A 60,948-nucleotide genomic window follows, 5' to 3' on the forward strand; every position below is an offset into this window, starting at 1 on the left:
TTTATCTCTATAAAGGTCTTGTGTTTGTCTTTTTTGTTGTCTTGTGGTGGCATTCAAGACTTTTTCTTTTGCTCTTCTCCGTTCTTCAACCTTAACCCATGTATTATCTGACATCCAGTTTTTGCGTTTATACTGCATGTATCCTAATGTTTCCTCGCATGTTTCTAGTATTACATTTTTTGTTTGTTCCCATGTGTTGTTAATATCATTCTCCTCTATATCCAGGTCACTAATAGCTGAGAATCTATTTTGAAGAGATATTTGAAATTCTTCCCTTATGTTTGGTAGTTTCAGCTTCCCAACGTTGAACTTTCTTCTTTTGACAACTGATTTTTTTTGGGCTAAAAGTTTCATCTTTATTGACCCTATAACTAGGTGATGGTCTGATGCTGCATCTGTTCCTCTTTTTACTCTTACATCTTGCAGTGAAGACCTCCATCTTTGAGAAATAGATATGTGGTCTATTTGGTTTTCTGCATTTCCTGCTGGTGACACCCAGGTTACCTTATGGCAATTCTTGTGTTTGAAGAGTGTTCCTCCTAAGACAAGGTTGTTGGTGGCACAGAAGTCTGCAAACAGTTCGCCATTTTCATTCATATTTCCTATCCCATGAGGACCAATTTCTCTCTCCCTTCCCTTTCTTTCTGATCCTACCTTAGCATTTAGGTCACCCATGAGTACCAATAGGTCTCTTTTTGGCACTTTTTCTATAGTTGTTTGTAATGAGTGGTAGAAGTCTTCCTTTTCACAGTCATCTGCGCCATTGGTTGGGGCGTATACTTGTATCAGGGTGGTTTTTTGAAAACGTGAGTTAAAGCGTGCTGTGATAATTCTTGGTGAGATGGGATTCCATTCCAGCAAAGCTGATTTAGATCTTTTTGATATTAGAAATCCAACTCCCTTTTCATGTGGGTCATTTTGATTGATGTTTCCGGAATATATGATTGTGTGACCTGTATTTAAATTTGTCATACCTGATGTGTTCCATCTAACTTCGCTTAGTCCTAGAATTTCGATCTTGTATCTATCCATCTCTTTTGCTACTTGTGCACATTTACCACTTTGGTACAGTGTTCTTACGTTCCATGTGCCTATTATGGTGGTGAGTTTGTTTGAAAACAGCTCCATCGGCCTTCGCGTCATCTGCTGTTTTCGGTTAAAAACATGTTCTTCCTCCAGTCTGTGACGAGAAAGAGTAGTGGTTATTGTAGTCGTTTCTGTAATCAATATTTTTTTCCAAGGCAGGGTGATTAAACCCTACGCCTAACCCCCTGTGCCCGGAGGGCCAGCAGCTTTTCTGTAGGGGTTTCCATCCCTTAGACGATTGCCATTGCTAACGAGTTCCATCTACCCGGATTTTCTGTGTGGATTTACTTCCATAGCCTTTGATTCAAAAATCCAATCACAAGGCAGTGATACTATTTGACCCATAGCTGGGGCAAGGCTGATGAGTGCTAGGGCGTATCCACACGCCGGTGGGCCTACACACTGCATCTCTGGGGCCCTTGCTGCTCCGAGATCCTCTACAGATGACGCCTAAGATAATGAATCCTAGTTACCGTGTGCTGTCGCGGGGAGGCACTGTAGAAGTCTTGGATAGTGTAGAGGCTTTGTACTGGCAGGAAAGATTTACACACTCGACTTTCTTTTCACCCACAAGTGAGTTAGCCAGCGGCAGTGATTTAGTATTAACTCAACCACTGCACTAGACGCATACACAATCCCTGTGGTAAAACCACCAGCACACAGTAACTCTATAGGAAGTTATAATCTGTTTAGAAATCAGCCATCATACTGTTAGAACACACACGGAGCTATATGATATTATGGAAGTAAAGTCTTTAAGGTTATAATACTTTTTAGATGACGCAGAAACATATATAATACAAGTGATTATGCGATGAAAATGCTTGAAATTCTAAATACACCCTTTTCGACTTTGAATTCTACCTGTAAATGTTTTCAGTATTGTGATGCAGATCAAGTAAATTCTAATTGAATAAATAATTTCTCAACATTCTGAAATATCTCAACATTCTGAAATATCTCAACTTTCTGAAATATCTTAACATATAATATCTCAACATTCTGAAATACCGACCCAACTACGAATATATAACGTCTTCGGGTTTAAAGATTTCCAATAATTCGTTTTGTTAAAATAGTTTGCACAAATTAGATTTTCAACGTCAGTGGGTACCAGTTTGCAGAACACTATATATAGTTATAGACTTCCGGTAACTTTCATTTTACAGACGAATGAAGTGACATGCAGACGTAAACACAGGAATCAAAAAGGTTAAGTATGATTTTGATCAACACAATACAATTTTCCTTAATATCAGCTGATATAGATTGTAGAAGTGTACATTTTATTGCTACACCTTGTAAAATTACTGCAATATAAATGAAACATGTAATTTTTGTATAATAAATAGAAATATAATAAACATATTTATTTTATTGGTATTACATTAGCTATTACAAACGTGTTACACGGAATACATTTCATAATATAACAAGAGAAAAATTCAATTCAATTTGAATTTTAATTGTCACTATAATGAAGAATTTGTATAGTTATACAACTCTTTGCTATAATTGTATTCATTTATTTATAACATGTGACAACAAAATAAAAACAAACAATATAATATCCTGTTACTGAAAATTTTGAAATATTGTACATGTTGGAAACTGAAATTCAGAAATTATTGCGATTTTTTTAATATGAGGCAGGCATTAACTGTAAATGGGGACGAAGTCTGTATGAATTATTTTTATATTTGTATATAAAAAAAAGAAATAAAAATACTGTAACGTTTCCAATTTTGGTTCTGTTGATAGGGATTTTAGTTGTGATGTTATTTTAGTTATGACGTCATATACAATGTAAACAAAGAAACGCTTTCATCAGGTAACGTTTTTTCATATCAAGGAATTATTATTAAAAAATGAAATTGGTATTGCGTTCCTTCCTATTTTATACCAAGGATTTGTATAGTTAGAAGGATTGGAATCTCGTGAGCTATTGCGTAGACTGTAGTATAACATCTTATGCGACGCAAGATTTTGTGAGATTACCCGTGATGCATCTGGAAAATGCTAAACTAGCTCTGATTAATGGCTGACATTTGCATCACCTAAACAAACTGACACCCGATATGTAAGTATTACAATCCATATTTATCAAATTTTATGCTTAAAATAAGAAGTTCAAAATGGTTCTGGTGAAATAAATAACTTTTACGATCGCAGTAAGAGTACACGGCTCCATAGAATGAATTTGCATAATGATCGAAGTGACCTCATCCTATCCCGCCTATTGGGCGGTCCTAACATCATTTTCTATTTTTATACTTCTTCCTCAAAATACGGAGTTGAGTGACAAAATTTACATTTTCTGAAAGGTATATGATTTGTTCGTGTATTGAGTAAATTTCGTAGTGATTGATGCATTAGTTTTCCTAATTTTCCCGTTTCTTTGAGCTGATTACAACAAAAATGGCGTTCTGGAGCGAAAATGGGGGTGGCTTAGGAAAAATGAATAAAGTTCTTCAATTGGCCTAGATTGATGTTCAAACTAGTTTATAAACGTAAAACATTAGTGTTAAAGTGTATAGAGGAAAGCTCAAATCGCTAAATAAGGTAATTGTGATACTTTTCTGTCTTGAAAAATCAATGTGGTTCTCAGATGCATCGCAATTTACCAGGCCTAAATTGGGAGGGGATCCAGTTGTCATAATCAGCTGATACTTCCTTCCTGCTTCAACTGAAATGAAACCGTTAAACCATGTGTTTTGAAGTAGTTGAGCGTCAATTTTAACAAGCCATGTTCCATGGAAAATACCATAGTTGCATGGATGGTAAGCTTTTCAAATGTTCATCCCAATGCCGGCAACTGACCTCCCTAGTAAATCAAGTTGACGTTGTGTACAAATGAATGACAGAATGTACTTTTTTACTGATTAAATTAATACACCACCAGAGCTCATCTGCTTAAATAATGCATAGGAAGTGCTGTTTTTGTCTTCATTATAAATCATTACCACCCAGCTTTATTATATGCATGCTATTGTTATGGACTCCCTTCATCTATCTGTATATACCACATACATGTACATATCACATGCATTAATATTACAAGTTAAACATTTTGTACAAGACTACATTATTTTCTTCTTAAACAGCGTCAAATTATACATTAAAAAGGCCTTGCAAGATGTTTTCCTGCAACAATGTCAAATAAAAAATAGCCTTGCAAGGTGTCTTCCTGCATAGCCGTCAAGCAAAAAAATGTACCCTTTTAGACTGGTTATTTATTATATTTTGTAGTGTACTGTATCTTAATTTTATGATCCATTGCCCCGTAAGATAAATCGTTGGCTATTATTCAGTTATTTTATATAGCTATATTTAGAAAGACCCAAATAGTTCCAGTTTTTTTCCTAAATCATTCTATATTAAATTTTCCCATATTTTTTTATTGTTTAATTTCAATATTGTGAAGATATTGAAATATCAATTTGTCGTTTGAACACCAACATGAATGTTAAGACAATGTGCTACATAATTAATGATTCATTTAGGTCCTGCATTACCTATTATGATATGTAAATGTGTATATACATATGTTTGTAGTTAAGCAAGCACCATTAATTTAAAGTATGATTTTTTTTGGTAGCGACATCAAATGACCCTACAATTTTTTTTAGAAACATTGCTACATGTAGATAATTCCTGAATTTGCACAAGCTGGCATATATGTAGGATAAACCCATAGATTACAAAACTAACATAAATCTTGCAAATATAATTGTTCGAGCAGAGATATTGAGGTAATATTACTATTGTTAAGACAGATTTGATATTGGAATAATTTAAGCCATATGCTATTGTATTGTTAGTGCCACATGTAACTATATTTCATAATTTTTTTTCAGTATTTTCCAAAATGCCCAAACTGGTGAATGTCAAGATGAAAAGGCCAGGCACAAGAAAAGTCCCCAAAAAAGTCTTAAGCAGTTGACCATTCATGCACTAATCATGTTGACTGACATATGGCATGCCTTCAAATAGAAATACTTGAGTATTGGTACAACTTAATGTGACTATTGACTAGAAAGTTCCTCCAAATATCACCTATGGAAAGATATACGAACAGTATTTCATTGGATCATTAACATTCAATCTCTTTTAGCAAACATGGAGAGCTACACTCTGTGTGTAGGGGAATTGATAGTGACTTAATAGATAATTACGTGCACATGATACCAGCTGAACTAGATTATATCTATATTTTACATAAAAATAAATCATAGAATATTTTGAATTCCTTTACATGCCAGAATCATTTAATATTTGCCTAATCTGCTTGGTGTTGAGGGTATATTGACTATTCTCTTTCTTGTCACAGACTTTATTTATCAAGTTTTTCATAAAAATCTGTGTGATTAATGTCTATAAGGATGTGTAGTAAGATAAGCAAGGACACAAAGGATATGATTGAAATGAGACAACTATCCATCTAATATCAAATAAAGATTTTAAAAAACTATTTGTCTGTACATGTATAATAGATGAATGAAACCAACAGTCCATACATAAAACATGTAAAAAAAAAAGTTTGTATACCAAATTTAAAATTAAGACATAAAAGTTAAGAGGTGTGGTATGATTGTCAATCGAATGAGACAGCTCAGTTCACCAAAGTTCAAATGATGTTGATGTCCCGGTAAGCAAATTATTCAATTGATCCTTATTTCTTATCTTGATAGACAGAAGTTATTGTTTTACATGTATATTTGTAATTGTGTGCTATGAAGTCAATACAAGCCAAAATTGTACAAAAAGTATCTACCGTTAGACATTAAACATTTTTTTCATATTTAAAAAGACATTTATAAATAAATATCTAGTCGCCACAGTTAAGACCTAGCAAGCATTAAAGTTACTAACAGAAAAGTAAGACTTTTATTTTAATTCTTGATGTAATCTGCTGTTACTGACCTCCTATGTACAGTCAGAAAAAGATGAAAGAAGTCTTTTTTGATATATGACAAGTCGCCCTTTTCAAGTGAACTTCTGTATTTTACTACATGATAAAGGCATAACCAGGAATGATTTCATGATGGACTACTTGAGTGGCTGTTATGACAGAGAGCTGACACTATAAGGTTGTCCTATTTAATTCATGCACTAATGAGTTAAGTACTCTGACAAGAAAGAAAAGTTCATTTAGAGATGTAATGTTATTTATTTAATAGTAGAATTAAAAACATTGCTTGCAGTACACACTGGCTAACATGTCTGAATGTCTTTATCATTGTTATGATGATTGAAACCGGCTAGCTACATAAAGAGTACCATGCAGATCGAGGCAGTTTGATATGGTTTAGCACTGGGCCCCCTTTTTAACAGTACTTGTCCCAACCTTATGAAAATGATCAGCCACTGACATGTATATAAAACGCAAATTGAAATTATGCAGTGAATCGTTCTGAAATGTGTGGTCAATTCTTTTTTGCCACAAATATGGTTTTGCACCTGTTTCCCACAGATTGATAGTTTCCCAAGTTGAAAATAGCTACAATGACATCATTTACAAGAATGAGATTTAATTTTGTTGTCATTTCTTTGGCAGTTGACTGAAAATAAAAATTTACAGAAGTTACATACAAACACATTGTCAATTGTCGTAATACACATTGAGTTACAATGTCCATCAAATAAAACACTTAAATTACGCTATTTTGTCAATTGAAAATTAAGTTGTTATCAATAATAACTACATTTAAGAATGAATAAAGTCCGTTACCAAAATGATATAGTCTATACGTGACAAAAATAAGAAAACAACTCGATACATGTGTACAAAAATTACGTTCCGATATCGTAAGTGACGAGTACATAATGTTAGGTAGTGGCGAGTAGTGCGAAGTCTCGCCGCGGAAGAGATTACGATAAACTGCGAGATTCCAATCCTTCTAACTATACAAATCCTTGTTTATACTGACTGATAAAAATATATTTTCCTCAAAGTTTCATACAAACGAGACCGGAAAAAGGAAGTACATTGTAGATTTCTGCGCAGGTCCGGGATTTCAAAACTTGACATAAAAAAAATTGAACGATTTTGAGTTCATTGGTACAAAGAAAAATTTGGGAAATTTTCCTGATTTTTTTTTTTATTGAATTTTCTACTGTTTTTGGGGACTACGTATTATAATTGTGAAAATTGCAACAGGGTTATAATTTCAATTATATTTGAACTCGCATTTAACAATAAAATGAAATAAACAGGATTTTTCGTGATATAGTTAAAAATTAAAAACATATTTTATACATTAGTCCAAAATGACAAAATCACAATAATAAATGCATGCAATAATTTCTGAATTTACAGTATAAATGAATAATGTTATTATTTGTTTGTATCTTTTTCTATTTGTATAAATGCATAGATTTTGACATCTTCGCAAGCCAAGGGTTACGACTCACTCCCATTCTCTCCACCCTTGGCAGATTGAGCTAACATTTGTGATATAAATGTTGGGCCATTTATTGGAAGATTTAAGTCACGCCCATTCCGAATACATTATTCTTGACCAATGGTAGCACATAAACTCATCAATTTGGAGGAAAAAACATGGTAGCGTCTAGATTCTACACACTTGGTAAAGCCGGAAACTAAAATATACATCAACACACACAGGAACTTTTGTTAGTCATCAATAGTGGATGAAAAACATTCAAGTTGTCACTCAATATAGTTGTATGTTTAGTGATGTAAAGACTTCCATTTTTGTATTGCACAATAAACATGTGGCAATTGTTAACACACACTTCCTACATCTACTCATGATCATGTTATAGACGCTTTTTGATTGGATGCAGCAAGTTTCTACTGCAACTAATAAAAATCCTTACCTTGTGTCTCCGAAATTTTATCTCAATTTGCCAAGGATGAAGAGAACAGGAGTGGATTGTAACCCATGGCTAACGAAGATGAGATTTTGAAATCCATTGTAGATTAACATGTTATTTTTAAATGAGTTACCTTTCTTTCTTAGACTTCATTAAATAAAAGTTCTATTATGATGTTCCCATGCTTTGTAAACAACACTGCCATAAAAGTCTTGAAATATCTATACTTCGGGCTAACTTAAAGATATTCATAATAATCATGATAATGCTTGGAATTCAATCCAATTGTACAAATGTATTATAACATATTTGCAAATGCTATGCCCATTTCGCTGTGTCAAAAATTGCAATTGAAAGTAAGCTACATAATCTTTATTCTTAATCTGATAATAAGAATTAATGCATTAGAAATCAGAAAAATGTAAAAAAATCAACAATTAAATTAGCTAAATTCCATTTATGCTTTTGGCGCATTAACATCATTTATAAATTAATTAAAATATCTGTCACACAATAGCCAATAGGAATCTGTGACATACCAATCAATATACAGAAGTGTGAAATACAGATACAGAAAGATATGATCTGAAGATTCCAATATGAATCAATGGACATTAATCATGTTAATTGATCATATTGGTCTGTAATACTCATATGAAATTATTCTTCATTTACATTGACTGTTTCTTTTTCAGAATTAATTATGCCTGTTTCCACCAAAAATCGGTTTCTGCTATTGTATGGTTCCCAGACAGGACAGGCTAAAGCTATATCGGAGGAGATTGTCGAAAAGGCAGAGAAATTTAATCTTACAGCTGATCTACATTGCCTTAGTCAGACAGAAAAGAAAGTGAGTTATCTAAATTTTTTACTTTTAGGAGTTGAACTTTCAAAAATAATTGTTAAATTCTAGCTAGGACACGAACTTATCAGTTAAGTATCATGAAAATGTGAAAGAGGGGGCTGTGCTCTGTCCTCTGGACACATATTCTTGGTCTTTTTTGTATTTTTTTGTTAAAATTAATATTTATTTATACATATCAGCTAACCACATGTAACATAAATGTACATGTACCATGAATACCCAACATTTTTTCCTTAATCTGTGAATATATTTGAATGAGGCTGCAAAAGAAGTATATATATAGAAGTATTAATTGTCTAAAAATTTGCAGGTCTTCATATTGCATTGGCAAAAGACAACTTTCTAGTTCGATGCAATTCCTTCAAAAACTCTGGTTTACCTGAACGTCATATGTGCATTAGGGGCTTCGTTACTTCCATTCCAATGTTGGGCGAGTGGATGGAAAACTTTAAATCTATATTGTACGAATTATTTGGCAAATTGAATTCTCAAAATTGACAATCAGCATTGCTGTCATTAGGGAATTGTCATTTAGTACCTACAGAACAACCATTATTTCTAGTTCATCCTACACAATGACGATCACTAAGACGCTTAATGAACGTAAATAGTGCAGGGATACAGGCGACCCCCGGGGCCCTCTACCTGGTAAATGACGTCATAAAGGCGCGTATGTTTGACGAGTAGTCTTTGAACCTGAAAATGGTCTATTATACCACATCTCCTTATTTTTAAATTCACCATATGAATAAAATTGAGTTGTGATCAACCACATCTTATTTCATGTATACATGTATATGCACTAACCCTTATTTAATCAGTGACTTGATTTCAATGAAATGGTCACATAATTTTATTTAAGGTGGTACCCAACACCTTCACTAATATTAATTTGGCTCGTTTAATTTTCATAAAATTTTGATTAAGTATTAGTATTTACTTCGACCCTTTGACAAAAATATGAAAACTTCAAAAAATTTGTACCAACCAATTTATCAGAAAAATTACACTGGTTATATAGCAGTTTGACAAACACTAATTGTGTTTATTGAGAAGCTTAATATTCCCTTGACAACACAACGTAATTGAAACGTTCAGCTGATTTCACTGAGTTATCTCCCTGTAGTCTTAGGTAAATGAACCACCTTAATGCCATGCACCTACAGCCCTTATTTTAAATTTTTGGTTGTGAATGATTTTTTGAATTAAAATATGTTCCTATAAATGATATGTAAATACTCTTTTTCAGATGTTTCTTACATCGTCTATTTATTTTGCAGTTTAATATTGAACGAGAACATTGTGTTGTCATAGTTACATCTACAACAGGGGATGGAGAGCCCCCAGACACAGCACAAAAATTTGTTAGACGTCTCAAGAAGAAGACACTCCCCTCAAATCATTTAGAGAATCTCAACTATGCACTTTTAGGTCAGTATCTAGAGGACACGAGCATTATTGGTTTCAATAGCATGATCAGCCCTTACTATATATATAAATAGAAAATTAAATGAAAGATCATTTGAATGACAAGTTGTCCTTGTATATGTTTCAGAAATTATGTAAATATTTACTTTTGGTTCTCATTTTTAAAAGATTAATCTACACAATGAAGGCAATTTTACAGCATATAACATGCATTATAGGTTTTGGTACAATGCATTTAATAGTATTATGTCACACAGTTTGAATTGAATACTTGGGACCAGTTAATTCATACATGAATGCATAAATAAAATCAATACAACAAAATTCTATTAAAATCTATATTTTTAAAGAATAATGTAGAAATTAATAAAGAACTTTAAAAATATTTACATGTCATTATTTTTTATGTGATACATAATGATAAATAAATTTCCTGCACGTAATGCTATATATATACAATGAGATATTTGAACAAAATAACATATTAATCTGATTTCATATAAAAAAGAGATTAATGCAATACCGGTATCCTTCTTTGTAAAGTACAAGAAATAGATTATGTATAAGTTATAATCATATTAACATAATTTTGTCAAATGATTTATCATTGTAAACTATTTCCAAGGAGGTAATAAAACCTCCTCTCTATTTCTAAATAAAGATGATGTCAATGTTTTTACTTACTGAGGATTTATTATTATTTTAAAACAACTAGATAATTACAATTTGTCAAAATATATTTTCCAGTAGAAAAAGCTTTTTGTGAAATGGCTGTGTTCTATTATTATTTCTTTGTATAAGTATGTGCATCAAACAGTCAAGATTAAATGTTGTTTTGCTATTTCACAGTAAATATGATCACTTGATGACAGAATAAACTATTTATACGAAATACCTTAAACTTAAAGAAGCAATGTTATATTAAAGTACTATTGAGTTAGATTTAACATTTAATTAATTATGTAAATGGAAATGACTTTAAAAATAAAATGCTTTAGATTTTAAGGCTTTTTTGCCATTAATTATCCTGATGTTCTCAATGAAATAGATTATCAACAAACAAAAGTATTACACGTAAAAGAAGAAAAAAACAAAAACTTATTTTTTATTCTTTGCAGCATAAAATGCCAGAAATTGTTGACTTGCCTTGATAAATGATAAAATGTTTGAGGAAAGTTAATACAGACATAAATTGCAATGCTCTATTATCATGATTATGGTATGCACACAGAAGCTATATAATCTGGTTGTAATAACATGTTGAATCTGGAATACATTTATTTGAAGGTCTTGGTGATTCAAACTACACTAACTTCTGTAATAATGGTAAAACAATAGATAGAAGATTGGAACAACTTGGTGCTAAAAGATTTTATGAATCTGGTTGGGCAGATGATGCTGTAGGGTAAGCTTAAAATTGTTTTAGATATAAACATGATAAAGGAGAATCTGTAAGGCTCAGAGGCGGATTTAGAGGGGCAGGCCCCCTCTCCTGCCCCTCTTTAATTGAGGGAAAAATTTTGTTGATAATATCTTAGCTGTATTTTGAATCTTGCAGTCAATACCGTAAATACTACTGTCATAAAGGCATTAATATCTTCAATATAAGCAATCTGTATGTTGTATTTTGTGAAGAAACTAAATGTATTTGCTGAGAAAAATGGTTGACTATAAAAAAGACAATTACAGGCATCATATCTATGATGATAAATATATCGATGACAGATAGCAAATTATGTTCTGATTACATACAGTTGATCAACTGCTGAATATCTGTTGACTTTAAAAAAAAAAAGGGAAGTAACTCAAAAGTTTGTGCTGCATTGTCATAATTGGCATGTTAAGGATAATGATAATCATTCTTACTCTCAGTCGACTAGTATTCAGTCTAACTCCTAAATTCTGTTTGCTTGGAAGAGAAGCATCAAATACCCGGTAATCAAACCTACAACCGTCTGCATTTAATGAAAACACATTACCACAAGACCACATGCTTTATTGCAAATCAAATGAAAGTTTTCCACAGATACACTTGATAGTTACCTGTCAATTTAATTTTTTGTAAGTTCTTTTGTCCCTTGAATAAATATAATAGCTACTGTTCTCTGTCATGTCTATGGAGTTTTATTCATTGGGATATAATTTTCTTCTTAGAGAAATCTATCACTCTTTAATTAATTTACCTAAGTAAAAATAAAATCTGCTGAATAAAAAAAAAAAATACTTGATACACATTAAAAAACTGCAAATGATTTTGTATTTATTCAATATCAATAAAAAAAAATCAATCTTTAATTTGTTCAAAACGAACACTGATTTAATAATAAAAATTAATTTTTGACAACATTTAAGCATTGTTCCTGTTGAATTTTGCCTTTCTTTTTGGGGAGGGGGGGTAGTTATAGAATACTTTTAAGAAAGCTGTAATATAAAAATCATCTTTTTTAGAGTTTTTATTTGTCAAACACACAAACGAAAATTTAAAAAGGAACAATGTTGAAATTTTTGTCAGAAATCAACTTTTATTAATGTTTGCATTCAACAGATGGAAAATATATAATTGATATTGAATAAATACAAAATCACATGCAATTTCTTAATGAACCATATATTTCTATCTTTTAGAGGAGGTAAATTAACCAATGAGTGATAGATTTTTTTAAAGATCCAGTTGAATTTTAAAACTCCCCAAGCAATAATAGCTTTTCTATTTATTCAAGGGACAAAAGAACTTACAAAAGTTTAAATCAACAAGTAACTATCAAGTGAATCAAGGCTCCGTGTTGAAGGCCGTACTTTAACCTATAATGGTTTAATTTTTAAATTGTTATTTGGATGGAGAGTTGTCTCATTGGCACTCACACCACATCTTCCTATATCTATTGTGAAAAAGTTTCATTTGGTTCTCAATAGCAAGATAATGTCTGATGAAGATTATCATTGAAGAAAAGAGAAATCAAACATGACCAATATTCACCAATGAAAAAGTTGATCTATTTGATATAAAATTAAAAAAAACCCAGTTATTTTGAATCTTGATGGTGAATTTATAGCCAATACTGCTTTAAAGATAAAAGGCTAAAATTCTTGCTCATACAATTCTTGTAGATATAATACATAAGTAAATATATTACATCAAGTGTATGAATAAGTATTGAATACATTTTTTTCCTTTGTAGACTTGAAATAGCTGCAGAACCCTGGATGGAGAGTTTATTTCCAGCTATTCAGAAATTTCTGTCTGTTAATATTCATACAGATTGTTGTGACACAAATGAAAAGGATAATGGACATTATACAGAAGAAGATAGTCAGGAAAATAGACTTAAATCCAAAACAAAACCGGCTTTACACTCAGAAGAAAGCAGTCCAGCTTTAACAAGTTCTAATGAAATAACAAAACCAGTCTCTCCTTCAGACAGTTGTTGTGATAAAACAATAGAAGTGACTTTATCGAAACTTAATTCTCTCACAAATGTTAATAATTTATCATCTAGTCTTTTAGGTAAAAGTGACAGTAACACTGATACAGATAATATTGACAGTGACACACATATCAATAGAACTGAAAATAGCACACATATAACGAAATCCATACTAAATTTAAATCAACAAAATGAATTACAAACATTGGATAAAGGAGGATGTCAGCCATCGTTAACAACTTCTCTACCTCCTTTATCGGAGAGTTCAGTGTCAGTACCAGTATTGTCAGCTGCATATCTTAAACTCGAATACTTGAATGATGAAACTGTAGTAAGTATAGTGAATTAAATAATCATAAGGGAAAAAAGAGAAAGAAGTAATGTTGTTTGAATATCTGTTTTTTTACTGACCCCGAAAATTTTATCTTATCAGAAAAATGAATTTGAAACTGATTCACCCCAAAAAGAAATATTAACTTTCAAACTAAAATGATGAAAAATAATTAATTTTATAAATTGAGTGCGACTCTTTTAAGGAAATAAATGAAAATATCTAGTTATGTTTAGTATGCCTCATAGTGTATATCACTTTTATCTTCTTAACCCCAACCAAAGATGTTGACTTCAATATTTCTTGCGCCATCTTATTGACCATCTGTCTGTCTGCCCTCTTTTACATAAATATTCTTCACACTTTCATTTTAAATTCAAAAGTAGGTTTGAATATGATTTTTGAGGATCTTGTGACAGTAGGACTGGACAGATTGAAGTTAAATGTATTAATTAATTTTATCATTCCATATATTAGGTTAAACTTGTTGCCCAGTCCATTTGTGAGAGTGTTTTAAGTCAGATGTGGTTTAGTTTAATCATGTTAATATTAGTATTTTACTCTTTCACTTCAGAATTTGACAGAAATTCCACTTCAAAATGGCTGTCCTATGCCATCTGCATCTAGTGAAATAACCATGGCAAGAGTTATATCATCATCAGTATTAACAAAGGAAGAGGCAGTTAAGAAAACATTATGTTTAAAACTAAACACACAGGTAAATAAACTCATTTGTGGTATTAGACAGTAAAAAAAAACCTAGCTATTCAGAGAGATATACTCAAATAATGACTATGTTTACCCAGCACATGTCAAAAAAGCATATGCTAACGGGAAAAAACTTTTCAGTCATTGTATATCTTATGTTTTAGTGCTTTGTTCATGAAATATTGGTATAGATGGCAGATCTTCTTTAATCTATGTTGAATTCATCTCACAAACATTCTATTCACTGTAGAGATTAAAATGTTTGGTGTTTTCATGAAGTACAATTTAGAGATGAATTTGGTGTCTTCTTCAAGTACAATTAAGTGATTTTTTTGGGGTATTTTCTTCATGATTTTCATGAAGCACAACTAAGAGATTAACTTGGTTTCTTCTTCATGAAGCACAATTAAGATATCAATATGGTGTCCCCGACAAGCACAATGAAGAGATCAATTTGATTTCTTCTTCATCATGTTCATGAAGCACAACTAACAGATATATGTATTTTCTTCTTCATGGAGCACAATTAATAGGTCAATTTGGTGTCTTCATGTAGTAAATTTTAGAGATCAATTTGGTGACTGTGTAATGAAGAATTTTAGATATCTTTAAAGTTTTTATAAAGTGTTCCTCACATTTGCTTGTAAACGAATAAATACAACAATAAAACTAAAATATTATTTCCACTTGTTTAATTGTGATATTGATGTAATTTATCTAATTACCCAAGTATTAAGAACTACATGCTTGTATCTAAGAGATTATATTTTTACAGCAAGACTAATTGCTATTCAAATTTATGTATTACAGCAAGAGTTTAAATTAGTGTCAAATAGTTTATCTGGTTAAGTTTTTTGTTATATTATTGTAGAAAAAACTGATGGAGTATTTACCAGGTGATAGCATATCAGTTGTAGTGGAAAATGATAAGAATGAGGTTGAAGCCTTGTTAAAAAGGTTTGTATTAGTTTCACTTTGACATAATTATCCATATTTTGTTGACAACTAACTTGTCTTTATTTTTTCTAACCATCTGCAGTCTTTCTTTTTTTTTCTAGACAAATAAGATTTACATAAAAATTACTTTTACACTATGTAGTATTTGTAATGTTTGACATGCTTCTTTTTTCGTTGTTGATTATATGTCAGGAGGAAAAAAATTATAAAAAAAATTGAGTAGCAATAGTGGAGGTGATGGTATCACTATCAGACTAGAACAATTTAACCTTAAACGTTATGTAAATAAATCATAAAATTAAATCACAAACAAGACCATCTCATCTCCCTTATCATGTTTTCAACATTTTTGGGAAAAGTTTCCCTCATTTTACCCAAAAAAAATCAGCTTTTTAAATAGAACCAAAAATAAAATTGTGAATGAAAATGAGGAATGTGTTAAAGCGACATCAACCTGACCAAAGAGCACAAAACAACCAAAGGCCACCAATGGGTTATCAACAAAGTGAGAAATTCCTACATCAGGAGGAGGGCTTCCAATATACTACATCTAATGACGAGTTGTGAGCAGGTTGTCATATTACCTAACCACTCAAATTTATACCAATATGTGCCAATAGTGAGATGTGAGATAACTATCGGCCAAAATATAAATGACTTGGGTGTTAGCAACTATAGGTCACGATAGGTTTGTCATGATCTTGTGTTTATACTTCTACAACATTTATGATTTCAGGCTTAGTGTTTTAAAGTGTGCTGATACAACATGCTCTTTAACTGTGATAGAAGGAACAAAGAAAAAGAATGCTTCTGTGCCCTCACACATACCACCAGTCTGTACACTAAGGCATATATTTACTACATGTATAGACATAAGAGAACCGCCCAAAAAGGTGTGTTGTTGTTTTAAAAAGATTTTCAATATATCAAATGTTTGGTAAGCCAAAATATGAAGAAAAACAAAATATGAATGAAGGGTACACTCATATAATGTTCCAATGAAGTATTGCTAAGATTCACCTTTTAAAAATGAGAACCAAAAGTAAGTCTTAACATAATGTCTGAAACAGATATGAAAGGAATTCAAGATTAATTGTGTGTCATGACACCTAGTTTGAAAACTATCATCAAGTAAGGGCAGTCTTTAACAAAATCTGTTCTAAGCACTTGTGTGAAGACCTATATTCTAACAAAGTTCAATCTGTTTTCACAAAGTTTTTAAATAAATGGCAGTCCTAATGAAATTTTAGTAGTCTAGCCATCAGACAAGTGGCTAACAATGCAAGCTGTAAGGAAGTTCATATGAATTAGGGATATATGCACTTATTGCTTAGGAGCAACTTATTTGTCCATCTACTCAATTATCTGTATTCAATCAGTCATGAGCTCTATAAAAAAAATGTTGGAAAAGCACTGTTGAATTCATGACATTGCCTATTAGACTAGAAAATACACAAATTTGGCAGTATGTACTTTTTCATAGGAGTATTATGCTCCATCTGTCAATCTATCAATCAGTTATTAGTGTCTTTATTTTGTAGGCATTATTTAGAGCATTAGTTGAATACACATCAGATCAAGGTCAGAAGAGAAGGATACAAGAATTATGTAGCAAACAAGGAGCTGCTGACTACACCCAGTTTGTAAGGCAGCCATCTTTGTCTTTGATGGACATCTTAAATGCCTTCCCATCATGCATTCCTCCTGTGGAAAGACTTCTAGGTAATGGAAATATTTACATTTTGTGACTTCGTTAAGTAATTGAAGAAAAACCGTATGCATTGAAAGCATTTATATTTGACCTCTAATTGTGATTCCTTTAAAATACTAATACAAAGGACATGTCTGAGAGTTAATTCAGAAAAGTTAATTTTTGAAATTTTCAGTAGATTGGATTGATTGGATAATTTTTTAGTGATTTGTATAACATACACATATTTCATTTTACAGGAAATAAAAACAACACCATTAAAGAATAGTTATATTTCTATTTTAGAACATCTGCCAAGATTACAGCCAAGACCTTATTCTGTGTGCAGGTTTGTCTTACAACCATAATATTGCAAATATTATTCCTGAACTGAAATGTCAATATTTATTTTAAGGATTGAATCCCTAAAAAAAGCTATTATTTATACCTTGTATCCTAATAATGAGTTTATTTATAATACATTGAAGTAAAACTTTGCTGGTTTGATATTTGGACAATGGCAATGTACTATATTAAATATCCACCGAATAAGCATCTATTGGTATAAGAAGTCATGAGGTCATGGAGCAGATATCTAAAGGTTGTGAATTATGTGCTTGGACTGTAGTAACAATATGTATATCCTTAAACAACAGAAATATCAGATTAGGAAAAATTAGTACAATGAATTGACAGGCCTAAGCATAACATATATTGTTTAGTGATCATGATTTTACAGTCCTTTTTACTACAATCAAGCAAAAGTTATGGCTAATTAAAACACATTTATCACACTATTTTGAACTGCACTTATATACATTGACATTTGATTATTTATCTTTTTAGTTCTCCTTTGTTAAACCCAGGAGTTATTGAGATTGTATTCAATGTTATAAATATACCAGTTGGAGAAGGCCGGACTTACCAGAGGAATGGTATATGTACTGGTATGTTAGATAGGATAACACAGAATGTACAAACAAAGGAGGTGTTACAGGAGGATAGTACTGAGGATCTGTCAAATACTCTGGAAAATCTTAACATCAATGACAAAATACAGGTGAGTAATGCTCCTGTCACACACATTCACATTGAGTAATGCTCCTGTCACATGACAAAATACAGGTCAGTAATGCTCCTGTCACACACATTCACATTGAGTAATGCTCCTGTCACACACATTCACATATCATTATGCCTGCTGTAAATTCATCAATTATTGCAATGTTTTAATTATTGCGAAAAATGTGACAGGGTTATAATTGCAATAGTTTAAAGTCGCATTTTATAATTTTTATATATGAATAAACATGATTTTCTTCAATTTCAAAAATAAAAACCACATTAGAGTCTTAAATGACAAAATCACAATTATAAAAGCAAGCAATTATTTCTGAAGTTACAGTATTTTTTAATCAAATTATTAGGATGATTATCTGCATAGATTCAGTCTTTAGTCAAACAAAATTTGAACCGATTTATGTTTTTTTTAGACATATAAATTTATGAATTGATTTATGTTAATGTTTAACTGAACAAGCAATATGAAGAGAAGAAAAGGCTTGTTAAACAGAAGACAGAATTTTTCTTTTTTAAAGTATAATTTATTGAACAGAATGTAATAATTTTAATTAGAATAAATTAGAATCTGATAATAGCAGAAGATTACTAGGAGAACATAATTTTCATTTGTCTTTCCTTTATAAAATTGACAGGTTATGAGAACCTAATATGTAATCTCCGTTAGTCCTTCAATGTTTTTTCAACTTTTGTCATTGAAATTTACCTTTTATATTTTGTATATTTACTATTTGAAATTCTCTAAAGACAAACTGTTCAGGTTGAGATGTTATTTAGTCAAAGACATTGATACAGAAATCTAATTATGTTCTTGTCATCCTACTTTGAAGCTTACTTTTATGTTATAGGTAAATATGTACAATACATGAATACCTTTATTTCAAAATGAAAGATGCACAGATACATATAGTATTAATTATGTCTGTCATTTTCATTTATGCTGTTTCACCTTTTTAATATTTTTCTTATTGTCTAGGTTCCAATATTTACCAGAACAAACCAGCATTTCCACATGTCAGATGATCTCAGCATACCTATTATTATGGTAGGGCCAGGAACGGGTGTGGCTCCATTTGTAGGCTTCCTACGTCATAGACAGGCTCTTAAGACAGATATGTCTGATCCAGAGCTGTATGGGAACACATGGTTATTTTATGGATGTAGGCATGAGAAAAGTGACTATATTTATAGGTGTGTTCATATGTAGTTTTACAGGATATGTTGTTTGAAGCTTGCAAATCAATTAATGATGTTAGTTATTTATTTGCTGAAAAATTATTGCTTGCATACATTTGATATATAAAAATAAGAACTATAATTTATCATAGCACAGGGGGTCACATTATGTTTTTCTTTTGTTTATATGTACTCTGTACTTTAGGAAATAAAATTTAACCTGTCTATTTGAAAGTTTGAAAATAGTTTTGTGTTGAGTAGATATGATGTGCATTTGCAATTTCAAAATTGAATAAATGAGATTTTTTTTACTTTTGTTTTAATGGAAATTATCTTTGCTCTTTTAAGTAATTCAACACTGAACCCATGGATCTTGTATGTGTTACATAATGAAAATATTACTATGTCTAAAAGAAAGGTGAAAAGTACCAAAGTGTTATTCAAACTCATAAGTTGAAAACAAACTGAAAGTATTGACATGCCAATGTATGTTAACATAGGAGAGCCTTAAGTATTCTATGATTTGCCTTAATTTTGTACCCTTCAAACTATATGCACATTCTTGCAATTCTTTTCACAAATTTGATCCTGATATCTTGTTCTGGTATAAATAAAGTAGTTTTTGTCTGATTTTTTTCTGTACATTATGCAAACAACAATCAACATTTTTCTGATTATGCACAGAACAGTTATAGTTACTGCTGAACATAAGCCAATGAACTATTAATAAAGCAATCATGGTAAATTAAAAAAATAATTTCAAACTTGACAAATTTTAATATTTCAGGAAAGAACTTGAAGATTTTCAGTCCACTGGTATATTATCTCGACTTTGTGTATGTTTCTCTCGTGACAATCAACAGAAATCACCACAATATGTACAGGATAACATAAGGAATAATTCTACAGAGTTATCTATCTTGATAATGGAGAAAAATGCCACAGTGTTTGTCTGTGGGGATGCCAAAAACATGGCCAAAGATGTGAATGAAGCATTTGTCTCAGTTATACAGTCATATAAAGGTTGGTATTTAATAGTCATTTATTGACATATTCAATCAGTTTATGGAACAAGTATTAAAACTATGCCTAAAGAAGCAACCTATTGACAATTATTTTTGTTAAAACTTAAATTTGGCAAGAAATTTTCAATTTTGAAGCCCCTTTATTTTTTCTAGATGAAATTAATGTGTGTCTCAACCCAAGAGCTATTTATCAACTGGTTTTTGTTTTGATTTTTGTCTTAATGGAGATTAATGTGAGACAGTAGGGGCGGTAATCAGGGGGTCAGCATAAACAATTTGTTAAAAATGTTTTTTTATATTAGAAAGGTTGCTCCATATCTTATTTATAGATGCCTAATTGGCAAGGTTTTCTTCTGTCATAAGGTCATTGTCCTTGACCTCCATTTCATTGTTCAGCAACTGCTTAAAAGAAAAGTATATTTTTTTTCATGTTTTGTCTTGCTTATTATGAATAATAAGATAATAGTATTTGGTAAATCAGATCATTGCTAAGTATGCATAACAAAAGATCAGTCAGACAGAGTTCACCTTACTTTTCATGGTAACATGACCATAGTTAAAGTAACAAGATTAAGTTCGTTTTCCACATACTATAATATACTATAAGGTTAACTATATTTGGCATATGAAATGATTGCTAATTGTAGTGTACATATAAAAAAAGAAGATCTGGTATGGTTGCAAATGAGACAACTCTCCATAAGAGACCTAAATGACACAGAAATTAACAACTATTGGTCACCGTACAGCCTGCAACAATGAGCAAAGTCCATACCACATTGTAAGCTTTTAAAGGCCCCAAAATTACAATGTCAAACAATTCAAACGAGAAAACAAATGGCTTAATTTATGTACAAAAAATGAAAAAAAAACAAGCGTCTGTCTTGCACAGTTCGTCTGATCTGACCTTGACTTAATTTTAATGTTTCAATATAAAATCTATCAAGATCAGTAATACTGGTGAGACATTACATTGTGTGCACTCTTGTTTTATTTTATGTTGCTGAATTACACGAGAAAGTTGCTAGTAACTTTCAAGAACATATTTGGTTAGCAGGGATATATAATAGCTTAGCAGGTACCTTATTGTAGGCACTTTTGTTTATCGATCAATGCTGTATTCCGACACATAACTACATAAAAAATCAATTCTCATGTTTTTAATCTAGTCATCTCATCGGCAAGCTTTTTATTTTTTTTTTACCTGAAGCACATACTTTATTAGTGGTATTCTTTTACAGGATGTACAGCAGAACAAGCAAAGATAGAACTTATGAAAATGAGGCTACACAAGAGATATTTAGAAGACATCTGGACCTAAATTAGGTAGAATTGGCTGTGTTTAAATTAAACACTCATAGATCTGGAACTTTATAGCCAACAAACCAATGTTATTTATACTGCATTCTGTTTTTTTTTATATTGATATAAACTTTTATTGTATATTTGATGAACATGATGAAGTGTTTTTAGATGAAACTCTTAAAATGGTAAAATTATTGCCCTTCATCAAAAACTTGTTATATTTAATGTAGTTGAGATTAAAGAATTGTAGAATTGGCTGTGTTTATATTAAACATGTAGATCTTGAGCTTAAGGTCTAACAAAATGATGTTATAGATACTGTAAAGTCGGTTATTTTAAATTGATATAAACCTTAATTGAAAATTTTGAATGGGACAAATTTATGTATATTTGATGAAGAGTTTTTAGCTACAACTCTTAAATGGTATTGCCCGTTCCTTAATAACTCGTTTTATTGTAGTTGGGATTAAAGAATTGTAGAATTGGCTGTGTTTATATTAAACACTTAGATCTTTAACGTTTAAAGGTCTAACAAAATAATGTTATTGATACTGCATTGTGGGCTATTTTATATTGATATAAAAGTTTATTGAATATTTTGAATGGGATGAATTTAAGTATATTTTAAGTCTTTTAAGTATTTTAAGCTGAAACTTTTTAAATGGTAATATTATTGCCTGTTTATAAAAAAAACCTTTCCTCCATTTTGACGCCTTTTGACGCCACCCCTCTACTCCATAATGACGCCTTTTGACGCCTGTGTAATACCTCAGTTTTAATACTTTGACTGAAAAGTGTCCACAGTATACTTAATAAAATTTGTATCCAATATGAAAAGGAATATCATAGGAATATCCGACTTAAATTTATTTGATGATATACTTGTTTTTCACAATGCATTAATACTTTAAAGCATATTTTCAGCATTTTTGTTTTAAAATCCTATGCGAATAAAGTGTCAAGAAAAAAAATATCAATGGAGGAAAGGGTTAAGGATGTTTGCTTGTCATGTTTTGGAATTTTTGTCAGATATTCAAAATCCTCCATTTGAATGCCTTAAATATTTTCTTTTTATAAATCTTTTTCATGTATAATTATAAGCCATTTGTAAAGTTTTATAACATTTTATTTATTTTTTTAATAGTTTTTGAGAACTTTAACTGGTCAATGATAAAGCTATAAAAAATCAAGAGAGAACATTTTCCCGCTAAAATTTCAATGGCTTATATCTCGAAAACAAGCACATTGACCCCTATATTTTTTGGGCTTTTTGATTCCTCTATTAATCCCCTATCAATATATACTAGTCTTATAGAAAGTTATTTATTTTCAAACTGTGCAGTGAATTTCCTTAATTGAATTTGGGATTAGTGCGGTGATTTTTTCAATATACCAAATGTAAACCTGAATTTTCTCCACATTATTATCACTTTATTAAATTTTGATTAAAAAATCATGCCAAGAAATCGGTTCAGTCATGTATCATGATTGCATATCATTTAATAAAGTTATTGAACAATTATTGTTTATCTTTCTCTAAAATATGTCTGTAAATTTCAATGATTGTACTTTTGACATTTTTACCTAATATGTTTGTTTGTTTTGTTCATGCATCAATTTAATGGAATTTGATTCGACTCTCATACAAGTGAGAGGTTGAGCTAGCTATAAAACCTGGTTAATTCCACCATTGTCTACATAAGAAAATGCCTTACCAAGCCAGGAATATGACAGTTGTTATCCATTCATTTGATGTGTTTGAGCTTTTGATTTTGTCATTTGATTGAATTTTCCTTGGAGTTCAGTAGTTTTGTGATATTACTTTTTTTTAGACAGAAAAGCACACCTAATGATCATTGTACATATTTAGATAGTAGTTTTGGGACCAAAACATGAATTGTAATGTGCATTAAGAACCATGAAAGGAGGCAAAGTTAATTAGACAAGCATCTTGATCTTGCAATAATTCTATACACAATTTACCTATTACTAAAACGATTTTGGAAACAATGCTGTCATATAAGACAAATAAAAAAATTGATCACCAAAACCTCATTAAAGAACTAAAACTGAAATGACATCAGACGATTTCCACTTCATTGTATTCATTGAAGATCTTGTTTTCTGATAATTGTTTTTGTGTATTCAAATTTCTGTCTATTTATTACATTGTTAAAACTGTAAGTCCATAAAAAGCTGTGACAAGAGAGATAAGCGAAAGCAAATTTTCAGATCTAACATTGTTGGGTTGATGTTTAGACGAGTCGTATATATATATATATATATAAAACACATGATTTCATTTTCAAGCTTTTCCCATTGACTGCAAAACCATATGAACTGTACATCGATTACTGCAATAGTTATGCACCTTTTGTAATATTTAGATAAGAATATAAATCAATTTTCTCACACTCTCTACATATAGATTTATCACTGAACTAGTATATATTTTTTTAGGGGCCAGCAAAAGGACGCCTCCGGGTGGGGGAATTTTTCGTTACATTTAAGATCTGTTGGTTACCTTCTGCTGTTGTTTTTTCCATGGTCGAGTTGTGGTCTCTTTTATACATTCCCCATTTCCATTCTCAATTTTATTGCTTAAAACATTTTTTTGTGTACTATTTTCTTAAATTTCTATCATTACTTTTATCTAGTTTATGATGATCTCTTGACTTGTTTTGTAGGAAGCTTTACTACACATATAACAACGAAAGATTTCCCCTTGCTTTAAAAAAAACCCAGATATCCATGTTCATAGAAACAGGCATGATTCATTTAAGAATTTGCTTAAACATTTTTTATTACATTGATTTCAATATGCTCAATTTTCAACTGCAAAACACAATCCACATGTTTCTCTGCAATTATCTCGAAGATTTGGTTGATTGCACAATCCATCTCTGTCTTGATAACTACTGCAATCTTCCCATAGGTCTATACAACCTAGAAAAAATGAACATTCACTATATTCCTAAAACCCTGATAACTACACACTGATTTCACCAAACGGACAATGTACTGCATACCGTTTGAACATTTTTATTTTTATATATTAGTAGCTTGACATGGACGCTCAAGACTCGTTTTAAAAAAAAAATAATTAAAAAGGTGTTTAATTTAAATTCACAGAATGATATTCAATCTTAAACATAGGATACTATTCGCCTAACTTATCCATGCCACTGGTACATATTTCTTATCTCTGCATAACTAATTGATGGAACCTCTCAAGTGAATTTTAAGTTATAACACAACTTGATTATCAAAAACAAAGTTATTTATGTTATATATAAAAAAAGACAACACATTTATAAAATATGTACCTAGATCTGCCCAATCTGGTTGTGTAGGTGTTGCACAAGCTACAAAAATGTATAAAAACGAAATTAAATATCTGAAATACTGTAGAATAAAAAATTGTCAAACGTATGTTCTATAGTTGAATGCACATCTTTACAAGTGAATACTACAGTTGAGTTGGTTTACGTTTTATTTTCTCAATTGTTTAATAAAGTAATAGATTATTATAATACTGCACATCAGCCAATTTGCCAGACCTTGTAACTTAAATGGCTTATAATATGTCATTTAATAAATTTACTAGAAATATACAAAAAGGCTAAACCTTTTGAAAAAATGTAACATTACGACATAACATTAATACATTGTATACATTGCTCTGTCGAAGCTGTTGGTGTTGTAAGATATGCAAATATGTATAGAAAATAGATCAATTACACGAAACACCGTAGAATCAAATACTCAAAATCATTTAGCCATGTTTTATAGTTCAAGGATTGACCTGTTTGTATAACTTGAGCGTCAGTGTAGAGTCTTGTGAATACGAAACGCACGTCTGGTGTACAAATGTTTCAGTCTGGTATCTACTATAAATTCATTTTAAACCCCAGGGTCCAAACCACTATGGTAGCTGGTTCCTCATCGAGGGTATCACAAGCCCAGTAGTCAGCTCGTTTGTGTTGACAGGATGTTTTATTGATATGATTATATTTATAAATTATTTATTTACAAAACTTTCATCTACTTTTGAAATACCAAGTTTTTTCTTTCCTCGAAATATTTGTTATCATGCCCTTTTTGGAAAATATTTAGAATTTTGGGCCCTCGATATTATTCATTTTCGTACTTTGTATTTTTACTTATTTATATTCTAGCGTCACTGGTGCGTCTTTAGAAGACGAAACACGCATTTGGCAATTAGATATATTTCTTGGTCTGTTTAATTTTATATTATAGATGAAAAATATATGTTAATCATCGTTTTTACATGTATAAGATTGATTTTTGTGGATCGAATCAGTTAATCAAATGATTTACAATTGTTTTATTTCAACGTTGACATTCTTTTCCTTTAGATAATCAAACACGCACGCTTTTCATGCTTTATCGATCTCTAGGTTAGGGGTTAAATAGGAGTTCACATGAATTCGGATAAGTTCGTGTATTCACTTGCAAGTGAATAATGCATCATCAATGTTTCTGAGCTTATTTTGTCAAATTTGAACCATACTGGCTGCGAAAAGCGAATTATTATAACTATATATCATTAATGATTGAAAAAAACATAATCATACTATAGATTTGTTATATATCTTATAATTAGTGTCAATTTAACTGGAGATCTATTATTTTTATCAGGAAAGAATAAAATTTTCATTGACATTGAGGAGCCTGTAGAAAGACAAAATGTATCTGTGATTGATGTGAAATCTTTATGTTTTTCAAATCTTTTGAGAATACTTTATCTGTTGTTGAGCTAATTGCTTATTATAATAATACATGATAGTATCTTTTTTTTTATTGAAGACATCTGTATGTCATTTTCATTTGATCATGCCTTGTTAGTAAGAATTAAGAGATAGCTGTATTGTATTTGAAGCTTTGCGGACGTCCATCGGTAGTTTTACTGTCGCAAATTAAGTTTCCTGGCGACGCGTAGCGGAGACAGGTAAACGGGTATTTGCGACAGTAAAACTACCGATGGACGTCCGCAAAGCTTCAAATACAATACAATTATCTCTATTCTAATGCAAAACAAGTTCATCATTAAATTGCAATCATTATTTCTGTGTAAAATCTATATTAAAAATTTTGCGAAAAGATAATATCTTATTTGGTCCCTACACTAGGTGACGTCATAGGTATACTTTTGGCGTCAAAACATTAACACCGGGCGTTTTCTGGATTCTGTGCCGCTTCAGAATGTAATAAAATTTGATAAAAAGAAGATTTTTAGGTGCAACATGTGAGTATTTTGGCTTATTATTGAAGAAATTACATGTCAATACATTCAGCATTTCAAAATGTCGGCTTCCTTAGTTACAGACAAGGAGATAGAGAATTGTACGCTAACTGTCATCCAATCAGAACCATTATTACAAAATAATTGCATTAGAATACATTTTGACCGATTAAAAAACAAGTACAGACGTATACACTTTTTTAAAGTTGTGTGATAACAGAATAATGAATTGGCAAATTGACTATTGTGGAAACCTTTTTCTTTCATTATCTTAAAACTGTACATCAGCTTAAAATTCAGTACTTTGGCACGTATTGTATGTGCTTCTTAAATTTCAAGATGAAACATAAATAGTTACAAGCAAAGACTTGAGCATCATAAGACAAATATAACATTATGACAAAACATTTATAAAAATGTATACCTGTCTCTGAAGAAGCTGTGGGTGTCAGTGGTTCTTGATCTACAAAAATGTATGAAAAATATTAATCAACTTTCCGAAAGACTGTAGAATATCATAGTTTTATTTTCTAGTTCAGTGTTTCTAAATAGCAATATAATACTTTAGTTAAATTGTTTTAGTAATATATTCTCAATTTTCTAAAAATTATTATGGCATGAAAAGAATTCTGCACATCAGTCAGTAGTCAGTACTTTGTCAGTGACGTGACTTGTACAGGCAGTTGTAGTATAGCGCTATTCAAGTTAATACTATAGTTGATTTAGCTGTCGTTTTATTTCCTCAGTTGTAAGATAAAGTATTATTGATTTTATGAATACAACACATTAGCAATGTAGCAAGACCTTGTAACCTAAATAACTTATTATGTGTCAGTTAATAAATTTACAAAAATTATACAATAAAGTCTTCCAATAACTTTTGAAAATAATCTAAAATTACGACATAACATTGATAAAATATATACCTTGTTCTGTCGAGGCTGTTGGTGTTTGTGTTGTATGATTTAAAATTATGAATAGAAAACAAATCAACTACACGAAACACTACAGAACCACATACTTATAGCCGTAAAATCATGTTTTATAGTTCAATGATTTGCTTGTTTGACTCTTTTGTTTAGAGCCTCACTGTTGAGGTTTTTATTTATACGAAACTAGCGAATTGCATAAAACTTTTTCAGTCTGGTATATTTAATGAGTTTTTTGTCAATCCCTGGGTCGACTGATGTCAAGACATGTCAAAGTCCCCCACCAAAGGCATCACCAGTCATGTAGTTGAGTTATATACAAATTAAGTGTTTACAAACGTTTTTTTTTTCGAAACACCAAGGATTTTCTATCAATTTCATCTTATCACTCTTTGAAATGATTATGCAGTCGAAACAATTAACCATTATCGAATCAAACGTTCCAACAGCTTTAAGTTATATCACCTTATAATTTTAGACTACATATGAATACATACTTATAACGTAACTTTCACCCATCCGACAACACATTTATGAATTAAAAATCCTTACCTAGATCTGTCAAATCTAAATCAGTTGGTGTTGCACGATCTACAAAAAAGTACAAAAACGAATTGTACTATCTGAAATACTGTAGAAAGTTTTTGTCTATACGTCAATGTTCATCTTTATCAATATAATACTAGAATAAGTCATCGTTTTATTTTTTCAAGTGTTTTATAAAATATTATTTATTATTAGATTACTGCCCATCAACCAAGTAGCCAATCCGTGTCACTTAAATCGCTTATCATATGCTATTCTTAAATTGTCAGTCAATAAATAAACAAATTACATAGAACAAAAGGTTCAATATAATTAGAAAAATAAAACCATAAGGCAAACCATTATAAAAAAAGTAAAATCACAAAAATACTGAACTCAGAGGAAAATCAATTTGGAAAGTCCATAATCACATGGCAAAATCAAAAAACAAAACGCATCAAAAACGAATGGACAAGAACTGTCATATTCTGAAGATGTTGTAGTAAGTATTGCATTATCTACAAATATGCATAGAAAATAGATTAACTGACTGAAACACCAACAGAATAAAATGTTTCTAACCGTTAAGTTATTTATTATAGTTAAGTTATTTTTGTTTGACGATTATTATTCGAGCGTCACTTCCGAGTGTTTTGAAGACGAATCGCACGTCTGGCATTTTAATTGTTTAAATCTGGCATTTGAAATGAGTTTATTTTCAATTTCTAAGTCGATTCATCTGCTCGTCAACTTTCCTCCCCGAGGGTAACATCAGCCTAGTAGTCAGCATTTCTGTGTTGACAGAATGTGTTATTGATATGGTCAAATTTATAAATTTATTTTTCGAAATACGAATGATTTTCTTTCAATTGAATACTATCATGCTTTGCAGGATCACAGATAACATTCTTCCAAATAAAGAACAAGTTAACAATTGCAAAAGGGAACAGCTTGTGTTAAAATTGTGTGAAATCTATGTGATAATAGACTTAGTTATTGATAATTAGACTATTGTCTGAAAATGTATCATTGATTATCAGAACACTGTACATCAGCTAAATCGTCATTACTTTGTCACTTTTATAGTATGTATTTATTAAATTTAAGTTGCAGTTTTTATATATTTTGAGCATTTAATTTCACCGTTTGATTAAGAACTAGGCAATTAGACAAATATAACAATATGACAAAACATCTATACATTTATACCTGGCTCTGTCGAATCTTCTTGTGTCAATGTTTCTTGATCTTCAAAAATATAAAAAAAGAAGTTAACCTTTTGAGATTGTAAAATCATATTATATGTATATCATTCTGAATTGGTAGGTTTTAAAAAGATGTTTTAATAAATGTTTTGGAATATTTGATCTAGCAATTTGACTACATATTAATGCGTCGCTGGACTTGATACATATTTAGAACGTAACTTTTAACCATACGACAATACATTTATAGAATGTATACCTTGCTCTGTCCATTCCGGTTGTGTTGGTAATGCACGATCTACAAAAACATATAGCAAAATATAATAACTGAAACACTTTAGAATTAGACAATGTTTTATCGTTGAATGATGTTCTTCAGCAAGATATCACTGCAATTGAATTGCTTGACGTTTTATTATCTTGAAGGTTTGAGACTGTTTTATTGATTATTGAAATACCGAAGATAAGCAAAGTGGTCAGACCTTTATTTCTAACATTAATGATATCGTGCATTTCTTAATTTTCAAGAACCACAGATTAATGTGTACTTGAATAGAAATTGGAAAATATTGCCTTAGCTACTTTTAGAAAAACCCTGGTGCGGCTAATTTCATTGATGACGTTTATCATAAAACTGTGCACGTATTTTGGTATTGGAGGGTGTCAAAGTTTAACATCATAATTTTTTTAATACAAAATTCGTGATTTTTACTTGCATTTCCTGTGATGACACTACTGGACTTAATGTATATTTAGAAAGCTTATTTTAATAATACTAAATATAATGTATATCTGACTCTCTCCAACCTGTCCACATTATTGTGGTAGGTGTTGCATGATCAACAATAACGAATCCAAAATAAATTATATATGTAAAATACTAAAGAACTAAATACTGAAAATCCGTGTTTTACTTATTCTGGACGATTTACATTCACATTATTGTTATACTTGCGAAATTCCCGAAGAAGGTTCGCAAATAAAAATAAGTTGGTAGCGTGTTTGTTAATAAAACATCTGAATGGATTGTCGTTTTATTTTCCAACTTTATTGAAATATTACTTTATCTCCAAAATGATTTCTGACATGCATTTCTGAAATAGTCTTTGAAGAAACATCTATGATTACCGTTTAAACTTGTCTATAGCTGTTCAAATAAGTCAACAATTTATAGTACTTGAATATTATTTCAATTTTGAAAAGTCATAATTTACAAAAGTTAACCATTCTAGGTCAATGTACGGTCTTCATGCATACACCCTGATTAAAGTAATGAACTATGTTGAAATATCACAAAACTAGTGACATAGCTTGAAATCCCATGATAAAATATTTTTAAAACGCATACCTGGCTCTGTCGGGGCTGTGGTTGTTGGTATAACGGGATCTACTAAAATGTACAGAAAATCAATTAACTCTTGGGAACTACACTTTGACATGACGTTACTAAGTTGTTGAATTTGTGTCTGATGCATTTTTCATTTTTAAACGAGAAAAATAGATTATAAGTATATATATATATATATATAAACTAGCACCCACAATCGGCAATGTTAATCTTTTCAAAATTGAGTTACAATCTTATAATATAAACTAATTATTAAAGTTACGTTAGCTATTTTCGACAAAACCTTTTTAAATTCAAATATGATACAGAAAATAATATTAAAAATATGCGAGACGAATGTCATACAAACCACTTTGTGGCCCAACTAAGGTTTCTTTGACATTTGAAAAAGGCTACATTTCAAGACTTAGGTTTGAATATTGTTTTGGTTACAAATAACCCGTTTGAATGTTATTCCAGAGACACATGTTGTTTTCACGGGAATGTAATCATTTGTTATAACTACTTTTGGGTAAGTATAGCTTCAAGGAACCTTCATTAAAAGTATTTGTGTTTTATAAATAATACACTTTGTTGGTTTATGTCAAGTTACTTTTATAATGTACATATTTTTGAATTAAGTACAGGTGCAACTCCCTCAAAGAAACTGACATTAATCCGTCTTTTCTCTTAACGTTGACAGTTTTATCAAAATAATTCTGATGCTTACGTGCGGTAGGTATCTCGCATGTATGACCACATCCGTTAAAACAACATTTATTTTGTCCCCAACAATCACTGTTACTTGAACACTGTTCAACACATCTTGTTGTTAACAATGATGGCACAGGACATCCAACAGAGTAAATCACTGCAAAACGATACGAAAGGTACTATTATATACAGGTAGCACTAATGTTTTTTTTTCTAGGTTAAATAATTTGCTCCAAATTTAAGCTATAAATATGTGTCAACCAAAAAATTAAACATAACCCGAATTCAATTTACTATAAAAGTCTTTGGAAATATATTAACTAACTGAAATACTGTTAATTGACTTAAGGTTATGATTTATAATAAAATGTTCATCCTTATTACTGTAATACTACATTTATTTTGAAGTGCTTGTCCTCTTGATTGATACCTATTAAAAGGACCTTCGAAGCAAGAAATAAACAAACTAAATAGAATAAAACAACGTATCCTTAGCTAACGCCTTATTGAAATTTTACTCTTGTTTCTTTCTGCTTCTGGTGCACATCTAAAACGTTACTATAACAAACAAACAAAAAACCCATTTTCTATGGAAAATAAATTTGGATAGTTCGAAATTTATATTTTTTTATGGTAATTTTATTTGACAATTGCTTCCTTATAACAGAGGCACGAAAGATACCAAAGGAACAATCACACTCATAAATCGAAAATAAACTGACAACGCCATGTCTAAAAAATGAAAAAGACAAACAGACAAACAATAGTACACATTACACAACATAGAAAACTAAAGAATAAACAACACGAATTCGAATCCCATCAAAAACTAGGGGTGATCTCAGGTGCTCCGGAAGGGTAAGCAGATCCTGCTCCACATGTGGCATCCGTCGTGTTGCTTATGTGATAACAAATCCGGTAAATAGTCTAATTCGGTAGGTCACATTCATGAGAGGGAAGGGGAGTGTAGTTACGACGTAATGAGCATATCCGATATCATTTTGTGAAACGGTTATTCCATAACGGTTAACCAACTCGCGTCCGTAAAATGTACGAAGGGATGATTTCAACTTCACCATTTTGAACTCTTGGTTTAATAGCTTCCTTGTGAGCAGCAACCATCTATCAAGAAAATCATGATAGGAAATGCAAGTACGGGAATATCGTATCAATTGGGAGATATAAACCCCGTATGAAGGTGCTGCTGGAAAGTAGCTACTTAGAAATGGAAAGTTGACAATTGGAAAGCTGAAATCATCTCTTTTGTCGTAAAGTTTTGTTTTCAACCGACCCTCATTGTCAATTTCTAGATGCAAGTCAAGATATGAGGCCGACTTAACTGTATCTGTAGTATTCTTTATCTCTAGTTCGATGAGATAGATGCGTTCCACATAGTCACCAAATTTCGAATTATTTAGTGAAAGAACATCATCTATATAGCGGAAAGTAGAATTAAAGGATATCGCTTACTTCTAATCTTTTTTCCTACGAAGTTCCTGCATGAAGTCATCCTAATAATAATAAAGAATTAAGTCGGCAAGCAGAGGGGCACAATTAGTTTCCATTGGAATACCGAAAATCTGCTGAAAAACACGTCCTCCGAACGTATCAAATATGTTGTCAATCAAGAATTATAAATGATCATTGATTCTGACAAACAAATGCCGATTATTCACGTTTTGAACGCCGAAAAAACATGAAACATGTATTACAACTTATATTAATTGATTGATTCTCAGAAAAATAATTGCTAAAATTGTGTTACGTCTTCTTTATTTATAACGGTTTCAACACCAGCATGCACCTTTGGTCATATATCTTCGCACATAGTCATACTTTTAAGAGTGTCTTAATTGATAAAGGTTAATAAGATTGGAGCTTCGAATGCACACAATGCAATAGATAAAATAAAGAATGGAAATGAGGAATGTGTCAAAGAAACAACAATTAGACCAAGAGCAGATAACAGTCGATGGTCACCAAAAGGTCTTCAATGCAGCGTGAAAATCCGGCATCCAAAATATGTTTCAATACACTCATCATAGATACCAGGACTAAATTTTATATATACACCAGACGCGCGTTTCGTCTACGAAGACTCATCAGTGACGCTCGAATCCAAAAAAGTTAAAAAAGCCAAATAAAGTACAAAGTTGATTTATTCATTACTTACAAGCATTGTCTGCTTCACATGTATGCCCGCAGCCGTTGTAACAGCATTTGCCTTGTCCAAGACAATCATCGTCGTTTGAGCACTGTTCAACGCATCTTCTTGTTAAATGCAATGGACATTCACCAGGTCTATTGCCTGTGTGAATACAACATAGATTGAACAAAAAATGTATTCTTGAGATCGAACTAATGCAATGAGACCAAAACGGTAACAATACATTCAGCAACATGAATGTACTTATTACGTATGGTGAATCGTATATGGAGGCACACCAATTAATACGTATATATTATGTATAGTACATAAACTGAAATACAAATAATTGTGCATCGTTGATTGTGTTTTAAGCATACAGTATACTATCTATGAAGAACACTAATGTGCTTGCTTTTAAATAATACATGTACTCACAAAGATATACTTTCGTATCGGATATACAGGGAAAGTTTTGATGTATAGATAAATTCCGACATTGTTGTCAATATAATACAATTTTATGCGATTGTTTCACAAGTGAAATGTTCATCTAGCTTGAAAACCATATTTAAATCATCATTTTCAGCATAAGGCAATGTCTGTCAGGAATATGTCAGTTGTTTTATATTCAATTGATGTGTTCCAGTTTTTCGTTTTTCCATTTGATAAGAGACTTTCTGTTTTGAGTTTTCTTTTGTTTTTCTTGCTATTTTTGTATATTTTCTTTTCATTAATTGCACATACAGAGCTTTTCTATCAATTTTTATAAATTACTAACCTGTCACTAACGGGACATTGACTGGTGTCCTATACCCTGTGAAATATTATTCGAGATTTGAAAATATAAATAAATGTGAGCTGTTTTACTTTGTAATAGTTTCTATACAGAGATTATCATGGAAATACAGTTAGAATATAATGAATTATTTTATGGAAGTGTGCATTTAAAAGGCCGCTATTCTACCCTTCAAGACGTATGCTCTTATGCATTTTATTATCCGAAACGTTTTGTTTGTTTGGTTTAGAGTGATTGGGGATACGATTGTAGCAAATGATTAATTGGTATTGAACGGCAATTATAAGTTCAATGGTGCTCGTGTTTTGCGTTCAGTTTCTATGTTTCTATTGGTCGATTGAAATGATATGAATTATTTATTTTGTAGGTTAACTTTCAGTTGCTTCTATTCTAGTTTTTACTGAACAACGTTTGCATCCTTTAAGCAACTATTATAAAAAAAAAAAGGACATTCAAAATCATAAATCAAAAATAAACTGACAACGCTATAGCAAATAAAAGACAACATATAAACAAAAGTATATTACACAAAACATAGTCAACTATAGACTGAACAACATGAAGCCCATCAAAAACTCTGACAATTTGAGGTACTCTTGAAGGGTATACATATCCTGTTCAGCACGTGGCACCCGTCGTGTTTTATATGTTACATTGATAATCAATGTTTCTGGTACTTACATGTTCTAGATATTTCGCATGTATGACCACATCCGTTAAAACAGCATTTCGCATCTCCACTACACTCGTTGTCTCCCGAACACTGCTCAATACATCTTGATGTTAACCACGATGGGGATGGACATCCAACATAATGTGGTCCTGAAGAGGTTATTTTACATTGTATTATACACTGCTATTATTGTATTTTTTCTGGTTAAACGACTTCTTCTAATTTTATCTGATAATGAACAGAAATTAACAAAAACATCAGATCTTCTAAGTTTTTTTACATTAAAGATAAAAAAATAAATTTCATTGCAAGATTAAAAATGCGTTCCTTGATGTGATTAAGAATTAAAACATTTCATTACTGAAACATTTTCAATGAATACTGTGAAATGAATCTAATTATTTGAACATGTAAAACGCCGTGTGCTATCTAAAATATGTTAAAAAATGTCAACATAGATAAATCTGTAGATCGTTTAATAAAATGAGAATGAAGCAATGAATATATCATTATATGCAACATATATAAGACTAAAAGAATTTCATGTTTTGCTACTAGTATATTTGAGATGCAAATGAAAAGAAGATTTATAACGTAGTGTTTGCTTTCAAAGTTGTTTAAATGATGATCTATGACAAAAAGGCAAACCTAATACTAAGAACGAAAGCAAAAACCGTCAAGTGCAAATAACATTTTAATCACAACACGAATTTCATATGATTTCATTGTCCTGTAAAGTGTTAAGCACAATTCTTCATATACTCTGATCCATATGTTACCTTTATGAACATGCATTTGTGTTTATTTTACTAGCTTGTCTTTCCTACCTGATTGTATTTCTGGCTGACATTGAGGAAGAAGACATGGTACTTTCTCCCAACTGTCTCCTGGACAATATTTTGAATTGCTGTGGTCGTTACACAGTCTAAATCGACTTTTAGTACCTTGTCCACATACACCTGTACACTGTGACCATGGAAGCCATCCGCCCCAAACTCCCACTCCTATAAAACATAACTACAACACTTGCAATAACATTAAAGAAAATAGTGACAAGAAAGGATAATTCAAGTTTTACACTTTTGTCTTTGTTAACATAAATCATATAACACATCTGGCGTGGTTTCGGTGAACTTTAGGGTAGTTTAAAATTTAATCCAAATCTATTTCTTAAACTACTTATCTCTCTAAATCCTCTGCTCTTATTTTAACATGAAGAATATTGTTCTTTCAGAAAAACGTTTCTTGTACACTTATATCAGTACCATATGATTTTATTTCATCATTTTGTGAAGAAAAAAGAGTGTATGAGGATCCTGAAAGGATCGAAAATAGTAAGATTGTATTTTTCTCATGATTTTATTAGGATCATTCTGTATTGTTTTAGCTTTGTAATATAGTTTAGTTTTCTGTTACCAAACATATTACACCGTAGGCATTTGAAACACAAATAAATGAATACGCCCTCCATTTAATGACAGCAATCTAATCGTCAATACCATATATCAATTTCGGTTTTTCTAAGTGGTCAGATAAATGGTAAAATCACAAGAATACTGAACTCCATGGAAAATTCGAAAAGGAAAGTGATAAGTGATAAGTGATGATGACACTGAATATATCATTTGTACAACATATGATATTCAAAATGGTCTTTATGTCCGAACACCATCTATATGTATTAACTAAATATATTTTTACATGTCGATATTAATGGTTTTTAGTTTAATTAATTTGTCATTCCAAAGCCCGGAGCTAGGTATCCAGTGGTTGCCGATGATGATTGTCTGCTGTACATATTTTCGTTTGCTGTTTATAGCAGAATTAGAGTCATCCGCAGTTTACTCAAATCTCATACGTGCATTGAGAAGATAAACATCAGTTTCAAATCTGATAAATCATGAGGAGTTACAACACACACAAAATTGATGGAATTGTAATAAGTAAAAAAGAAGCAAGTCCGGGTGAGTTGCAAAAGTAAGCGTTTCCTTCCATGGGCCATACAGTATCCTAAATCATTTAAGAATGCGCATAAACAAATGTAAAGATGTTCGATTGATTTATAGGGTTTGCTGTGAGCCTCGTCAAAAAGACAGGAAATTTGTTCCCTATCGGATAAATGTTTTTCTCCTTACATTATATAATAATTCTACTCTTTAATTAGTACTATTTTCCATCAAATTACGTTATCTATAGTTAAGTACACACATATAAATATTCTTTATTTAACACTCATAAGAAAGATTATTTACCTTGTTCAGCAGCTGGCAGACATTCGTCAGGACGGGGACACTCATATCCATGAATCGATATGTTTACTGATTCTACATTGCCGTTATCTAAAATAATAAATAAAAAAATATGCTTATAATCAAAATTCAATATAAGATAAAAATCATTGGTTACACAGAGAAACAGAAATTACAAGTCTCAGCGTTGAATTTGAATCACGTTAATATTTAGCTTTCAATAATATAGGTTTAGGTAGAAAGTAAATAATTTTTTGGGTAAAACAATGCTATCCAATAAGTGTCGTACTTCAAGATAAAATACAGCCCATATCACGATTTAAAAAAAAATGTTAAAGATATAGATCACAAAGCTTGTTTTCAAGTAACAAAGTTTATTAAAATTGATATATTTGGTAATTCTATAGTTTTCTATAGTAATTCGATAGTTTTGATGCGTTTTGTTATTTGATTTTGCCATGTGATTATGGACTTTCCAAATTGATTTTCCTCTGAGTTCAGTATTTTTGTGATTTTTCTTTTTTTTCACTGAATAATTTTTCTATAGTAAAACACAATAGATATAAGTTTTGGTACTTCGGCTACGTTTGGAACAAAGATAAGCACGCAAATTGTAAACCGATTTATTGTATTTGTTTTATACTCTTATAATTGAGATGTATGAAATTCTTATTTTAAAACTATATTGCAACTGGAACAATATTCTTTCTGTTTTTATATTTTTTTTTTTTTTGTTCAACATTTAGTAATACAAATATAATCATTATTCAAAATAGGATGGAAGAGGGAATAATTTTATGATACAGGTATAAGATGTAAAGTATAAAATTGAATAAAGTTTCAACGTTGCCGTTGTTCATGATTAAAAAATTGAAATTGAAAACACTGTGACACCCAATGACATATAAGCTTTGACAATAGAATAAACCTACCAAGGGTTTTACCAAACACAGCTGTTGGTTCAATTTTCCAGTATCCGTTAGGATTTTCTCCCCACATTTGAACAGTTAAGACAGTTATGTTCATATATGAAGCAGGATCGAGACCTCTGCCAGGTAGAACTGTAGATTTTGTGCCATACGGAGAAACGAGATCCCATTTTATCTGTCCAGCATGTTGATGATTTATTTTTAATGATATTTCAACATGTTCTATATAGGTAGCAGAGCATCCGGTCATTTCAACCACAAAGTAATTGGAGTCACGACTTAGTCTATAAAATAAACCTAGTTGATATATTTGGTCATGTATTATTTTGGACATTATCAATTTTTGTGTTTACAATACATGACGTTACACATTTTTTTAAAATTTAGAATATGTTAAACATTGTTTACTTTTACCTACATTTTTTTAACTTTTAATACAATGTGACTTGGATGGACAGTTGTCTCATTGGTCATTTGTTTATAGAAAAAAACAGAACAAACAGAAAACCGATCAAATTTCGGAAATATTCTTTTTCTCTTAAAAATTATAATAAAATGTAGTATCAAATAATGGAGAAATACATTCATAATTAATTTTCATATACATTTATTTGGTAAACAATCAATCTCATATTTTATTTAATTTTTGAATTTGCCTTTAATTATTTACTTTAATATATTTCTTCTGAAACAATTCTCCATGTAAGGCATAGGTACATTACCCATGAACTAATATTTATAAAGTTTCTAATTATCAAACATTAAATGACTTACGGACTGTTAAACGTTTTTGTTGCTGTACAATTTTGTCTTTGTGGGACATTAATCCAGGTTTTACTCCTTTCGACTAGAGTGCCAATATCAAGTAGTCCAAATCCAAAATCTGATGACACTAAAGCAGAAATTATTCTCCAATTATAACATGATATATTAGTGTTTACAACGTAAAACATATCGATTGATTACTTTTTGCCCAACGTTTAAAGAGAACGTTTCAGACATAATCGGAAGTTGGTTTTTCACTTTTTAATGGAAAGCGGCTTAAATTTTGTACTGTTTTCTGTTAGGCTACGTACACATTATCCTTAGGTGCGTGATGTCATATTCATACCTTACACACAGTATTCACAATTTTGTATAGATTTTACTGCTAGACCGAAGAAGTCTATGGGATCATATTTTATATTCTATGTCAACCCATGGGTTTTATATTTAAAATATTGAAATATGCCCGCACTGTTGTAGAACTGACTGGTTTTAAAACAAAAATGTGCTTTATATGGATTTATATGTTGAAATCTAATATCTTAATTCCTTAATTGACTTTTTTTTTTAATATGAAAACGAGAAGCTTTTATTCTTTTATATTTACACGTTCTGTTGATAATCGAACACATACTATTTGTCAATTGTAAATTAAACATACTTTTTGAAAGTAATTAAAAATTCAAACAATATTAAAACATTTTCGTCAACATTGGAATTTAGAAGCAAGGCGTGAGAGCTTATTTAATAGAGTCATGTATTTATGAACAAGAGATTTTCGAAATTTGACACTAGAAATGATAAAAAAGGCAATGAAGGCCGTACGGTGACCTATAGTGGTTAATATCTGTGTCATTTTGGTCTCTTGTGGACAGTTGTCTCATTGGCACATCTTTTTTTTTTTTAATAACCATACGCAAAATGAATGTTCGAATACCAACACATGTTCAGACTGAATTAATCATGTTATTAAAAGTTTTAAAAAATAAAAAATAATCTAATGTTCATCCCTTTTTTTTTTACATAAACAATATCTTATTTTCTTAATGATTACCTCCGATTCCTGCAGCATTTGTTATGAATTTCGATCTGTATATGTTATCTGGGAGATTACTCCTTGACGTCTGTACCAGTAGATGCATAATGTCGCGATAAGTAAGAGAAGGACTGAGAAAAAAAAATGTTAGCATTAGAATGAAATGCAATATAGGATAATGTAATTAGAAACAATGAATGTATATCAAGTATTTTCGTATACTAAACTTTTTTATTTATTTTTGTAGGTGTTAATTTTAATATTAAGTTTAGTTAAGTGAAACTTGTGTGTCAAGATTAAAAAATGTTGCAATACATAAATATTTTTTCTCGAAACTAAATTAATTATAACAAACAGTTTAGTTCAATGTTACAACACGTAAGCTTTGACAAACCGAATATGAAATATATGCTTAAATATTAAAAAAGGATAGAAATTTATCTTGTTATTCAAAATATAAATTTGTTTGTTGGTCTGCAATTTTGTAAATAACTTGGGTACATTATAAATGCTTTAACATTGACACATTTTTGTCATATTTGCTACTTACTTGGCACTTAAAGCAAGAGCTACAGCACCTGATACCATTGGTACTGCTGCTTCGTTCTGGTTAAAACTTGAGGTGGTTGTGTTTCCAGTATCCGTTGTTATCTTGAAAAAAAACAAACAAAATGATGTTTGTTTTATTATGTTTATCAAAGTAATATTTCGCAGTAAGACTAGTAAAAGATGATTTTAATAATAAATAAAGTTGCGTTGATTTACAAAACAATAAAAAATGGAATTGAATTAAAAACATATCCTCTTCGATCTTTGTAAAACAGAAATAAAACGAGCCGTTAAAAATCCTTAAAAAAGGAAAAAAAATCAGAGAATTGTCCTTTTGATGCTTTTCAAAGGCCCGAATTAAATCATGTCAACTTCTATAAAACTAAACGGAAAGTGTCAGAGTTGAATTTTAGGATAACACATTTTTTTGGGTCTCATACGCACAAGGGTAAATTCATACTAACCACTCTTCTGTTACTCCTATCACCTGCTTTTTCAGTAAAGGCTGCAACCATCATAGCACTACAAGCTTCACCATTAGGAAGTTTTCGAAGATTATGCTGAATACCTGAAACATTTGATTATCAAATATTAAACTTTATAAATGTTACGTTATTAATCATTGTTTTTTTTTTATATGTATGACTAACAAAATAATTATTGTTGATAATACTTGTCGATTTTGACGTCATTACAAATTTTGTGATGATTTTTTGTATTTTTAAATTTTCCCATTTTTGCAAACAATTTCGAATAATTTCGTATTATCTTTCAGAGATAAAATCAAACTAACACTTCATAAATTAGTTTTATCAGAAGCTTCACAGTCTTCGGATCGATTAATGCCATAACAATATTTTGCTGCTGATTTTATGAAAGTACCTTGGATTTTGTTTGGCTATTTTCATATAACTCTCGTGTGGATCAATTTAAGTAATTACAAAACTCACCAAAGATTATAATATACATGCTCCGTGTTTAAAACTGTACCTTGACCTATAATGTTTTTTTTTAAAAATAATATTGTAACTTGGATGACGAATTGTCTCATTGGCACTCATACCAAATCTGCCTATATCTATATACACATTTATGTTTTGATCTGCATTCTTTTACCCGTTTCTTATGTTTTTAACAAGTTAACATATGACTTGAAAGTTCAGTAGAAATCATTAACTGAATACCTGCTACAGATATCACATATCTATTGGCAACCAGTCTGTCATAAGAACAACTATCACGAAAGACATCTGTTTCTTCTCCGCCCGTATTTCCAGTAGTAGAAACATAGACAGATCCAAGACCATCCCTTCCCTGTTCATATAAAAAACAAAACATAATTTATTACTAAGGCCAATATATTTTAAACTGTAACAAACATATAATATAGTCATACTAAGAGTAATTCTAAAGTAAGTTTATAAATTATGGTTATAAAATCCAAACAATACCATACAAGGATAAACAAATGTAAGCACTAACACAAAAGGTGAATGGGTTCTCAATGTTTCTTGCAGTACATTTCTACATCTCTACCGACACGTTTAAGCCTCTGACACACATATAAAAGTTACAAAATCGATTACTTGAACAAGTCAACAATTCCTTATACAGCAGTAATTAATGTTTCTGAGGTAATTCTTAAAGACTTTTACTGTCTTGTTATTATGTGAAAAACATCACATAAAATGCGACCACAACATGTATTTATCAAGATATTCACACGACCATCTCGTTATTCAGAGGTAAATACATTTTAGAATTTAAAAATTGTCCTAACACTATCTGCTAAGTCTGACTCTAAACCCGTTGTATCTTGTAGGGCATTCAATATTTTATTCAGATAATTCAGTTAAACAAAATTGTTGCGACACTAAAGATGAATTTATAACTGTGCAGGCTTCCAATAAACAAAGACTATAGCCAAACACGATGAAGTAAAATGATTGGAAAATACAACACTTGTCTGATTTCTGGTTTTGTTTTTCGAAAAAGTTACTAAAGTGAGCTAGATTTCGATTGAATTATGGTGCCCAAAAAACAACATTATCTTTTACAATACTCCTAACACGGCGTATATATTAAAACAAAAAGATATGATATGATTGCCAATTAAATGACTCTCCACCATAGACCAAATAACGCAGACGTTAATAGCTGTATGCGAATGCCACACCGCAAGGTAAGTTACAAAAGGTGTCGAAGTTTCTTTATCAAAACAGTTATATGATCTAAATATCCATAAGCGATATCAACTGTAATGCAAAAAATGTAATGTCGACAATTCATGACTCTTTGATTGGCTCGACACCAAATTATATAAGTCCATAAGAGGTGGATGATACCAGGAGGACATTTACAAGTCAAAATGGAAAAGCCATGCATTAAAAGTGAAACATATTGTATAAAAATTATTACTATCGTATAAGTTTTGCTAAACAAGAGCAATTGTTCTTTAAGAAAGTTCACAAGTTAATAAGTAGGAGTAACAATTATATTTTGCTGTTAATTTAATAATAGTTACATAAGTTGTTCCGTATTCCAAGGAACTTTCTTGATTGGAAAGCAAAGGATATGTCTTTGTTCCGGTATGGAAGTTAGCAAAGCTACAACTGTAAACATCTATAACATCACTACGATCTCTGAGTAAATTCGCATCAAATGTTTCGTATACTTCTGACGAGGCTATTTTAACATCTGTCAAAAATAATTCAAGATAAACACATACATTGTAGTTTAACTCATAATATTGTAAAGTGTTTATTTCAAATCATTGGTCGTCAGTTGCTTTCGTAATTTGATTTTCAAGTTTTTTTTTTCTATTTATGTTTTTAATACGATAGGCAACATCGCAAAGTTTTGACAATATTGTAAATTGAACAATAGATATATATCTTAAGATAAAGAAATGTTTTCAAATACCAATCGCAACTTTCATTTCACCATACATTTTCGTTTTCGATACGATCAAAAATGTTATAGCCTTGATTTTTTAAATCATATTTCAAGAAATAAGAAAACTTGCCAGCAATTTCAGCTCCAAAAGCAATTCCAATTATACCCTGCCGATTCTTCTTCGCTGCAATAATACCGGCTACTCTTGTACCATGTCTTTAAAATGATTGGTTACAAGAATTTAGAAATAATCCTCTTAATATAAACAATGACAACACAGTGTTACTATTGACGCTCAGAATAAAATAGTTATAAATCCAAACAAGTACAAAGTTGAAGAGCAATGAGGACCCATACTTCCAAGGTAGACGTTTTACATATATTGTAATGATTTTTTGTTGTTAAAAATAGAGCATATTCTGATGTTCAATGTTATTCGTATTTCAAAAAGCCATAACGCCAGCAAATATATTTGTTATGTACATGTTCACACTTATCAAAGCGTTTAATCGGTGGTCATTGATAGAGATGCCATTTAAGGCCTTTTTTAAGAATTTAGGCCGATTTCTTTTTCGACTTACTTTAATGTTCCTTGATCTTCTCTATTCCATGCGTTGCCACCAAACCTGTATCTGGACTTAAGAAGAGATAAATCTTATAAATGTGAGGCCGATTCCCCTTGGTAAGTATGTAATTTAAATAATGTTCATGTTTGTATTGTTCATATGTGCTTTTATGTGAAGTGTATTATTGTTTATACATATATATTTAATGTAACTATGTAACTTGTAGTTAATGAGAATTAAAAGTCATTTTTGTCAGTCATAACGTATATGTTAAAAGCATTTTAACTACCATAGAAAGTTCCAATAAACATTCAGTATATGAAAGATGAAATAAAAATCAATTGCTGATTGAGAAAAACCGAATAAAAAAACTTCTAATCACATAAATGTGTTATAATATTTATGAATGTGATGGGAAAAAACATATTAAATACTTTAATAACATTTCAGAAAATGCACGATTATAGTAGGTATTATAATCTATATGTAGCAGTATTTTGAAAAGCGAACAAAAGAAAAAAATACATTATTCATATGCGTTGATATTAAAATAAGTCAAAGATGCAGATCACAAATACCATCTCAAAAGGGTCTTTAGTAGATAAACAATGGAAAGAAAACTCTTTCGGGAAAGACTTCATTAAAGGAGAAGGTATGATAAGACAAGTACCTTTGTCAACACTAATATACATATTGTATATTTATGTATAAATTTTTTTTTTAAGGGTACCAATGTTCGTTGATTAGGAAACACTGATTCCTTTCACGGATTTGGCTATACTTTTGGACCTTTTGGATTATAGCTCTTCATCATTTATTGAAGCTTTGGATTTCAAATATTTTGGACACGAGCATCACTGAAGAGACATGTATTGTCGAAATACGCATCTGGTGCAAGAAAATTGGTACCCTTAATTTTATTGCATGATCGTGAATAATCAATGTCATGGGTTTGTCGAAGTCTCCGTACAAGCCTATATAAAATGTGTCATTCATTAAACATGTAATTTCCTGGATCACGTGTATCTTAAAAAATCCACGATAATTGGTATCCAACGAATATTAAGGAATTCAAATTAGTTAGAACGAGAAAAGCTGACACCATAGTCTCGGTTGGAGATTTTCTTATCATAATTTATATATATGTGCAACAGACAAATAATGATGTTACTAAACAACCTCTTGTGTCCATTTAGGTCAGATTAATCTTAAAAGAGAGTAAACAATACACAACATAGGAATCTAAAGACTGAGGTATATAAACCCAACCGAAAACAAGAGTGATCTGAGGTGTCTCTAGAAATGCAAGACAATCCTGCTCCATTATTGGCACCCGCCGCGTGTCTTGTTGTTAAACAAGCTATTACGGACGCCTTACACCTAGATATTTTGTTTACTGTGATGCCAATTGTATCGCATACAGTTTTTGCCTTTGTTGTCTTTCTGTGATTTATAAAAAGATAAGGTTCATTACATGTCTTTATACACTGGAAAATTATCACTGCAATAGTTATATAGGTACAAAAAGTATGTATTTAGCGTAGTGTGTGTTAATCATGGCTTCATCGAATGGAAACAATTCTGTTTGTCTAACACGTCTTTTGTAAGTCATTTAGTTTCATCGTTGGAGCATTATTTTAGAGCACGCTGTGACCAATTTGTGTTATGTGGACGTGGATGTTTGTGTGCATTTTGCATTTTGTTTATTTTCTTTTAAGACACTTTTGGACGAAGTTGAAATTTCAATTAGAAGCATTACAATTTTATAAACATTTTCAATTCCTTTGTGAGAAAGTTTGTATGCTTACCAATAGCCACTGGCGTGACCTGAAAATATATAGACAGACATTAATGCTATATGTTAATTGATGTTAAATGCACTGAACGAAGTGTTCATCATGATAAAAATGAAAAACTGTTGTCACGGCAATGTTCATAGTCTTACTTCAATTATGCATCGTTATATCGATTGTGAAGCTCTTTGTTTTAAAAAAAATATCCCTATATTTGTTATCATATAATACCTGACAAAACTGTGAGGACATTTCAGTTCTGTCGGCGAGAGTTGACTTACCAATTTTGATATATCGGTCTACTAACGCGTGTATATCCAGAATCCAACGATCTTTCCTGAAACAAAAAATGAATAACTATTTTTAACAGTGAGAAAGAAATCTAGATTTTATTTAGTACTATGATATAACAAATTTATAATTCAAAACGTGTGTTCTTAAGACTAAACATTTTCATTGAATTGCATGTTTCAAGACAAAATTATTGCTTCTATTCCAAATGTCTTGGTTTCTATTAGTGATAATGTGATCTCCTTTTTGCAATTTTAGTCGATTATCTTTGCAAGAATATATGTATTGCACTATTTGTTTATTTGTAGTCGTCTTTAACATGTATGGAATATAAGCAACTGTACACTTATCATTAGATTTGTAAACAGCAATGCTGAAGAAATTGTGGCAAGTAAAAACAAATCCTTGTTTTCAAAATTCCAATAGGGAACATACTTTATATAATTGTTTAAATAAACCAATTTTTCAAGACGTTTCGGCCATTTGCCTTTTCCAGTTCTTTATTTTTCCTCTCAACTACATGGCTGACTTTACAAGATATTATAGCTAAATGTCCTTGAAAACGTCATGACGTCATAATACTTTAACGTCACAATAACATGACGTCACAATACTTTTGCATGAATTTAAGTTAAATTTTATAAGTTTTGATCAATTAAAGTCATTCCTTTTTAATGTTAACTCCAAATGGTCTAATTGTATTAAGTTTTTGCATCCATTGTATATATATTTTGTAATTTGCGGATTTATCATAAATCATATATAAAAAAATCCGACATTTTCATTGATATAATAAATTTATGCTACATCAATGCGTTAAAAGTATGCATTTAAAAAGTAAAATCACAAAACTACTGAACTCCAAGGAGAATTCAAAAAGGAAAGTTCCTTATGAAAGGCAAAATCAAAAGCTCAAACACTTCAAACGAATGGATAACTACTGTGATATTTCTGACTTGGTACAGGCATTTTCTTATGTAGAAAATGGTGGACAAAACCAGCTTTTATATCTAGCTAAAACTCTCATTTGTATGACAGTCGCATCCAAAACCATTGAATGGACAAGATACGTGAACAAAACAAACAGACACAATAAGTAGAAAATGGCAAAAAAAGGGGTACAGCAGTCAACATTGTGTTATCATCTGAATCACTATCAATTGAACAAATGTAACAAAGAAGCACAAAAAGCATCCATCAAAGTTAACATCCTCATTTGCTGTTTTATTTTATAATTTATTTGTAAATCAACTCATACGGGATTGAAAGATTTCAAGTACTGGCGTAGAATCCCGCGTTTAAAGTCACACAGGTGTATATAAAATAAATAATTTTGTCGTCCAAAGTATTACGGGATACATAAATGCAGAGTCATGTCAAACGGATTTCAAGAAAAAACAGACTTAACAGTAAAAGTAATAATAATAAAGACAAATAAACAATTGCATTTTTTTATTCAGACAAAACAAAAGAGGAATGTGTACTCACAATGTTGATGTCTATGTGGTCCTGGACGCCTTTGTCAACCACACCAACTGTCACTCCAGTACCATTTACACAAACTCTCCATGCTGGCAATACATTCATGTCATGTCCATTTGTCCTGTTCTAAAAGATATTGATAAAAATATTTAAGTAAGATAATTTTTGTAATCAAGACATTTTTAAACGTCAAATGCTAAAATAGAAATATATAAAACAGGTAACATGTCACAGTTTCATTAAAAGTAAAACCACTGGATTGTTAAGTTTGAGGACTGTTTGTGTTGCATATACGTTAACATATTAAGGTAGATCTTAGGTAAATATTGCATGAGATAGAATTTTCTTAAACTTTGCCAAAATGTAGAGTTTACTATGCATTTTTCAAAAATATAATAAAAGTATGGGTCACCGCGCTATTTTTCAAGCTATAAGTCGTTGAAAACTGCCTAAATTTGGTTAAAAATTTTACGAAAAAACACATTTGTGTGCATAAAAATAAATCTATGAGATATAATTTTGAAATAAACTGTGAGAAGATAAGTTTTAAAATATGTTTTAAGGAAATGAAAAGAAAAAATGTCACCAAATTTGTTTTATTGCTACAAGTAAAAATTAAAAATGTCCGTATTAGTCAAGTATATTTTACTAAAAGAGTTATCTCCCCTTAGGCTTACTTGAAAAAAACCACAAAATGTGGTATTTGTTTAAATATTTTGAGTTCACCAAGGTGTCTTATATGAATCAACAGTCTAGCAAATAAATTGCAAATCTGTCTCCAAATTTTCAGATTTGGGCAAATAACTATATATTTTTTACTTGGATTGTACAATCCAAGATTTCGGTATACATGCATGAAGCAACCTTAAACTTTCAAGAAATACGACATTTAGGAATTCAATGTCATCAAATTTTATTTTTATAGTTTTCGATATAAAAACCTTTAATTTCATCTTTGGAATGGTAAGAAATTCAAGTAGAATTATTCTTGTTAATAGCTAGATCAAAGATTAGAAACTTTTTATTAAAACTTATCAATTTGGAATAAGTTCAAGGTTGGCAATCTGCAATGCCAAAATATACAACTGTCAAATAGCTATTGTTTGATATGTTCACTTACAAGATACCACATTGCGTTCCATTCTGGATCTTCAATTCTTATAGGGCAATGGTCACATTCTGTAAACTATTAAAGAAAATATTTTATCCATAGCGCGTATATTAGTTTTATGGTAATATATGGATAAGATATTAAAATGACCAGATGATATATACATGGTGTGCAATCTTTTTCTTAAAAAGACATTATTAATACTGTATAGCCTGCTGTTTGATATGAACCAAGGCTCCGTGTTGAAGACCGTACTTTCACCTATAATGGTTAACTTTATTTTTGTTACTTAGATTGAGAGTTGTCTCATTGGTCCTCATACCACATCTTCTTTTACCTATTCAAGCGTTTTCCTTATATGAAATTGAATAAAACTACTTTCTTGCAAAAAGACCGATTTCACGAAAGGTTTGAGTACTCCAAGTTCCTGTTTCCCGAGGAAAGCGTTTCTGTTAAATTGTTAATTTTGGCAAATTCAAATATTTTGACCTTTGTATTGAAAACTTAATCAACAAACAACAACTGAAAATATGATAATGCAAATTGATAAAATATCAAAATTCTTTGGTCTTCTTTATCGTTATTTAAACTTCGTTCCTTTGACAAAGTGGCAATACCACTGGCACATCGCACGGCGCCCTTAACCAAACAGCAAACTTAGTAGTTGGTGAAAAATGCTTTTGCTTGTAGAGTAATGTCTTCTCTAGTCGGCTTTGTTTACGATTTGAGAACAGTGCTTGTTGCATGGTTTCAAGAAGATATCCTAGCTTGCAGATCAACTCATTTTTGCCAATCGTAAAGATTAAAATTTGACAGAACAGCTGATCTCCAAGATATACCATCGTGTATATATAAATATACTTGTATACCATTTGTCTTTTATGCTTTTCTTGTTTATGGTTCAAAACATGTAGCATAAGGAGACTTTGTATTTCATTATTTTATGCGGTACATAATAATATTTCTTACCAACAGAAAATTTGAGACCCTGAAAAAAATTTGAATGTATATTTATATCAAAACCATAATATCAGGCAGAAAAAAATGTTTTTGCATTGATGGAAGCATGAACAGAACAATATACAAAAAAGTCTTAATTAGTAATTACCTCTCGAAAGTATTAAGATATGGCGTATAATTTGAAGGTCGAAAAATTCTGAAAAAAGCAATGATTCTACTCGGGAATCAGTTTATCTCATTCGTTTGCAAAATTGAGTTTGAGATAATTTCATCGTATTTTTCTTCTTTAAAACATTTTTCTTGAATTATGCATCGATCTGAACATAAGGAGGCGACACCTTCAGTCACAATTGTCTTTTGTTTTTGGTTCGTTTAAGCCGTTGTGGTGTCTATATCCACACATATATCCCTCATACGAATCTTATTTAGTGTGTTAAACATCATGACAAATTATTTAGAAGCACTTGACAGGTAAAAAGAATATATATGGTAAAATGATTGTAAGTATTCGATTATAGCGTATATGCTGACTTCACGAGCGTCTAATGCTTTAAATAATAAGCCTAGTATATCAATTTATTTCAAACCACGGCAATGCCGGCTTAGTCCCTCAAGTCAAAATGTCAGGACTTCTGATGTAAAATGAAATCTCATTTTAACGTCTATTTCTATAAAAAAAATATTATATGATGTTTAAAAATTTGAACCATAAAGGGTTTTATACCAGCAGACATACATTGCTGGAGAAAAATATTTGGTACATCTTTTTCGGAGTTTTTGGGTCAAAATGGTATTTTTCATTGAATAAGCCGTTTAAACTGTTATAGATCGAGCGCCCCTAATGCATTCTGTCTAGACGGAATACCAGACGGACTAAATTATAAGTCATGTAGTTTTTTTCCGCTTTATACGATAAACGGCTGGATTGATAACCATACATGTACTGACAAACATTTTTAAGTAACTTACCAAATCAAAGCAACTCCAATGAACTGTTTGTACTTCATCGTTGAAAGAATGAACAGCATCTATAAACAAATAGGCGTTTATGTTTGACAATATATTGATAAAGTTATTGGGTGTAAAGTCATATTTAAAAAAATACTGGAAAAAACACAAGAGTTAATTTTATTAGGACTTATACGATGTAGATGAAGAAATAGATGAAACGTCAAAAAAAATCAGCACAAATACTCAATTGACTATTATGCAGTCAGAGTTCTTTGTATTGAAATGTTAGATGTAAAATTGTATCAAGTAAGATAATCAATTATGGAAAAATCCATTTGATTAGTAGTTTGTCTACAAACATTTCTTTTCAACTTTTCTCACCTGAGCGTTAATGGTTAATTTTGTGGACGTAAATCACGTCTGGCGGATACATTTTAAAACCTGATACCTTTTGAAAGCTATTTTTCGTGCGTTTCTCTGTACTGTATTTTCTCCTATTTATTTGTATTGAAGTTCTGTCATGTAATGTTGCCATTATAGCGGGAGGTTCGGCATTAACCAAAAGCTAGTGTTTCTGTTGTGTTGGAGTTCTCTTTTATTTGATGTGTTTCCCACAGTTTGAGTTTGTTACCCGGTTTTGTTTTTTTTCTAAATCGATTGATAAATTTCAAACAGTGGTATACTACTCTTGCCTTTACTTACGAAGAAATCGCAAAGATTTGGCCTCTGTGGAGGTTAAGTATTACGGAAAAATAAATGTTTACAGAAAACACTTTGCCTTCTTGTGCATACTTACGATCTTTGGAGGTTCTGCCGGTTGGTGGATTTTATGACTAGAAATTACATATAAACTTTCGAAATTTAAAGAAAATGCATTATTCTGTCTCCCAGAATTCAACTTAATTCATAAATAGTTTGAGAAAAAAAAGTTCTGGTTACAAACTAAAACTGACGGAAACACATAAAATATAAAAGGAGAACATCGACACAACAGAAACACAACATTAAAATATAACACACACAGAAACGAATTATAATATATAACAAAGGCCATTTTTTTTACTTGGTACAGAACATTTTTAGAAAAAATGGTGGTAATCGTTTAATTACCGAAAATAAACCTCTGAGGTACGCGCCAAAATTCACATCCTTTGCTGTGCATCGGAACCATACTTAATATCAAAGTTATTCTCAAACTATGAAAACTAACCTCAGAGTTCACTTTACCAGAAAATTCCATGAAAACGCTTTTTGACAAACGATAACAAAGTTTTACCACCAGTTTTTACCATATGTAATAACATTATGAAAAGAAAAGGAGGGATTGGGGTGCAAAATCTTTAACACTACATGTATAAAGCCAGATGATTCCGAATATCTAACAAAATTTACGAAACAAGAGGAGCGAACATCCATAAATTCGTTATTTTGAATTATAAGATTTCGACTCACTCTTATATGTTTACTTTGTAAATCTTGAAAATTGACCCTTCGCGAATTCTTGACTTTAAAATTTCGACTCCTTGCAAAACTCAAATATTCGACTTCATGTGAGATATTTCTCATCTTGAAGAAATTGTTTAAAGAGGATAGTCAAAATCAATTTTGTAACAGTAAACTACATGCAATGAAATATACTTTTGAAACAAAAGTGTATTACAATATTTATCGATTCCAGAATTGTTGAATAGAAATATATTATATGTTAAAATTGATGATATTCCAGTTCATAATAGAACCAATCATTCTTTGAATGTGGTTATGAGTAAAATTAAATGTCAGATTCAATTTTAGTGTAGCATTGAAGGGTACAATGTTCATTATACTATCAAAGTGATGTAAGTTATATCAAACTACAAATTAAATTGAGAATGGAAATGGGTAATGTGTCAAGACACAACAATCCGACCGTAGAAAAAAACAACAGCAGCAGGTCACCAACAGGTCTTCAATGTAGCGAGAAATTCCAGCACCCGGACGCGTCCTTTAGTTGGCCCCTAAACAAATATATACTAGTCCAGTGATAATGAACGCCATAATAATCTCCCAATTGTACACAAGAAACTAAAATTAAAATAATACAAGACTAACAAAAACAAGAGGCTCCTGACTTGGGACAGGCACAAAAATGCGGCGGGGTTAAACATGTTTGTGATATCTGAACCCTCCCCTTATTCCTCTAGCCAATATAGAAAAGTAAACGCACAACAATACGCACATTAAAATTCAGTTCAAGAGAAGTCCGAGTCTGATGTCAGAAGATGTAACCAAAGAAAATAAACAAAATGACAATAATACATAAATAACAACAGACTACTAGCAGTTAACTGACATGCCAGCTCCAGACTTCAATTAAACTGACTGAAAGATTATGATTTCATCATATGAACATCAGACACAATCTTTCCCGTTAGGGGTTCAGTATCATACCATCATAACATATATGAGAAGAACATAACCCGTGCCATGCCAACAACTGGTTTTTGAATAAATGTATTTAGTTCTGACGCAAAGACCCTATTAGTGAATCAATATTAACGCCAAAATACGCAATCTTTAAGGACCTGACAACAGTATCGTAACTATATCCCTTCTTAATAAGTTTATTCAAAAGTTTGGTTAGTTTTTGAGGTGAATACTGACACCCTTGTGTTTTATAAGGAATATTTCCATAAAAAATTGGATGTGAAATACCTGTATATTAAAGATAATTCTAATTTGACGACGTATTATCGTCAACCAGTATAATCACAATAAATCTACCTTTAGCGCAAACGCAGTAATACACAAAAACGGCTGTTCCGCGTAACGACCAACTCATTTATACTGCCAAATATTTTCAATTCTGGACATTAAAATCCCCAAGTTACGAAGTCCGAGATTTAGAAACAGTATATTTATCTCTATTCTACAGCAAAATGAACAAATCAGTCCATTTCAATTTATTTTTCATGGTAAAATTTAATGAAACAAAAATTCCTAGAAATGATGTTATGGTCTTGCATGGCAACGAAACAATGTGACGTCACAAGTATGTTTCCGTAAATAAAAAATCAAATGAAAATACCGGGCGTTTCAATGCTTCTTGTACGTCTCAGCACCAATAAAAACTTCATTGGAAGAAAATATATAAGTAGAAAATGCGAGTAAAAAAATAATCATTGAATACTATACAATATTACTAATATTACCAAAATTGGATAAAACGGAACAGCAAAAACAGTATCGTATGTATACAGCTTTCATTGTTAACATTATTACCGATTTTGTCCTATTAGAATCGCAATCTATGATGGCAGCCGTAGATTTGTTTTCATCTAACCATGGGTTGGGCATTAATTTCGTATTTTAACCCTCGCTAACGCTCACGGTCAAATAATCTAATACAAATGCCCAATCTATTGTTAAATGAAAACAAATATACGGCTGTAATGAATTATTTCTTAATCATACTAATAAGATGTTCATCTAATACAACGGAAAGAAACGACTCTTTGGCATATCTTTGACAAAATACAGCAAATACACGAATTCTGCAGATTAGAATGGTAAATGATAATTTTAACACAAAAAAATGTTGTTGACAACAATTGACAATCAGTCATATTTAAAAAAAAAAAAGAACTCAATAAGTCAATGATTAACGTACTTACTTGTCAGAAGACACTATGAGCATAAATTTGTGTTACTTACTTTATATCAGTCTGTTTAAGTGTTCGGAGAAACATAGCTTTGTAAATTCTTAAAACTAAGTATGTAAGTTGTCAAGTTTTCTTTAGAGAACTCGATATCTTTGCATATTGTTTTCCAATTATCATAACTTTAGAATATATGTGTATTTTTCGGATCATGGACAGCTTTGACAAATCATACAAATTATAGAATAAAACCTAGTTTTTAATGTGCCAAAAATAAGTGAAATTTAGTTTTTTTGTTACTAGTTTTGGGAAAAAGATTTAATTTAAAATGTTTTTTTTTTTTTTTTTTTTTTTTTTTTTATCTCAAACCCTCTTAGTAACATATAGTATATATCAGCGAAACATCAAAATTATACGCATCAATAATTATTGAAAACAATATTGTGGAACCTGCGCAAAATATTTTTACACTTTGCCGCCCTTAACAGACAAGATTCTTGTATTGTCATTTTTTTTATATATTTCTACACGTCGATATGTACTTTGAATTTGAAGTAAATATTTTCAAAAGTATCTGTATCAATACTTTTCATGGAAAAAATACACCAAAAAAACATGTTCTTCTCTTACTTTGAAGTTATCATTGGTATTCTGTTTCTTTTTAAAATGATAAACGCTCTATATGAGCCCACGTGTACGGTATTTTTTTGCATCTATGCATTCCTCCTAATGAAAGTAACCTGATAAATTTCGTAACCACGAAGTAGTTAATAACCAAATAACCAAATAACAACTACAATAATATATTTCTCATTTTGCATACATTGAAAGCAGCAGCGTTTATAATACGAATTCGAATGTGAGTACCAAAAAAAAAGAAAAGATTGCAAATATGATGAAGAAATCTTTTTAACCTATAGGAATCATATCTTGTATCTTATAAAAGTCTTTTATATTATAAAAGAAAATCACGACATTTTACAGCGGTAGCATTTAAAAGATATATATTATTGTTTTCGAATGATATTTTATAAACCAAAATGTTAAAAGAAATTGATTTAATTCAAAAACAACATAAATGCTGACTATATCTGCCATATTGTTTAATAATATTCAACTAAAAGAAAACATGTTATGAATACAATATTATGCACCTAACATATAATATGAATTACATATGTATGTTCAGGATATTTCATCATCCCCCTATTGTTCATTTAACAAGAACTAAGAGGGAAGGGTTTTAACTGATGATCACTTTATCCTTAAGAATAAAGGAAGTAAGTAGGAGAAAACCTTTCCGTCTTATCACATATGCTCTTGTTTGAAGTAGACACACTTTAGAAAAACTATTTCCCAGTTCAAATTAGTGTCAAAATGTCAATGGAGGTTGACGGAACATGACTAAAATTGGTTTTCTTTAAAGTGTTACTTAAAATTTTATGTCATAAATGACATCATATTTGCAAATAATCAACTGAAATCGTTGATTTAATTATACAGCGTCTACCAATACTCGATCCTGTAATACTTCGAGATATTAATTGTAGTTACACATCCCAATTGTAAAAGGAACTAATCAAAATAAATGATTATTCGGCTCAAACCAAACATATTTTTTTATTCGTTAAAAAAACTGATGAGAAATTTAAAATATTTTTCATTTATTTATATTAATGATATTAAAAGAGATGAACTTTTATGTAGGAGGGCATACACATTTTGATATTGTTTTACGACGTCGTAGTTATCAAAATTATCATGGCCTTTTCTTTGTAAATTGTCTTAAATAGTCTGAAAATTGTCATTTATTTACAGTTATCCATATAGTTCCTTAGTGTCTTATATAAAAGTTTTCAATTCCGTTCGTTGCAAGTTTTTATATTACTTCCATTTTCTTAATTGAATGATTTTAAGAGCATATAACTCTCTTAACATCTAAGTATCTATCTAGGTATACATTTGTTTATTTTAGTTTGTAGACAGATATAATACTGTTCCATTTCTTTCACCAAACGGGAATTAATTGAAGGCAACCTTTAGACAACTTACGTCCAAAAATCAAACGGAGTTTTTCATGAATACTAAAGTAGATTTACTTGATGTATAGTCAGATATCAGTATCCATTTTTTGTTTGTTTGTGTAACATTTTTCCTCAGGGTTTAAAAGTACATTTATTCGATGCAGTACTCTATTTGATATTACAGAGGTATTATTATGAGGCCATTAAAAATGTATACAAATGTATACCACACCTATTTTAAAAAACACAATTCTGCAACATGAAGTTTTTCAACTCAGGTGTTGAGTTGCAATGTTTCAGTTGTGAATTTTATTACATCAGTGCATCTCAAGTGACATACACAAGAACACTATAGTGTCGTGATTGTATTATCCATATACTTGTTCCTTTCTAATAAAGTATTGACAGTCACACGTTTTACCTGTACATTGTATAAGAATAACTTAGAACTGCGTTTTATATAAAATGAATAATGGTAAGAATTACAGTGCAATGAAATTTCTAACAAATGCAATATTTATATCGAGACACAAGTCTAAAATAATATCCAGAACACCTCATAGCACACCCTACTTTTGATGGATATTCCTTTCATTTATGGTCCTCTATTGATAAAAGCGAAACAAGCGAACAAAAGAAAAGATTGTTCATGGAATTAATTTATCGTTACAGTTACGTTTGCAGCTAGTCAATTCGTAGACGCTTTATCACATTTAAGCAATTTAGGACATACTAAGTATTCTTACCAATAAAATGTAATGAACTCTTTCCGTTTAAATTAAATTAAAATAAAAACAGGATATTGGGTCACAAAGTGTACGATGAAGTGCATATGAAATCACCGAAAACCCGAGTGTCTCCATTTATAAACAGTGTCCATGAATTTCTATAGCTAACCTGGGGGTTAAATTTTCCAACTTTTATTAATCATTGACAAAAATAAATAAAAAAAGATACATTCCTTATCATTTATTTATTAACTAAATAGCAGATACTCCATTCAACAATTAGAAATACTGATTTATTTCAATTAGGTATAAGTAGAAAAACATACCACGGCGTAACTTCTACATGTAAGTTGTATGGCAGATTGGGCATACAAGACATAATGCAATATTAGTGACGTATAGTGATATTCCTAATTTCTAACAATAATTACATACTGATACTTTAATGAGACTTCTGTTTACATAAACTTTAACATTTCTTACGTCAGATATCAAGAATAATCTTATAAGTGTTATGAAGTGTTCTAACTTCATATAATGCATTACGACAGGAAAATAATACTCCGAATACTTCAAATATGTTTATTTATCAAGTGTTCCTACCAAATAGTAAGACCATTAAGACGAATACTTCAAGTTTTCTAAAAATCCATTTAAACTTTCTACACTACTCAAATATAGAGTAAAACTGTTTGTTCTAGGTAATAGGCATGTTCTTGTCCAAGGCAGAAAACCCTAGCCGTATTTGGCACAACCTTTTCCAACTTTTGATCCTCGGTGCTGTACAACTTTCTTTGACTTTCGAACTTTCATATCTGGGCGTCACTGGTAAGTCTTGTGTGGACGAGGCCCGTTTTTGGCGTATTGAATTTTAAACCTGATGACTTTTGTTATCTATTATTTATTTGTTTCTTTGTTTAATACGTTTTCTTATTTATTTGTATTGTAGTCCTGTAATATTATGTTGTCATTTTAATGTTATATTTAACATTGCCACTTGAGTGCAAGGTTTGGCATGCCACAAAACCAGGTTCAACCCACCATTTGTTTTCTTTAAAACTGTTCTGTACCAAATCAGGAAAATGGCCATTGTAATATCATAGGTCGTTTCTATGTGTGTAACATTTTAACGTTGTGTCGTTTGTTTTCTCTTATATTTGAGTGTGAATTCACATTACTATAAGACGTGTCACGGTACTTTTCTATCCCAAATTCATGTATTTGGTTTTGATGTTATATTTGTTATTCTCATCGGATTTTGTCTAATGCTTAGTCCATTTCTGTGTGTGTTACATTTTAATGTTGTGTCGTTGTTCTCCTCTTACATTTTATGCGTTTTCCTCAGTTTTAGTTTGTTACCCCGATTATGTGTTTTGTCTATAGATTTATGAGTTTTGAACAGCGGTATACTACGGTTGCCTTTATTTACACTATTATACATTAATTTTAGTGTCTTTGTTCGTCCAAGAAAATTTATCATTTACGAGAGCATAGAGGCCCAAGTGAAGTGTGAATTTTCAAGGGTGAACAAATCTTCAATTTTTCGTAAGACCAAGGAAACGAATGCTTTTCCGCTGTCTTAACTTTTAAACTAACTGACCATATGGTATTTATTACAGTATTTGTCTTATTCACTTGTTTATATTAATATATCACGTCATAAAAAATGTTAATCCATTAAAATTAGTTGCTTTTTCTTTTTTTCTACTTTGGAAACGAAATGTTATATAATATCTCTTTTATTATAATTAGCCGAAGACAGCAGCTCACTTACCGCGCGTACCAGTGTCGTTACGATGGTTCGAAAAGGAGTACTACGCTACTCAAAGAGGAATATGAAGTTTTGTTCATAGTCTCGTGAAATGTTTCCAACCAATCAAATATTGATTAAGCTATCAATTTTGATCTGCAATTCTATAAATATATATATGTTTTGGGGCGAATGGGCATTTGAACCATACGCGTATGTTCATGACCTTATGAGTATGTACGTGTTTGGTTATGTAAGGACTGGACCATATGAGTAGTAAGATCATGTTTTTCAAAATTAAATTAGAACGTCGTTTGCAGGTTCCAACAGCCCATCGCCTAACTCAACACATTTAAACAGTTACTGAATAAATTCCTTAATCTGTGACATTTACGTAATGTTGTTACATTTAAGTGTTTCTGTTGTGTCGTAGTTCTCCTCTAAGAATTGATGCGTTTCCATCAGTTTTAGTTTGTTACCCAGATTTGTTTTTTTTCAATCGGTTTATGAATTTCCATCAGCGGTATAATACTGTTGCCTTTATTTGTTGTCTGAAAATTGGTATATTTGTTATCTTGCGTCTGCGTGGTTCTGTTTACTTGCTTTATCATGTCGACGTTTTTGTTAAATCTTTTTACAAATATTTTTTTCTTCAGATTCTTCTTATTTTCATCTAAAGTGTACATGCTCAGATTCATAGCTATCATATTTATCTAACTGTCATATGAATGGGTATTATAAGTCATGAAATAGTTAAAACTAATTTGAAATTATCAAGAAATGTAAAATATCAAAATAATATATAATTAAGAAAATTCAATGTACTAAAAAGTAAAATCAGGAAGATACCGAACGACGACGAAAATACAAAACAAAAGTCACCCCCAAAAAAACTGAAGTCCGAGAAAAAATCCAAAAGTCCATAATCAAATAATAAAAGCAAAAGCTCAAACACATCGAACGAATGGATAACAACTGTCATATTCCTGAGTTAGCACCGACATTTTCTTATGTAGAAAATGGTGGATTAAACCTGGTTTTAAAGCGCAAAAGCTCTTGTATGACCGTCAAATTTAATTATATTTACACCAATGAGTGAAAAAAACAAACAGACACAATAGGTAAAATGTCACAAATACGGCTAGTCACATTCTTGAAAATGGAACGGGATTGTAGTTACGACATAAAGAACATATTCGATATTATCTGAGAAAGAGAATACCCCAACGGTTCACCAATCTGTGATAGTGTCCATAAAATTTAGAATGGGGTGATTTTTTTAAGGGATAATCAATGAAACCAAGTTTAACTAAGATTAGTTGGACATATTTTTCTTTCCACTGTACATTTCTCACTTACAAACTTTTGTTTTACACATTCACGCGCATTCAATGCACATATATCGGGTACTAACATCATTAGCATGACCTAATGATGTTAGTACCCGATATATGTGCATTGTTTTGTCACAAAACAGCACATATTTGTGTAGCAGAAGCATTCTACTTTCCAATAAATAGCAATTTTTTTTAGCCAAAAAGGGGTCTTACTGAACCTACTCCTTTAGAAAATAAAATATCCCTACCAACCTTTTTTCATCAAGTGTTTGCGGAAATAAAGCTGGAAATGTTTTACTAGCTATGTTTATACACATATTGCATGTGTAGTGGTACAAAATTACAGACTTTTTATCTTTGTTAAGATTTGGCAAGGCTGATAATAGTTATCAAA

General features: G+C 30.8%; 2 protein-coding genes across 2 annotated transcripts; one reads left to right on the forward strand and one right to left on the reverse strand.

Annotated features, from left to right (window-relative positions):
• Positions 1–2,198: 2,198 nt before the first annotated feature.
• LOC134707063 (methionine synthase reductase-like) lies at positions 2,199–23,439 on the forward strand. The gene is made up of 14 exons (XM_063566546.1): positions 2,199–2,298; positions 8,622–8,776; positions 10,072–10,222; positions 11,507–11,624; positions 13,399–13,975; positions 14,550–14,693; positions 15,555–15,640; positions 16,377–16,533; positions 17,182–17,362; positions 17,637–17,679; positions 18,177–18,390; positions 19,387–19,601; positions 20,374–20,609; positions 21,853–23,439. Exons 2-14 carry the CDS (start codon positions 8,630–8,632, stop codon positions 21,930–21,932), a joined length of 2,349 nt encoding a protein of 782 aa, XP_063422616.1. The 5' UTR covers positions 2,199–2,298; positions 8,622–8,629; the 3' UTR covers positions 21,933–23,439.
• Positions 23,440–24,689: 1,250 nt separating this feature from the next.
• On the reverse strand, positions 24,690–57,894 carry LOC134707062 (neuroendocrine convertase 1-like). Its single transcript, XM_063566545.1, has 30 exons — positions 57,794–57,894; positions 51,096–51,154; positions 50,136–50,154; positions 49,176–49,241; positions 48,062–48,181; positions 46,564–46,619; positions 46,298–46,316; positions 44,505–44,560; positions 44,054–44,139; positions 43,553–43,725; positions 42,213–42,342; positions 41,493–41,596; positions 41,030–41,130; positions 40,498–40,610; positions 39,453–39,570; positions 38,682–38,962; positions 37,753–37,839; positions 36,328–36,504; positions 35,509–35,649; positions 34,810–34,845; positions 34,056–34,190; positions 31,899–32,039; positions 31,190–31,231; positions 30,101–30,139; positions 29,846–29,884; positions 28,664–28,702; positions 28,109–28,147; positions 27,607–27,645; positions 25,243–25,281; positions 24,690–24,862 (listed from the first exon to the last, which is right to left on the reverse strand). The coding sequence occupies exons 2-30, from the start codon at positions 51,152–51,154 to the stop codon at positions 24,741–24,743; spliced, it is 2,616 nt and encodes an 871-aa protein (XP_063422615.1). The 5' UTR covers positions 57,794–57,894; the 3' UTR covers positions 24,690–24,740.
• Between the last annotated feature and the right edge of the window lie 3,054 nt (positions 57,895–60,948).

Source organism: Mytilus trossulus, chromosome 2, assembly GCF_036588685.1.
Source record: "Mytilus trossulus isolate FHL-02 chromosome 2, PNRI_Mtr1.1.1.hap1, whole genome shotgun sequence".
In the NCBI taxonomy this organism is placed as follows: Eukaryota; Metazoa; Mollusca; class Bivalvia; order Mytilida; family Mytilidae; genus Mytilus; species Mytilus trossulus.

Coding starts and splice junctions, on each gene's coding strand:
- LOC134707063 (XM_063566546.1), top strand. CDS start 8,630: ATGCCTGTTTCCACCAAAAATCGGTTTCTGCTATTGTATGGTTCCCAG. Junction 8,777..10,071: donor TTAGTCAGACAGAAAAGAAA/GTGAGTTATCTA, acceptor TTTATTTTGCAG/TTTAATATTGAACGAGAACA. Junction 10,223..11,506: donor TCTCAACTATGCACTTTTAG/GTCAGTATCTAG, acceptor ATTTATTTGAAG/GTCTTGGTGATTCAAACTAC.
- LOC134707062 (XM_063566545.1), bottom strand. CDS start 51,154: ATGCTGTTCATTCTTTCAACGATGAAGTACAAACAGTTCATTGGAGTT. Junction 48,182..49,175: donor GGAACGCAATGTGGTATCTT/GTAAGTGAACAT, acceptor AATATCTTTTAG/AACAGGACAAATGGACATGA. Junction 36,505..37,752: donor TCTGCCAGCTGCTGAACAAG/GTAAATAATCTT, acceptor TATGTTTTATAG/GAGTGGGAGTTTGGGGCGGA.